This window comes from Pleurodeles waltl, chromosome 12, assembly GCF_031143425.1.
Source record: "Pleurodeles waltl isolate 20211129_DDA chromosome 12, aPleWal1.hap1.20221129, whole genome shotgun sequence".
NCBI classification, from domain to species: Eukaryota; Metazoa; Chordata; class Amphibia; order Caudata; family Salamandridae; genus Pleurodeles; species Pleurodeles waltl.
The window spans coordinates 400,700,400-400,772,488 of NC_090451.1; positions in this window are offsets into that span (position 1 = coordinate 400,700,400).

Below are 72,089 nucleotides of genomic sequence, written 5' to 3' on the forward strand. Positions count from 1 at the left end.
CCTCACAATACCTACATGCAGACCCTAGGGGACTGCACAGCTCAGCTGGCTGAACTCAAAGCCCTTATCTTAGCGCTAGAACACAGAGCCAGGACTACTCATTTTGATTGTCTTTGAATCATACTACTGCATCCAGTCCTACAATGATTATCTTGATCATTGGCAATTGAACGGGTTTAGAGACTCCAAAGGGAGCACCGTAAAACACAGAGCTCTGTGGGGGAGGGTACCTGATCTTAAGGGTAAGCAACCTTGTGTCCATGTAGTTCATACAGTGGGCCATCAACGTGTAGGAGTACACGTTATCAGCAACACTTTGGCTGATTAAGCAGCCAAATCTGCAGTAGCTAGGGCTTCTGTGGCTGCAGTGACTCGCTCTCAGACGAGATTGGATAATGAAATATTGGCTACCGTGAAAGATTTGACTGAAGGCAAGCCTCTTCCAAAAGCATACCCTACAAAATACTCTTACCATATTAGTGCACAAAATGTTGCTTATGCAACTCTTGCTGGGGTTGGAGATCGAGCGATTCCCAACCAAGACTTGAGATTATACCTAATAAAAGCACTACATTAGGATGTTGCATCTGCTCATGCTGGTATTTCAGCACAGTAACACTCTTACAGAAACGCTTCTGGTGGCCAGGTCAATGCAAAAAGATGAAGCAATACGTCCTTTGTTGTGACATTTGCCAGCAAATTAAGGGTTCAAACATCAAACGCCCTCCGCAGACATCCCTCTTAGTGTCCAACAGGCCACTACAATGTGTGTATCTGGACCATTGTGGTCCACTCCAGCCTGATGGTGTATACAAATACATCTTAGTCACTGGAGATTCTTGTTCTAGATTCCTCTGGGTATGGCCTCAGTGGTTGACTGATGTTTGAACTGTATAAAAGACTTGCTGATCTTTATTGACACATATGCGATTGCAGCATTCTATTTGGACCAGGGCCCTGCCTTTGCCTCTAAGGCATTCAGGGACACCATGGAGAAGAAGGGTGTTGAACTCATTACTCCTCACCATACCATCCCGAGGGAAATCTGGTTGTGAAGAGGAGGAATAGTGATCTAAAGCAGTCCTTAAAAGCTAAAGTATTAGGTTCGGGTCGCAGTTGACTTCATCATCTATATGGGGTCCAGAGAGCACTGAATAATCTGCCAACAAGGTCCTTGGGGGGACGCACTCCCTATGATGTAGCCATCAACAGTCAGACGAAAGACAAGATCCCGCCCCCCATATTATGATACTGCAAACCGCCACAATTTCCGGGGAGGTACCAACGCCATCAAAAGCCTGGCAGAAACACATCACAAAAGACGAAAGACTAACCAACAGAGACACAGAGAAGATCAACCCCACCATGGAACCGGAAACTGCAAGTGTTCCCGATGCTCTTCTACGCCATGCTCCTCCTAGAATACCAATGCTGATGAAGACAATGATGGTGAGTGCAGCCACCTAGCACACAAGAGTGGGAGGGAGGAAAGAGTGACACACACACACGCACTACACACACCAGACACACACACATCATACACACAACCAGCTGCAGACGTAAACCAATGGCACAGGACACACAGCATAATGTTACGAGGACTAAAGGTCGGCAGTACTGAAATTATAATGTCAAGGCAACAGTCACCATATGAACCAATTTTAAAACAAAGATACATGAACAATTGTCCAGAAAGTGCCAATGCCCAGTCCAAAGTGCATAAGGCCCACATGGCCACAGGGCACAGTCCAAGCCCAAACTTGATCCTGACTAACTCCACTCAAAACGGTGCCGGGGCAATATCTTGGAAGTGGACAGGCACCTCAGGGGGAAGGGGGGGGGGGGCACCTCAGCTGAAGTCGGAAACTTGCCCACTGCTTCTGGAGGGGGCACCCTACCCATTTCCCAATGCTGGGGAGAGCAAGGTCACAGTCTCTGAGGTGGGGAATGTGCCCACTGCTTTTGGAGGGGGCTCCATGCCCATTTCCCTTTGCTGGGGAGTACAAGGTCACAGACTCTGAAGTGAGGAACATGTCCACTGCTTCTGGAGGGGGCTCCATACCCATTTCCCAATGCTGGGGAGTGCAAGGTCACAGTCTCTGAGGTGGGGAACTTGCCCACTGCTTCTGGAGGGGGCTCCATGCCCATTTCCCCAATGCTGGGGAGTACAAGGTCACAGACTCTGAAGTGAGGAACATGTCCACTGCTTCTGGAGGAGGCTCCATGCCTATTTCCCAATGCTGGAGAGAGCAAGGTCGCAGTCTCTGAGTTGGGGAACTTGCCCACTGGAGCGGGGTCTTTGTACAACAGTACCTGTAGGGAGGCCTACATGCCCTCGGCTGGAGGTGAGGGTTGCATTGTCTCTGCTGGGGAAGGTGTCTCCTGGGCAACCCCTGCTGGAGGTGAGGGCTGCTGTGTCCCAGCTGGAGGGGAGGGCTTCTTGACTGTCATTGGTGGTTGAGTGGGACCCGCTGCTGTCACTGGTGGTTGAGTGGGAACCTTTTCCGGCATTGGTGGTTGAGTGGGAACCTCTTCTGTCATTGGTGGTTGATTGGGAACCTTTTCTGTCATTGGTGGTTGTGTGGGAACCTCTTCTGTTATTGGTGGTTGAGTGGGAACCTTACCCCTCCTGGCTGGTGGAGTGGGATCCTTCCCTTTCCTGGCTGGTGGAGTGGGATCCTTCTCTTTCCGGGCTGGTGGAGTGGGATACTTCCTTTTCCTGGCTGGTGGAGTGGGGTCATTCCCTTTCCTGGCTGGTGGAGTGGGATCCTTCCCTTTCCTGGCAGGTGGAATGGGATCCTTCACTGTCTTGCCTCCACGACTAGGAGGTGCCTTCACTGTCCCCATGGACTGTTTGGCTGAGGTGCTGGGCTGGGTCATTGGGACCCTGCTCTTACGGGCAGGACGGGGGGAGGGATAGGGAAGAGGTCAATTTTGTCAAGCAAAAGCTTCTTAGGGACAGTGGGGCGGGAAGAGGGAGGAGCGATGGGAGTGGAGGTTCAGGGAGTGGTTGTTGGAGGTTCACTTCTTCTGGACTTGGGTGCAGGTGCATGGGCAGTGTGCTGATGTGAGGTGGATGGCTGTTGAGTGTCTGATTGCCTGCGTTTGTGTCCTTTAGGAGGGGGACAGACAGGGTGGGAAAGGACACAGGAGTCGCATGGATTGATGTTGTGGAGGTGTCTGCTAGTGAGGTGTGTGTGCTGCTTGGTGTGGTGATGTTGGTGGTGGCTTTTGAAGCAGTCCATGCAGGTGTGAGTGTGGACGTGACTGTGAGGGTGGTGGAGGAAGAGGAGCAGGGGGAGACAGTGGAGACAGTGAATGCGGATGTCTGTGCAACTGTCTGTTGTTTGGGTGAGTGCTTGTGGTCTGAAGTGTGGTGCCTGTGTTTGACTGTGCCACTCTTGTGTGATGTCTTGTGTGCATGCTTATCTGTATGTGTGCATGGGATGGGTTGGGGTTCAGGAGACTGGAACTGGGAAGTGGTAGTTGGAGGGGGGCAGTAAGAAGATGGACAATGGCTGCCATCAGAGAGGAGGCCAGAGCCTGAATCGATCTCTTTTGGGCCACCAATCCACAGTGGAAGCCCTCCAGGAATGCATTGCATTGCTGCATCTAGGATGCCAGCTCCTGGATGGGCTTCACAATGGTTGACTGCCCTACAGAGATGGATCTCGGGAGGTCAATAGCCTCCTCACTCAGGGCAGCAAGGCTCACTGGGGCAGAGCCTGAGGTACCTGGGGCAAAGGAGATGCTCACCTTCCTGGGTGAGCGGGCATGGAGAACTCGCTGAGGGGTTACTGGGAGGGCGGTGCTGGTATGGGGGGTGGTGGCTGTACCTGCAGCTGGGGTGGTCCCAGAGGTGTCTGCCACCACCAGGGAGCTTCTATCAGAGGAGGAATCAGAGTCTGTGTTGCCACCTCCTGTCTCTGCTATGGTGCTCTCCTCGCCCTCCGTCCCACTGGTTTCCTCGGCGTTGGTGGACTCTGCCTCCTGGGACCTCTGGGATGCAGCTCCCTCTGTCGCCGGTGTCCCTGCTCCTCCACCAGATGATGCTAATGCACACATAGACAGGATGACAAAAGGAGAAAGGGGGGAAGAGGAGAAAATCGAGCACTGGGTCAATTACAGCACCAACACCAGAGCTGGCATACACAGCACAGTCACACACAGGGATAAGGAATGAGCACTATGCATTGCACTAGCATTGAATTGGCTAGATGCCACAGCAAGTTGAGGGCCAAACACCGCCAACTGCACACCTCCTGGGACACACAAAGCCCTGACTGACATGGAATGCAAACAAGCTAGGTTACCTGCATTTGCCATGCACCCATTACCCTTGAGCTGGATCATACTGCAATGTCTGTCCTGGCATTAAGGGGCACCCACTACCTCAAACCCACCACCCGGATCCCATGCCACCTACCAATTATTGTAGTACTGCCCACTGTACCCACCCCTTATGGCTACTGTGATGCCCTCAATTGCCCATCCAGCTCTGGGTAGGCTACCGCCATCATGCAGGCCATCAAGTGGGTCAGGTTCCGACGGGCACCCCTTCATCATTGGGAAGTCATCCCCAGCTGGGGCTCCGCAGTCTTCCATGCCCAGTGTCTCAGGTCCTCCCACCATTTCCTGCAGTGGGTGCTCCACCTACTGTAGACCCCAATGGTCCGCACGTCCTTGGCGATGGCACGCCACAAATCCTTCTTTTGATGGGCGCTCACCTGCAGAGGCAATACAGACAGTGGGACAGCATTACACATACAATCCAACCTGTCATACATATGGCCCACAAATCCCATTTCCAAATCCATTGGCATACACATCGCCCAGCGCACACCATGTACACTACCGCCAGACATACCACCCCACATATGACATGAGGCCTTCACACACATCTCCATGCAACCCTCCCACATGCATTGTGCCAAAGGTGTACTCACCTGTTGGTCTGGAGGCCCATTCAGCTGTCCATACTGGGGCAGGACCCCATCCACCAAGCGCTCTAACTCCTCCGAAGTGAAGGCAGGGGCACTTTCCCCAGTCACACGGGCCATGGTGGGTTCCATACACAGGTCACAGCAGCACACTCAGTATAGGTGTTGTTCTGTGGAAAGTCAGTAATCAAGTGATGTTATAGACAGAAAATGGCGGTCACATCAGCAGCGGTGTACACCGTCACTGCCGACGCTGATACCCATTGGCCACTGTACTACATAGAGCCTCATGTTAGCCAATGAAGAATTGCATGGTGGTGCAAGACCGCTTTCCACCACAACGCCCAACGTCGGTGGAGTTACCGCTCTTTCACCTGTCCCTAGATACAAGACAGGCGGTCGCCATTTCATTGTGGTGAACTACATACAAGTGCATTATTGCTGAAAATTGTACATACATTCCCACTGTCCCATTACATTAATGCTGTATGCACACTGATGTGGTGGTCCATTGCCAGAGTCACCTTTGCAGGTGAGGGACAAACATTAGCCTTACAGAATGATATGGGGTTAACTCCTGAAGGCATACACTGATATACAGTGGTGGGGACACAGGCTCACCTGTTAGCCACACCCTGTGCCTCTGTAGTTGTGCCATCACATTTGGGATGCTGCAATTCCTCGGGATGAAGGTGTCATGCACCGATCCAGGATATTTGGCAGTGACGTGGGAGATGTATTGGTCAACCAGGCACACCATTTGCACATTGAGTGAGTGAAAACTGTTCCAATTCCTGAACACCTCTTCATTGTGGCGGGGGGACAAACGCTATATGTGTTCCATCAATCGCCCCAATAATATTAGGTATATATCCGAGTGCATAGAATCCTGCCTTAACAGTGGCCAAATCTTCTCCCTGGGAGAAAGCCCTGTAGCTGCACATGTGTCTGAAGAAGGCAGACAAAACCCTTGCCAGCACGATTAAGAACATTGGCTGCAACATTCCTGCTGCGAAGCCCACTGTCACTTGGAAAGGACCAGTTGCCAGGAAATGGAGCACAGATAGTATTTGCACAAGAGGGAGGATCCCAATGAGATGACGGATAGTTGATATCAGATCAGGCTCCAATTGAGCACACAGATCTGTGATTGTGGCCCTGTCCAGTCTATAGGTCAGTATTATGTGCCTGTCCTCCAGTGTAGCCGAGTCCACAAGGGATCTGTACACGGAGTCTTGTCTCCTCCTCCTATTCATCCACAGTGGTAGGTATCTAAGGGACACAAGAGTGAGTAGGGTGTCACAATTACAACAATGGAACCACCACCTCAGTGTACATTGAGCATTAATGTGTTGGCACTATGGGAAGGGCAATGGATGTGCAAATCATAGCAATGACGCAGTTCTCGATTAACTTAATGTTGTTGACCACCATAAAATGGGGAACGCCTGTCCTATATGTAGGGACAGGTGGAATTGAGGTAACTCCCCCGACGTTGGGCATCATGGCAGAAGGCCATGCTATTCCTCATTGGCTAATATGGGGCTCTATGGAGTACAGTGGCCAATGAGGATCACTGGCAATGGTGACAGTGTACACCGCTGCGGACGTGACCTCTATTTTCTATCTATGACCTCACTTGGTTCCTGACTTCCCAAAGGACAACACCTACACTCTGTGTGCTGTTGTGCCCTGTGTCTGGATCCTGCCATGGCCCGTGTGACCGGGGAAAGGGCCCCTGCATTCACTTCGGAGGAGTTGGAGTGCTTGGTGGATGGGGTCCTGCCCCAGTATGGACAGCTGTATGGGCCTCCCCTCCAACAGGTGAGTACACCATGGGTACAATGCATTTTGACAAGGTTGCATGGAGATGTGTGTGCAAACATTGTGTCATTTGGGGGGTGGTATGTCTGATGGTAGTGTACATGGTGGGCAACGGGTGATGTGTGTTCCAATGGAGATGGAAATGGGATTTGGGCCATATGTGTGACGGGCTGGATTGCATGTGTAATGGTGTCCTCCTGTCTGTATTACCTCTGCAGGTCAGCGGCCATCAGAAGAAGGGATTGTGGCATGCCATCGCCAAGGACGTGCAGAGCCTGGGGTCTACAGCAGGCTGAGCACCCACTGTAGGAAAAGGTGGGAGGACCTGAGATGCTGGGCCTGGAAGATCGTGTAGGCCAAGCTGGGGATGGGCTCCCAACAAGGGTGGGGTGCCTGTCGGAACCTGACCCCCTTTGATGGCCTGCATACTGGTAGTGGCCTACCCAGAGCTGGATGGGCGCTTGAGGGCATCACAGCAGCCACAAGGGGGTAAGTACGGTGGGTGTTACAACTATAAATGGTAGGAGGCATTGGCCCTGGTGGTGGGCATCAGTTAGTGGGTGCCCCTTAATGCTGGGTCAGACATTGCAGCATGATCTAGCTCAAGGGTTATGGGTATATTGCAAAATCTTGTAAACTAGCTAGGTTTCATTCCATGTCAGACAGGGCTTAGGGGATCCAAGGAGGGGTGCAGTTGGTGGTGCTTGGCTCTCATCTTGCAGTGGTACCTAGCCAATGGAATACCAGTGCAATGGATGGTACTCAATCCTGATCCCTGTGTGCGACGGTAATGTGTATGCCATCTGTGGTATTAATGCTGTAATTGACCCAGTGCTCCCTTTCTCTCTCCCCCCCTTTTTTCTGTCATCCTGTCCAAGTGTGCATTAGCATCATCTGGTGGAGAAGCAGGGGCACTGGCGACAGAGGGAGCTGCATCCCACAGGAGCCAGGAGACAGAGTCCACCGACGCCGAGGGAATCAGTGGGATGGAGGGCAAGGGGAGCACCACGTCCCACTGCACCCAAGTCCAGCAGACATACACCTCCAACAACCACTCCCTCAACCTTCACTCCCATCCCTCCTCCTTCATCCCGCCCCACTGTCCCTAAGAAGCTTTTCCTTGCCCAACCTGACCTCTTCCTTCCCCCACCACCCCGTCCTGCCTGTAAGAGCAGGGTCCCAACGACCCAGCCCAGCATCTTAGCCAAACAGTCAACAGGGACAGTGGAGGCACTTCCTAGTCATGGAGGCAAGAAAGGGAAGGATTCCACTTCCCCACCCAAGAAAGGGAAAGATCCCACTCCACCACTCAAGAAAAGAAAGGATCCCACTTCACCACTCAGGAAAGGAAGGATCCTACTCCACCATCCAGGAAAGGGAAGGTTCACACTCCACCAACTATGAGAGGCAAGAGGCCCCCTCCAACATCAGTGGGCAAGGAGCCCTCACCTCCAGCAGAGGCTGGCAGGATAACACCTCCAACAGCAGTGGGCAAGGAGCCCTCACCTCCAGCAGTGGCTGACAGGGTAACACCTCGAGCAGCAGTGAGCAAGGAGCCCTCACCTCCAGCTGGGACACAGCAGCCCTCACCTTCAGCTCAGAAACAGCAGCCCTCACCTCCTGCTGGGACAAAGCAGCCCTCACCTCCAGCAGAGGGCATGTAGCCCACCCTCCAGGGACTGTTGTACAAGGAGCCCCCTCCCAAACCAGTGGGCAAGTTCCCCACCTCAGGGGCTGTGACCTTGCACTCCCCAGCAAAGGAAATGGGCATTGATCCCCCCCAGAACCAATGGGCATATTCCCCACCTCAGAGACTGTGATGTTGCACTCCCAAGCAAGGGAAATTGGGCATGGAGCCCCCTCCAGAACCAGTGGGCAAGTTTCCCACCTCAGAGACTGTGACTTTGCACTCCCCAGCAAAGGAAAATGGGCATGGAGGCCCCTCCAGAACCAGTGGACAAGTTCCCCACTTCAGCTGAGGTGCCCCCGCCACCTGAGATGCCTGCCCTTTTCCAACATGACACGCCTGCACAGTGTAGTGCGGATATTGTCAGGAAACAAGTTAGGGCTTGGACTGTGCCCTGTGGCCATGTGGACCTTTTGGACAGGCCATTAGCCCTTTCTGAACATAAACTCCAATTTCTTTTATCACATGGACAATATGGTGGCAGTTGGCATCAAATTACAATATTAGTTATACCTATATGTTGTCCTTGCATTATTATGACGTGGGTCCTGTGACATTGGTTTTCCTCTGCAGCTGGTTTTATGTATGGTGTGTGTGAATGGTGTGTGTTGTGCGTGTGTGTGTCACTCTCTTTTTCCTCTCTCCCTCTCTTGTGTGTTAGGTGGCTGTACTCACTGTCGTCTTCGTCGTTGTTGGTGTTCCAGGTGGAGCATGGCGTAGAAGAGCATCGGGAAGGCTTGAAGTTGTGGCATTGATCTTCTCTGTGTTTTTGATGGTGAGTCTTTTGTCTTGTGTGCAGTGTTTCTGCCAGGCTTTTGATAGGGTTGGTACTGCCCCAGAAATTGTGGCGGTTTGCTGTATCGTAATATGGTGGACGGTACCTTGGCTTCCGCCTGGCTCTTGATGGCTGCCGCTGTGATCAGTGGTGTTAACACCCTGGCCTTTAGTGTGGTACATTGGCTGTCTATGGGATTTATCACCGCCATGGTCATAATTTGGCGGTAATTACCACCAGCCTGTTGGCGGTATTACCGCCACTTTAACAGTCACCACCATTGTCGTAATGACCACCTATATCTCTTTATATATGTTTTTATCTATTTTTTTAAGCATATTTATACTGATTTTAGCTTTTAGTCCAGAGCATTTTAGCTTGGGTTCATTTGCCTTCGGTTGCGTCCTCCTATGGCATCATACTTGTTCCGGCAATGGGAGGGGTGTAGTGAATCCTATCTTGTTTTAATAGGAGGCAGGAATTAGCTTAGCCTTCTGACTTGCAGACCTGTGCCCCTGTCACCCAGTGACTTTTACCCTACTTAGCTTGCTCTGTTTTAGTGCAATTATTTAGTAATATCTCACCAAGATGGCTGCATTGTTTTTAGTTAGGACAATGTTTTAGTTTCCTTCTATCTGTGCCACTCTTCTAAGGCGTCACTATCAGCGCCAGAGATAGATAAGATGTAGGTATTCACATTAGGTACTTTCTCATTTTGTGCCTTCGAAGAATTGTTTATGTAATTGCCGCCCCAAGCATGTCTTGTTATCTATTGTTTAGGAGCAGACCGACATCAGGGGTCTTAGCAGATCTGTATAAATGCAACTCACATAGACAGATAGTCAGAGGGATTCCAACCAGATGCCATTACTGCTATAGATGCTGCACATTGCCTTGATGCTGACTCAGTCTTCGTGTCCACACGGAGTCTGAGCTAGAGACATCATTCCAAGGTAATGAGGGTTGGGCGGCTCTTCTCATGGACATGGTATTGGCAGATTAGGTTTATCACACCCACCTCTCTTTAGGTTAGGGGTTAGGTTCATCATGCCCGGGTATTAGGACATATTTCATATCTAATGTTATTTTGTGTTATTGCAAGATGGTGGGGGTCTTTGTATTAATGACTCTTGGGTTCACAATTCTGTTTCTTGCATTATTCATTATCCTTATCCTTGAAACTTATCGTAGGTTGCAGTTTTGTTAATAAAAACTATTGAAAACTGTACTGCATCTCCTTCATTGCCTGTGTTTGATTGAGACATGTTGTACATGTGAGAAAGGGGTAATCTCCGTTTAACCACAACACTCCTTGAGATGCCGCACTCTTCAATCCATGCGTAAAGGCTGCCACAAATCACCTTTTACTGTTTGGGTTTTTGGTGAGATACTGCTTGTGAGCCGGGAGGGTCGGGACGACAGTTGCGACTTGTTGTAAGACAGGCATAGTCACCTACAAACATATGTACTGTCATCCTTAAACCAGAAGTCATGCCCAGAGCAAGAGCAAAACTACGACAAACACAGCAAGCTGTTAGTGCATTGTTGAAAAAAATGTGAAATATTACTGATTGTTCCTAGAGTAGGCGACATACCCTAGAACTGCCTCATCTGGTGGAGACATTAACCTCAGTTTGGACTTGGTCACTTCAACATTGGTCATACTACGACTGTCTGAAATAGCTTACCTGGTAACAAAGGCCTCAATCAACACGTTAAGCCCATATGAGACTGCTTGTACACAATGTTACCCTCAGGACCTTCCAACACCCTGGGCAGCTGACAGGGATTGGTGGACAATTCCATCTAAATCCCGGTACCCTGATGAACAAAACTGTAGGCCATGTTATCCATGGTGTCCCAACTGGACCTAAGCACACTGCATCAGCCCCCTTTTTGGTAACGGGCACTGTCACTCAACAAGAGTCAAGACATAAAGCTGTTCTATAGGATGTGACCATTTGGGCTTTTGATATGTTTTAAGAAACTCCTACAAAACAGGGAAATGCTGTTAGATGATCATGCTCAGTAATGTAAAAACACAATTGGTTTTGTACCTTATTGTGTTTATAAAGTGAGTCAGTGGGGACCATGCATGGCTGAAAAATAAAAGCTGAGTATTCATTAAATAAATAGTGAACCATGCCATTTGGGCATGCCAGACAATTATAGCCAGCTGCCGCAGACAAGCTCTGGTTTCCTGGAAACTGTCAAGCCCCTAATCCCTGACCTATAGATAGGAAAATGTTACTTACTCAGGATAAACTACCACAGAAAGCAACCTCACCTAGCTTTGCATGGGATATAAAGTGAAATCCCGTGCCTTTTGTCATAAGGATCAAGAGAAAATTCTATTTGTTTTGGGAAAAATTTGCAAAGGTAATCCTACCAGCCCCAGAGGAAGTCAAAGTCCACTTTTTCATGCCCAGCACTTTGGAAGGGATAGGTGCAACATGGGGAAGAACTAGACCTAAATACTCTCTCTCACTGGGAAAATCCACTCACCTCACTAATTGTGGTCCTAAACCTGCCCTTTTTAAAGTGTTGACGAAAAGCAATGAAACAGGCAACTTCAAACAGGAGCTCCAGTGTGTGGCTGACAGAGAACAGCAGTGCAAACTTGCTCTCTCTAAAATTACCAAAGCCAGTGTAAGTAATCACAAAAACTTAAATAAGAACGGGCTTAACATTGTTACACTGCATCTATATCTTATGTGTAAATGTGTGAAGTCTGATTAACATTCACCATTCAGAAACTGGGACACTGCAGAAACACTCGATAGCAGTAGCTAGGGTGAGACACACTTCCAGCCAATTCACCTCTTACACCAATTCATCAGATAATTCCTTCCATCACGTTTCTACCCTTTCATTATATGCAAAATATACTTAGTCATCCAGCACCAACCATTGAGGGTTCAAATGCCCTAAGCAGACTCCCTGTGATTTACTGGATAATGCTCTCCTGACTTTAGTGGAACATTTACAAATTCCTTCCATAGGTCACATGCTGCTCCAGTTATTAAAATTAAAACTGTGATGACTGAACATCACCCGAGCTGACAGGGCATCATTTGGTTTCTATCCCATAATTGCGATGCTTTAGTGCCATTGAATATGGAGCCAGGATGGACTGTAAGATATGTGGGGGATTCTTGAGCAGCTGAGAAGCAGCACACCCTACCCCCCGAAACACATAGATGACCTAAGATGTCACCAAGCACTCCAATGGGCGCACCTAAATGGTGGGACACAGCAGCATAGTGAAAGGTGAAGGTCCTCAAAGTGAAAATACTGGCTTGATGGACATTAACTCAGTGGCAGGATTCGGAACAGGCACAGGCTGCAGTGTGTCTACTTAGAGCCTAGGAGGCAGAGGTCCATGAATGAGGGTAAGAAAGATGTAATGAGATAAGTTGCTCCCCCTCATCAAAGGAGACTCTCAGGGGAATGTTTCGGCACACTGACTGAAAGGAGCAACAGGGCTGAACCTCAGAACTCATTATGATCTTTATTTTGGTCTTCCCTAATTCCTGAACTTTGCGGACAATCTGCCTGCTATGAGAGGGGCCAAGAGGTGTGCCTGTTGGGAGGCCTGTGGACCCCTGAAGCAGACTGCCATGGTGTGGTGCCACACACTAAGTGACCACTGAATTGTGGTTCCATCCACAAGAGGCCACCAGATAAGGAACCTCCTTGTGCAGCTTTCCTTTAGTGCATGAAACCCATGGTGCTGTACCTGTGCAAGAAATGGTTGGAAATAGTGGGCTTTGGAATACCTCCAAAGAAGCACTCACAGTGGGACTTTCAGGGCTTCCTCTCGGGCACAAAGCCTTCAAGCAATTTTGCACATTCTAGCAATACTACTGTAAAAACTCCCCCATGTAGAATGGCAACACATGCAATCCCCGGAGAGAGAACCTAGTACTCCTTGTAATTGACTTTATGTAGTATCTGGCATATTTCAAAACAGAACTCGAAGACTCTCTAAGAGCATACCTGGCAAAGGGTGTTCAATTCATTGGTTGCATTCAGTCAGTATGGATTGTTGCCTTGCCTCAAATTATAAAAGTGTCACATGCTAATGACATGCGATGGTGCACATCTGAACAGTGCAGCACAACATCTGACACAAACATGATACACAGGCAAATAATCTTAAGCCATGGTTTAAAAAAATTAAACATGGGCAAGAACCCTCCAAAATGTGTTGACTTGGGTAAACCCAGGAGATTTAAGATTGGGGAGCCAAGAATGACAAGGTACTGATTGGGGGAAAAATAAACTGTGCTTCACACATGAGGACATAGACACCCTATTGCAAATGTGAAACAAACACAAAACTAAACTTTTTGTGAGCTTAAAAAAATGCACCTGAGAAGAAAGCTTCATTATGGAATGACACCCTAGAAAAAAATCAATGTAGCAGCCCTACCAAAAAGACTGTTGCATGAGTGAATCAATGATTGAATGAATGAAAAACCGACGGTATGAATGCTTTGCCCAGCAAATAAAGGTAAGGTTGAAGATGCTGGTATCTAAAATGGTGAACCCACATCCATATCCACATCTACTAGGACATGTTACACTGGGACAGAAAATGTACATGTACATCATTGTCAGGCACTAATAAGCATTGTGGCGGAACACCTTCACATCAGAGAGAAGTACTATGACTACATGAAGTATCAGTAAACACCATCAACATCAGACAAGCATACATTGTGTGCCACATTGCATCTAATTTTTGAGAATACCACTAGATCTCTCAGGCCATTGTCCAATGTAGTGCCTTATCCAAGAACGGTTCCCATCTGTGTGCCCCTTCTAAAGATTGAATGCAACACGTGACACAAAGCAATGTTCCTTCGCCACCTGTTGTGGGTATATAGTATGGCATTACAGCCTGCTGCCCAGAGCTATACTGGTTGTTAAATGCCCTGAACCCAAGTCATAGACTTGATCCATAGGTGAGGGCATACATCAAGGGCAAGGGCCTTTAACTTTAACAAAAATAAGAACATTGGAATGTTGGGTGCTCCATTGAAAATGATGGAGTGCTCCAGGCTTCTAAAAGCCGGTAGAAGCCTGGAGCTTCAACATTCCAATGTTTTTGTTCACAGCTGTTACTGTGAACAAAGGAGTCAGAGATGATGGGATTTCAATCTCCTTAGGCTCCATGAGGCCTTAGTTTTATTTATTAGAACATTCTGCCCTCTAGTGGCAGAAGGATCTAATTGCGTTATAGCCCTCCATACCTAGGCTATACCAGTGTTAATGTCATGCTCCCTTGTTAAAGGCCCTCACCTTCAGCTCGTGCCTTTAACGCTGGAACGGGCCTTTAATGGCCGGTTTAGCCCACTATGGTGGGCTATAAGGCCATAGTAAGTATAGGCAGAAGAACTATACGGCTATTAGAACATTCCACACACTAAGAGTAGAAAGTTCTAAATTAAAAAGGGAGAAACATAAAGACAAACATTGGAATGTTGGGGCAGGAGGTTTATATCAGCCATTATAAGCCCGGAGCTATCCCATTATCTTCAATAAAGTTCCCAACAGTCCAATGTTCTAATTTTTGTTACATGTGCCACAAATCTCTCTAATTTGTACCTGACATGCATAAGGAAACAGTAATTCACAATATATTCTCTTCTCTTCTCCCGAATGTAGGTGGAACTAACACGGTGGACCAAAGCACACAATCTATCAAGGACATGGCGTGGCCCAGCACCATATTGTTTCACAGCGCTGTAACATTAGTTTTTAAGATAGTCTGCCACAACATCTGGTAGTTGATTGGTGTTAATGTGCATTTATTTCTGCTGCTCCTACGGCGGTGGTATATGTTAGTAGATTAAAACGCATGTATCTAAACATTGTAATTTTCCCCACCAAGAGTTTTAATTTAATATGTTTATGCTGTCACATGATTTTAATTTTTAGTCAGGTTTTCTGCTGAGAGTCAACTGCACCAACCTGGCAAGATAGCTCATGGAGTTCAGCTGCTAATATTTGATGTTTTTAGACGGGCCTACTCAACCTTTTATCCCAACAGGCGTTGCTATATTACTGCACCTTTAGGTTTTAACACACAATTTTCGTCAGGTAAAACTTGGTAGAATTTGTGGGCATTAATATCCACCACATTCTGAGATTTCACACATTGGAAGGGGGAACAGAAGGATGAAACGTGGAACAGGCCTAATCATATCGAATGAAAGGGAGGCCAACAATGGTTGCTACAATATTTAATGCCTCCCCTTTGCATTGCATTACAGTAATACTGTAAATGGTGAATACTGCGCCCACTCCCCTCTGGTATTTACTGGTGCTATAAAGCAGTGAGACATAAAGGAACAATTGCAATGATGCATTTTGAATCAGCAAAAATGGTAGAGTAAGTAAAGCGTATTCTCATTTCGTCACTTTTAAAACCCTAAGGGCCATATTTATACTCCGTTTGCGCCGGAATTGCGTCGTTTTTTTTTACGCAAATTCGACGCAAAACGAACTCCATATTTATACTCTGGCGTTAGACGTGTCTAGCGCCAAAGTCCATGGAGTTTGCGTCATTTTTTAGCGTGGACACCTACTTTGCGTTAATGATATGCAAGGTAGGCGTTCCCGTCTAAAAAATTGACTCTGAGGCATGTGCGCCGTATTTACACTCCCGGGCAAAAATGGCGCCCGGGAGTGTGCGGGTCAAAAAAAATGACGTCCAGCCGCTTTTGCGTCGTTTTTTAGCGCCTGGTCAGGGCAGGCGTTAAGGGACCTGTGGGCTCGGAAGGAGCCCAGAGGTGCCCTCCCATGCCCCCAGGGACACCCCCTGTCACCCTTGCCCACCCCAGGAGGACGCCTAAGGATGGAGGGACCCATCCCATGGAACATAAGGTAAGTTCAGGTAAGTAGTTTTTTTGTTTTTTTTTGTGGCATAGGGGGGTCTGATTTGTGCCCCCCTACATGCCACTATGCCCAATGACCATGCCCAGGGGACAGAGGTCCCCTGGGCATGGCCATTGGGCAAGGGGGCATGACTCCTGTCTTTGCTAAGACAGGAGTCATTTCAATGGGGGTTGGGAGTCAAATAAAATGGCGCAAATCGGGTTGAGGCGAAAATTTTGCCTCAGCCTGACTTGCCCCATTTTTTGGCGTCCAAGCTCCATATTCCCCTACGCCGGCGCTGCCTGGTGTACGTCATTTTTTTTGACGCACACCAGGCAGCTCCGCCGGCTAACGCCGGCTAACGTCATTGAATAAATACGGCGCCCGCATGGCGCTTCAGAATGGCGTTAGCCGGCGTTAGATTTTTTGACGCACAACTGCGTTGGCACAGTTGTGCGTCGAAAAGTATAAATATGGCCCTAAATGTACAATATTTCCTTGTACTGGAGGAAGAAATACACGAGAATTACACTAAGAGGTGGCATATCAGTTTTTACGTTTCATGTAATAGTGTCAGAAGGTGGCAAGGAAAGTGTGTAATTTGCCCATGAATTTTTAACAAATGATCTGAAGTTTTCAGGTACACATCAGGTCTCACCTGGCCAACCAGGTGTCATTCTATTTCCCCCTCACATCTGTAACTTCTGAAAAAGTTAATTTTGGAACCTCAACATATCGCTGGGATTTAGTACAAAACTATATACTGAGGTGTACATGCACTCATTTGCCAACTTCTTTCCTTGCTGACCATTTAATTTGTTAGAACTAAATATCCATACACCCACTCAGTTAGTTGTGTGTCCACAGAATATACAATGTCATGAAATGTGCCATGTAACTCTTCAGTAATTTAGAACTATGCCCCCTCTATGCAATAAACCATTGCAGATAGCATGTTATTGGGTTTTACCCGTTCAACACTGTGGAGCCGGCAGCGGCTGTGTATCTGTAGTGACAGGCCACATTTGTCCCCATTATTAGGATCACATCAGTAGCACTAGAAGCTCATATTCAGCTCATGATGAATAGATGCTTCTGTCAGTTTCCACTGTTTGAAACTAAATATAGCTTTAGGTTCTGAAGGGAATAGTTGTAGTTCATTTCTATACAGGGTAGGAAGGTTGCTGCTTTTGTTTGGGTTGGGGGGTTGTATGTGGTGCCATATTAGACATTCTGAAAATAATCCAAGGCACGTGAAAATTGCTGCATTAACTGTGTGCACTCAAAAAAGCTTGCTTAAACCATAACTCGCTACACATATTCTTTTGTAGAAGCGACATATGCAGGAGAGAAGGTTCTGCTCTCCTGCGGTTTCACATTTGAGCGATAATCTCCGTGCAGACAAATCATTTGTTGTTGGAGCAACTCGCTGTGCAGCGGATGAGTGGTCCATGGTCCCAAGACAACGTAGTAGTCATATGAAGCATGATCAAAAGAACTAGGACATCACTGTAACAGTGTAAAAACTGAAATATGGCTCCCCTTATCTACATGAGGATGTCCCTTAGGAAGAAGTTTGCAACCAAAATAATATCTCCGAGGAAGGACCTAGTGACAAGCCAATGAGTTATACGACAATGGAAGGCCGCACTACTCTAACTGTTATTAAACATCCCTGCCGAGCATGGGTAATACAGGACCGTCCGAGGAATCTACTACTGCCACGTTATGTTCTGAATCCTCTATATATAGACGTGACTTGGTTAATTCCCCTTTGAGATTAATTCTGCAGTGATGTACAATGTAAAAAGAATGCCTTCGATATTGCAGAGTTGCAGCATTTTCACTGACCGCCGCCATTTTTGCCACTGGCAGAACTGTCACATCACAATAGGGGCCACACTGCCATTCTACAATGTGCAAGTAGTTATTTCAGTGTCTACATCTTGTTTAGTGGGCATTCCTGCTTTTTCATGGGGGTTATCTTTATACAAATTCGAAAAGTCCCATTTGTTCAAGTGGAGATTCTGATAATGCTAAAAAAATGAGTCGAGAAGCGGTGGCATGTCATTGAAGCAGAAGAACAGGTGTCCCATGAGTGGGCTTTGGCAGGGGATTAGAAGGGTCCCTGGGGTACAAGGTGCACTCCCCCGCAGCAAGGCCACTGGAATGGGTTTTGTGCGTGCCTTTGCCACACTGGCACTTTGAAGAGTTTCAATCAACCAATTTTCAGAGCACCTGGTTATTTGCCAGCACACACTCCAGTGCCTGTGTGTAAACCATCACTGCGAATGGCTACAAAAAAACTTTGTCTCGTAGAAGTTTTGGACTGTACTTAACCGTTCTGTTTAACAGGTCTAACCTCACCGATATATTGCAGGTGATGACTATATTGCCAGCCGTAAGCCAGACAAGAAGGACCAAAGGAAGTAAATTGAAGTCTAGTATTTATTTTCATCTTTTAATGAAATGTAGTGGCATATTATTAGAATATACACCGTGGTCAAAATAAATTTTTAGCCATTTCATTAATGCATGAAATCGACATTATAAAAGGTTTACCTACCAATCGCAATCCAAGCAGAACCAAATGTAGTATAATCCTAAATACACTTCTCTATCTCAGCAAAATTGAGTGAAACCTTTCAAATACCAATTGCAATTATCAGAAAAATCGAAAAAAAACAACAAATAACATAGAACTTTCATACTCAGGGATTGAGTAAGACAAATGAACACAATTCAAAATGTAACAATAAGTTTACAAGTAAAATGCATATGTTAATTTGGACAATTTATTTGAAACTGAAACATAAATCAATGCAGTATCCCAACCTGGATGCGGCCCCATCTAATTATTTAGAATATGGTGATAATTGAACAAAATGTTGTGAGGGTAATAGTTCAAACAGCAAGGTAGTACATTTTATTTTACTATTGTACTTGCTATCACGAGGACCTTAAGGAGACTGCTTCTTCGCGAGTGAGAATAATTCGGAAATCAATGACCGTTGTAGTCCAGACGATTATGATAAAAGCGAAATTACACATCTATTACTAAATTCTTTGATCATGGTACCTGAAGCAAGGCTTGTCATCCAAACTCAACATTTTGGTCCACAAAGCTGTGCCTAAATATGATCGAGATTAAGCCCTTAGCTGCTGGACCGTTTCCCCCCCCCCCCCCCCCCCCCGACCCCCTCCCCCTCAGTGCTGAGCCCTTTTTTGGCTATTTGGGGTAGTTCGCGCTTAGGCCTTCATAACTTTTTGTCCACATAAGCTATCCCCGACAAATTTGCGTCCTTTTTTTCCAACATCCTAGGGATTCTAATGGTACCCAGAGTTTGTGGTTTCCCCTGGAGGAGACCAAGAAAATAGCCAAAATACAGGGAAAATTTAGTTTTTTCCAAAAAATTGGGAAAAAAGGGCTGCCGAAGAAGGCTTGTGGTTTTTTCCCTGAAAATGCCATCAACAAAGGGTTTCTGGTGCTGAAATCACTATCTTCCCACCTTTCAGGAACGGGCAGAATTGAATCAGAAAACCAAATTTTTCAACCCAAATTTGGCATTTTACTTGGACATACCCCATTTTTACTATTTTTGGTGCTTTTAGCCTGCTTCCAGTTAGTGACAGGAATGGGTCTGAAACCAATGCTGGATCCCAGAAAGCTAAACATTTCTGAAAACTAGACAAAATTCTGAATTCAGCAAGGGGTCATTTGTGTAGATCCTATAAGGTTTTGCACAGCTTAAATTAAAAAATATTGAAATTGAGCTGAAAACAACAGCCATTTTTCTTTATGTTTTACTCTGTAACTTTTTCCTGCGATGTCAGCTTTCTGAAAGCAATATACCGTTTTGTCTGCTGGACTCTTCTGGTTGCAGGATATAAAGGGCTTATAGGTTCATCAAGAACCCTAGGTACCCAGAGAGAAATGAGCTGCACCCTTCAGTTGGTTTTCATTCTGTATTGGGTATACAGCAATTAATTTGCTGAAATATGAAGAGTGAAAAATAGGTATCAAGAAAACCTTTGCATTTCCAAAATTGGCTCAAGATAAGGTTTTGAGGAGCAGTGGTTATTTGCACATCTCTGAATTCCGGGATGCCCATACTAGCATGTGAATTGCAGGGCATTTCTCAAATAGACGTCTTTTTTACACACTCTCTTATATTTGGAAGGAAAAAGTGTAGAGAAAGATAAGGGGCAATAACACTTGTTTTGCTATTCTATGTTCCCCCAAGTCTCCCGATAAAAATGATACCTCACTTGTGTGGGTAGACCTAGCGCCCGCGACAGAAAATGCCCCAAAACACAACGTGGACACATCCCATTTTTTTGACAGAAAACAGAGCTGTTTTTTGCAAAGTGCCTAGCTGTGGATTTTGGCCTTTAGCTCAGCCGGCACCTAGGGAAACCTACCAACCCTGTGCATTTGTTAAAACTAGAGACCTAGGGGAATCCAAGATGGGGTGACTTGTGGGGCTCTGACCAGGTTCTGTTACCCAGAATCCTTTGCAAACCTCAAACCGTGGCTAAAAAAACACATTTTCCTCACATTTCAGTGACAGAAAGTTCTGAAATCTGAGAGGAGCCACAAATTTCCTTCCACCCAGCGTTCCCGCAAGTCTCCCGATAAAAATGATACCTCACTTGTGTGGGTAGGCCTAGCGCCCGCGACAGGAAATGCCCCAAAACACAACGTGGACACATCCCATTTTTTGACAGAAAACAGAGCTGTTTTTTTCAAAGTGCCTACCTGTAGATTTTGGCCTCCAGCTCAGCCGGCACATAAGGAAACCTACCAAACCTGTGCATTTTTGAAAACTAGAGACCTAGGGGAATCCAAGATGGGGTGACTTGTGGGGCTCTGACCAGGTTATGTTACCCAGAATCCTTTGCAAACCTCAAAACGTGGCTAAAAAACACGTGTTCCTCATATTTCAGTGACAGAAAGTTCTGGAATCTGAGAGGAGCCACGAATTTCCTTCCACACAGCGTTCCCCCAAGTCTCCCGATAAAAATGATACCTCACTTGTGTGGTTAGGCCTAGCGCCCGCGACAGGAAATGCCCCAAAACACAACGTGGACACATCACATTTTTTCATAGAAAACAGTGCCTACCTGTGGATTTTGGCCTCTAGCTCAGGCGGCACCTGGGGAAACTTAGAAAACCAACGCATTTTTAAAAACTAGAAACCCAGGGGAATCCAAGATGAGGTGACTTGTGGGGCTCTGATCAGGTTCTATTACCCAGAATCGTTTGCAAACCTCAAAATGTGGCTAAAATAACATGTTTTCCTCACATTTCGGTGACAGAAAGTTCTGGAATCTGAGAGGAGCCACTAATTTCCTTCCACCCAGCGTTCCCCCAATTCTCCAGATAAAAATGATACCTCACTTGTGTGGGTAGGCCTTGTGCCCGCGACAGGAATAGATCACACAACGGTCAATGTTGGTCCTTACATGAGGCAGCTGTTGACCCTGGGGTGATCCATTCCTGACACAGGCACTAGGTGTAGGCACTCAAGTGGGGTAGTGTTTTTATCAGGACAGGTGAGGAGTCACTGGGTGGTAGGAATTTTGTGGATCCCAGCATATTCCTGTAGTTTGTGTGACAGAAATGCGAGAAAAATAGAGTTTTTATTCAACATTTCAGCTTTGCAGGGTATTCTGGGTAAGAAAACTTTGGGGAATCCACACAAGTCACACCTCTGTGGACTCCCCCGAATGTCTAGTTTCCAGAAATGTTTGGGTTTAGTGTGTTTCTCTATATGGCCTCCGAACCCAGGACCAAAAACACAGGTGCCTGCCTTACAAACCAGTTGTTTTGCCATAGATAATTTTGATGTCTCCACAATACGATTTGGGTGGTGGAATTTGGGGCTGAACTAAATTGGGGAGCTCCCAAGAGAGCACTCTCTCTCTCTCTCTGCTTGCCGCCGCATTCACCTGCTCTCTGGGTTGGGCTAACCCACTATTACCCACTTGCACAAACAGCTTGCGAAGGGACAGCAGGACTGTCCTCATCACCTCCCTCATAATGTACTGGAAGAGGAGTTATCGAATGGGACTCCTCCGACTGAAAAATCACTCCCAGAGTCTGCGCCATTGTCCTATCCCTCAGATGCTGTCTCAGTATCTGATGTCTCAGTCTCTGATCCTATGTCAGAGATGTCCTCTATAATCCGAGTGCCGGCAGCAGTCATCCATCAAGATGCCATCTCTGCTATTGGCTAAACTGTTGCTCTAAAACACTAGCCTACGTAGACAGTTACAAAATCGATGGTGTGTGTGAGATAAGTGCAACAGTAGAGGCCACCTTACCTGCGCTTCTTCCCTCAATCAGCACGTTCTTTCAAGACACTCAAAAAAACACCTTGTCACATACCATTCGTCACAGTCTTTAGCACCTCCTGCGCCCAGTCCAACAATCATTATTGGTGCTCCAACTCCCTCCTCCTCGGATTCCCTCATTACCACCCAGCAAAAGTGCCCTTCATCTCTCCCTAGCCACCCTCCACCCCACACATACATTTCATTGGTATTATAGCGCAGGTAATGGCTGACTTTACTAATGTACTCAGCTATTACATAAAATACAGATTTGCTCTTTGCAGTAGGCATATAAACCTTCTGCGCTTCTTTATGGCACTAAAACTGCCACTAGACAAGTCTGACCCTTTTGTAGCAGAAACATAGTCACAATACTTACTTGACTTTTTTATTGCTGCCTAAAAGCTACAGTTGAAAAGCGTCAGTTGAAGTATGTGCATTGCTTTGAAGATGCAAGCTGCAAATGCAAGACAACTGGCGGCAAATCTATATATATATATATATATATATATATATATATATATATATATATATCACTTTTATATGTGGGTCTGGTTTTCCTGGGGCCGATCGCAGCCCCCAGGGAAACCACACACATATTGACAAAAGTGATACATATATGACAGCCAACCACCTGAAACTCAACTCAAGCAAAACCGAAATAATCCTCTTTGGCCCACACAAAAACACCTGGAACCCCTCATGGTGGCCCTCCACGCTAGGCCCTGCACCCACCTTGGCATCATCCTAGACTCCACCCTCTCGATGACCCAACAAATCAACGCTCTCACCTCCTCATGCTTCAACACACTCCGTATACTGAAAAAAACATTCAAATGGATCCCCACAGAGACCAGAAAAACTGTCACTCACGCACTCATCAGCAGCAAACTTGATTACGGAAACGCCCTCTACGCTGGCACCACTCTAAAACTCAAGCGCAAACTACAGCGCATCCAGAACTCAGCAGCACGACTCATCCTCGACCTCCCCCGACACGAACACATCTCTCCACACCTCAAATCCCTCCACTGGCTCCCCATTGACAAAAGGAAAATATTGCCCCCACAGGGGGTCGCCCTGCCCACGGGCGAGGGCGACCCCCTGTACATTTATTTTTATTTTTATTTTTTTTAAAAATGTTTCCCCTGGGGGGGGGCGTGATTGCGCCCCCCCCCCAAGGGGGCACCTACCTTTTTTTGTGAAAAATATGCCCCCGAGGGGGGGGGCGGCCCGTTTTCTGAGGGGGCGACCCCCCCAAGTGAAATCCCTGGCGTCTAGTGGTGTTTCCTGGCCCCCGATCGCAGCACATCTGCGATCGGGGGCCAGGAAACACTTTCAGAAGGCCTTGTAAGAAAGGGGAGACTTTCCCCTTTCTTACGAGGCCTTCCTGAACGTGGGGAAGGCCGTTTTCCCCATCGGAGCAGGAAGCGACTGCAAGGCTGCTTCCTGCTCCGATGGGGAAATCAACTTTGTTACATCAGCGTGCCTCGCAGCGCGCTGACGTCACAAAGGGGCGGGTGGGGGGTGGGGGGGGGACACGGAAGCTTCCGTGTCTCCCTGGGTTATAAAAAAAATATAAGGGAGTGACTAATGGTTGAAGCCAGTCACAGGCTTGCACTGGGCATAAATGCGGTATCCCCATTACCCTGCTCAGAATACTACTGGACCTGAGGAAGATTCAAAAGAGGACTGCTCTGTTATCTGACAACAAGAGAAGACTGGACCTGATTTGCTTGTGTCCAGGAACAGAGAAGTAAACAGGAGGCTGACCTCCTGCTAGAGCTACAGGTCCACAACAGGCATCAAGAGGCCTTTTTCTTGCATTGCCAGCTGACCAGTTCCAACTAGACCAGCTCTGGACCCTGCTACTTGACCCCAAGTTTTGTCCCAAAAGTCTTGGATCCTTGGCTGCGATCAAAATGTGCTGCTTCTATCTAACCCTCAAACATGGGACTTAGAAACTTTTTACAAACTTTTTGCCTAGCAAACTGTCTAGAGACTGAGACTAAACTCCCATGATGTTCTTCTCCGAAGCAGCAAAACCTTTTCTTCAGGACCTCTTCATGCCAGAATCTAGCGATATTAGGCCCTCTTCTGCTACAGCTTGCAGCTTGGCCCGCTGAGGAAATCTAACTCCCATAAAAGTATTAAGTCCAAATGTAGAATGCTCTACAGGTGCTACTGTCAAAGGGGATCCAATCAACGTCAAAGATTTCTTGGGTGTGAAACCTATATTTTTTCAGCTTGGAGCTTTGCCTGCCTTCATCCACACCTTCACTGAAACTTGTCCTACAGTGATCCTTCATTGACGAGCTCCTGTTCAGCTACAAACTGCTGCCTTCCACCTCTGAATGCTTTCGACCTCCAAAAAAGACTATAAGTTCGAAGGTTACGTTTTTGACTAGGACGAACTGGGTCCTTGTAGCTGACCCGCATTCCAATACAGTAGGCCTTAACTTTCCTTTCACATTAGTACCAGTAAAGTGCAAGCAAATGACAGAGGTTGATGTGTAACACTTTTTAACACTATTCTTAATTCAAACATTAAAAAATCATATATCCAGTTACCTTTATTTGATTGCTGCTGTTTTGGTGTTGATGTATTTAGTATACTAGTCTCTGTTTTTCTAAATTGGCTTAGTATTTTCCTAGTGTTGTGTTTTGAGTACTGTGTAAATACTTTATACATAGCATTTAAAGTTAGACTTGTCTGTTCTGTGCCTTAGTTACCAGAGGACTGAGCTCAGGTTTACATAGTGACTTTTGTAGGTCACCATAGAAGGACTGAGTATTACTTGAGTTGGGTTCTCACCCCTCTCAAACAATACCACCATTTCTTACATGTACAGTATAAACTACTTGTCTCTGAAAAACAGACAATAATCACAGGCAAAGAGATCAGTTTCTAATGCAAACGTTGTAACGATCTATTCAAAAGTTTGCAAACTTTTTAAAGGTTGAAAAGTTTAATATGTAATAACATTCTCCGAAAATGCAGTTATAAAGAAGAAATTATGGTGCATAAACAATTGTTCAGGACAATTTTCGGGCAAAAAATATTTGTAAGAATTTTCACTCCATGTAAAGTTTTGAAAGTTGCAAATATGTGTAATCTTCACAACGTTTAACGTTTGTAAAATGAAAATGTATGCTCCCCTAATGATCATGTGAAGCTATAAGAGAAACTCCATCTCGAATACTGTATTCTGAACCAAAAATGATAGGAGAAGGGTCATCTTGCCACAGGGAAAATCTCACGCACATTTTTTTCTAAAAACATATGAAAGAATTGGCAACATACCATACAAGAACGGAGAATATGCAGATTTGCAGTTTTCAATCAATCTAAAGTTTAACCTTTTGGCTGCGGCCGACGCCCACACTCCCTCCCTGGTGCGGGTCATGACCAGTGGCCAATACCAGGGAGGGGGTTAATAAATCCTCGGGTGCGTCGGGAGAACCGCCAGGAACTGGATGGCGGGAGGGGGAGTCGGAATCCCCAAGCCGGCGCAGCAAGCTGCGCCGGCTTGGAGGATTCCTTGGGGGCAGCGGGAAACCGGCGGGAGACCGCCGGTTTCCCTTCTCTGACCGCGGCTCAGCCGCCGCGGTCAGAATGCCCCGCGGGGCACCGCCGGCCTGTCGGCGGTGCTCCCGCGTGCCGCGGCCCTGGCGGTTCTTTACCGCCAGGGTCGTAATGAGGGCCAATGTGTGCTGCAGTGCACACCTTACATTTAGGGCCATATTTATGACCAGGTGTACATGCACAACACAAACTTTAAGTCAGTGTTATGAAGACATGCATCACCACTTTGTATGGCCCTGAGTGGCTCCAAAGATCTGGAGTAAAGCAACGTAGTGAAAATCACTGCGTTGCCTTACTCTGCACTAGAGAGGCATTCCAGGGCCGCTGAGTGGATGGTCCCACACAACTCCCATGGTTTTTAATGTATTGCCAGATTTACCAGAACTGGTAAACCTCGACATGTGCAAAAAAGAAATGCCTCCTCGGAACAGACATAACAAGGAGAAATAATTTTGTTGCTCCTCATTTTCTCCTCTTTCTAGAAAGTGGAAGAGTGCCTGTATTGGTGCTAGGCAGCCCATTGTCCGCTAGCGCAGGGAAAAAGACAAGAATATGCCACATTGCCATAAATATGATGCATTCCTGCCCTTTCCTAGTAATGCAGCGAAGCAAGGTAGCTTGCTGCGCTGTGCTACAATTGTATAAAAACACCCCTAAATCTATAGGTCCTGAGTACACAGTACTATATACAAAGGACATGCAGGCAAATTAAATAACCCAATCAGGTGTATACCAATTTTACCATGTTGAATAGAGAAGCACAGGTACTTTATCACTGATTAGCAGGGGTAAAAGGCACAGAGTTCTACTGCCATCAAAAATTGGGTTCAGCAAAAAGGCAAAAATATCCATGGTGACCCTGCTGATAAGACAAATGTCCAACACTGGAAAGCCTACAGTAACAGAAACAGTGGTAGTTATATTTCTGTGACTGCAATATATTTTTGAGGTTGTTAAATAACCACACAATACAGGGACATTTTCTGATTCTTAACATAATCAAAGATTATATCAGTGAATTTTGTTACTCACCCATTTCACATAAGTTATTTCACCACATGGGGAACAATACACTTTCTTCACTCTCCTTCTGCACAAGGCACAACACATTCATCTCAATACAGGATACAAAATGGTTCGTACTTAATGGTCATAAGAGGGCACAACACAAATCAAATTCTTCACTTCCTACCCACATAGGACATATAAAAACAGTTGACAAATGTGGGCTACCATATGACACAACACATTCTAAATAACACGGAAAAATATCTGCTCAGCACTCTATGGATTAATAGGTTGCAATGACTTTTACTCTGAACAGTACTGAATATCATTACAGAGCATGCATCTTTTATGTCTTTTATTTGTACAGTGACTCTCGAATGCTTGGAAATCAGTGCACTAGTTAAATTGAGATTCTTTAGAAAATTTGGTCAACCTGTGTAGTTCTTGTATGTCTACCAGTTGGTTGTGAGATTAATTTACGTGATATTAGCTTTGTTAATTCAGGGAAATAAACAATCTAACTTTTACATAAAGGTGAGGTTATTCATGGACAAATGGGTCATGGTGTGTAAAGACTTTCTAACTCCAAAGGTATTTGATGTTGTTTATTTATTTTGATAATGAAATTGCATGGTACTTGGGATTTATGGTAGGAAACACTCTAAACGCAGTCAAAAGGTTGATCGAACCTCTAACGCGTCCCTTTATAAATTAATAATATAAGACCGAATAAGGACAGACGCGCTGACAGAAATGGTAAAAGAGTAGGATGGTTAGTCTCCTTAAGAGCCCATCATAGGGCCCAGTGCATGGTTAGTCTCCTTAAGAGCCCATCACAAGGCCCGGTGCATGGTTAGTCTAATTAAGAGCCCATCGTGTGGCCCTTTTTGTTCTCTAGAAATGATAACAGAGCAGGATGGTTACGTCTCCTTAAGAGGCCGCCATATGGTTTCCCCTTACAAAACAGGTAGAAGGGTAGGATGGTTTGTCTCCTTAGGGGGCCATTATAGAATCCTTTACACGGTTTGTCTCCTTAAGAGGCAATCATAAGGATTGTTTCCTCAGAAGTGGTAAAAGAGTTGGATGGGAAGTCTCCTTATTAGATCAAAATAATTAGTAGATTTGGTAAGAGAAATTGGCAAAGGTTAAGATTTCAATACAGTGAAAAGAGAAGATGTCACTCTAAGAACCTACAATGACTTTCCCAGAACCTCGGAGCTTTCAATGCTTGTTTGAGGATGTTCTCGGCGTTCTAGTGACAGTGTGAATGAAATAGGTTTTGCGTTTGCACAGCTTATGTAAACAGCAGGTGAATTGCGATGTTTGTAAGGGTTTAGGGAGTTTGCGTACTCCAAATGAAGTTGTTGAAGGAGTTTGATTGCTCCAAAGTGTGAGAGTACAGAGGTAGTTGAACGTCACATGTGTGTGGCACTTTATGCTAAAAAAGTGTCCATGTGGTTGTTGGTATATCGACCCTGCGTGGTCTAAGACTCTGGAATATTGAATAAGTGTATGAGACACTTGGGGGCATATTTATACTCTGTTTGCACCGAATTAGTGTCATTTTTTTTAACTCTAATTCGGTGCAAAACTAACTCCATATTTATACTTTTGTGCTAGACCCCTCTAGCACCAAATTTATGGAGTTAAAGTCATTTTTTGAAAGTGGAGACCTACTTTGCCTTAATGAGATGCAAGGTAGGCGTTCCCATGCAAAAAATTACTCTATGGCCTTAACGCCATATTTAGGGGCATATTTATACTCAGCAGCATATTTATACTCTGTTTGCACCGAATTAGTGTTATTTTTTTTTACTCTAATTCGGTGCAAAACTAACTCCATATTTATACTTTGGTGCTAGACCCATCTAACACCAAGGCCCTGATTTAAACTTTTTTTGCACCGCATTAATGTCATTTTATGACGCAAAAGTGGCGCAAACTTACAAAATATTGGCCCTTATTTATACTTTTTGCTGCAAAACTGCACTAACTTAGTTTTGCACCAAAAAGTTTAGCAACGGCTTGCACCATTTCTGTGCCCCAGCCGGGCACCATATTTATGGAATGGTGCAAGCCGGTGCAAAGGGTAGGCTAGAGTTTTAAAAAATTACTTTAGTCGGGTGGGGCTGGCAGTATAGAAGAAGAGGGTTTAGCACCAAAAAATGGCTTTAGGCAGGTTAGAGTAAAAAAAAATGACTCTAACTAGATTAGCATAATTTTATGGTGCTAAAACTACCATGCCACATGACTCCTGCCTTAGAAAAGGCAGGAGTCATGCCCACCACCCCAGTGGCCAGCACAGAGGGCAGGGGTCCCCTGGGCATGGCCATTGCACCCTGTGCCATGTATGGGGGCCCATTTCAGGGGCCCCAATGGCACTTTCAAAAATAAAATGCACTTACCTGGGATGGGGTCCTCCATCCTCGCAGTCCCTCTAGTGTGGGTGGGGGTGCCCCTAGGGCCTAGGGAGGGCACCTCTGGGCTTATTCCATGGTGTTCCACCATGGAAATAGGGCCACAGGTCCCCTAACGCCTGCCCTGACCCAGGTCTTAAAAAATGGGGCAAAGCAAGCTTTGCCCCATTTTTTGACCCCTCCTCCCTCCCTTGCACCATTTTTACATGGGAGTTTAAATATGGTGTTAAGGCCATAGAGTCATTTTTTTGCACGGGAATGCCTACCTTGCATCTCATTAAGGCAAGGTAGATTTCCACTTCCAAAAAAAGACTTTAACTCCATAAATTTGGCGCTAGACGGGTCTAGCACCAAAGTATAAATATGGAGTTAGTTTTGCACTGAATTAGAGTTTAAAAAAATGACGCTAATTCAGTGCAAACAGAGTATAAATATGCACCTTAGCGTCAAAAAATGATGCTAATCTGGTCAGAATCATTTATTTTGACTCAAAACTGCCTAACGTCATTTTTTTTTTAAGCTAGCCTACCCTTTGCACCGGCTTGCACCATTCCATAAATATGGTGCCCAGCTGGTGCTAAAAATTGGTGCAAGCCGGTGCAAAACTTTTTGGGGCAAAACTGCCTTAGTGCAGTTTGGCACCAAAAAGTATAAATAAGGCCCTTGGTTTGTGTTGTAATTTCTCTGTTTAATAGGTCAATCAGGTGTGGATGACAAACTGAAGAGTGCGTGGTGTAAGGTTTTTGACTGAGATTTGGCAAGTCCTGTGTGCAACAGGACAGACCCAATGACCAGTTGAGAGTGAAATTTGCTGGTTGAATTTTGCTTGTGAGTCAGGGCAACTGAGATAGAAAGAGTATCTGTTAGAGAGAAATGCCACAGTGAAAAATAGGTAAGGTTTCTAAGCGATTGTGTTACCCTACTTGTTGTAAAGAGACCAATTGGGTTTTGATTTTATTTAGTGCACACAGTATTTGCATCTAGCTTTGTGTGAATTTGAGTTGAGGAGGACAAGATGAAAGAATTTGTCAGCTACTGTACGTGTGAGTGTAACGTCATTGGACCTGTGCTGGGATAGGTCGGTTAGTGAGAAGGGTCGCAAACAAATTGGTGGACAACCGTGAAGCGTAATTGGTTGAGAAGGTCAGCGAAAAGGATTTTGGGATTGAAAGTCACTTCCAGATTTGATTGAAAGTAGTCTGAATTACCAAAGATTACATTTGTCAAAGCTTTAAAGAGTGCCCTAAGGGGAGCTATGTTTATTTCAACTAGAATAGGAGAAGTTACACTGACAGAAGGTACATCCACTCATATTGTATTTGAAGAACAGGGTGCTGCATCATGTCTTTGGTTGACACAATGGTGCAAAGAGACAGAGAAAGATGAGAGCTTAGCATCTCCTGCCCGTGGAATATTTAATTTGAGAATTTCAGAGAATTTGAGGAGAGTACTGTATTATTTGAAAGCTCCTCTGAGACATGCACAATTTTAAGTATTAGCAATTTGAGAACTAGTAGCCAGACTTCAACAGCAACTGAAATTCAAGCGATGAATGAGAAAAGCTGAGAAGACACTAGCAGAGGCTGGATGGAATAGTGAGCAGAAATTTTAAAGGACTGAGGCTTTGCAGGGAATTATGTTGTTTCCTGCAATTACCCAAGAGAGCAGGAACAAGGCTAGAAAGAGTACTATAAAAAAAGGGATTCTTACCCTTCAGACGAGAGAGAGCAGAAATCCACAGAGTCTAGGAAGTCTTTGACTCACGATGAAGAGTCAGATGATGATGAGTTTATTTTACAGTTATTGAGAAATCGTCCCCCACCATATGTAGCACATAAGAGAAGTTCCTGTTTAGACACTACAGCTCCGATTCCAATTGAATCCAAACAGAGCCATATTCAGGTCAGCCATAGTATTCCAGCTACTTTCATGATTCAAAGACCTACGCCACAGATGGATAGTCCCAGAATTTACCCAGACGTACCTATTATATGTACCGCAACAAACCTAGTAGTACTGACAGGACAAATTTACAAGAACCTGACATTGATTCAGATAGAGTTTCCACAAATTTGATGTCACCGATACGACACAGACAATCCCGAGGTTCACCTCCATAACAGGATGACAGACAGAAATGTCTGCATTGATAAGTCAGAATACAGGAGTAATGTACCCGAGAGAGTCAAATGCCAGATCCAATCCAGATGCAGTATCAGTGCCAGTTACCATAGTTCCGGTCATACCGTTGTTCGCCCAGGGAAACAATAAGAACAGCGAGCAGAAAATCCTGAACCCAAGCATTGCGAGGGAAAGATTTGAACAGCCTGCAAGAATGATAACTCCCATGAGACCGACTTTTCATGCAACAGGTCTATTAAGTGATTCAAGTCCTTTCAAGACTCCTCCAAATAATGAGGTGAGATCATACATAGGTCCTTATCCAAGCATGGTGACACCAGAGACCCCAAACCTAACACTACAGCAAATGCCAGGTGTGAGCCATAACAACATTTAGTTACAAGGTTTGATGGATCAGCGGTTAACTGAATGGTTAGAGAAACTGAGTAGCACTCAGGGAGATTCCTGCGGAGGAAGTGCTCTGAATTTGACCAGACTTATATAAAAGGCAGAAGACCTAATTGAGGGAACAATGGAGTTAGGCAGAATTGACACATTCAGAGAAGATGAGTTGCGTTCCTTGTGCAAACTGATTACTAACAAAGCAGGAAAAGTACATCAGAAATTAGAAGACCTAGCAGAAAAATATGACATAGAGATTAAGAAAACAAAACACTTGAAGAAGAGTTACAGGTTAGATTTTAACACAAAGGAGTTTGAAAACATGAGAGTCCCGGGAATGAAAATCCACAATAGGGAATTAATTCAGAGCATTCAAACATGGGGAACATTAGATAAATGAGAAGGCAAACAGGTGGAGAAAAGAAACAAGATGAAAAAGGGATTCGGCGAATCTTACTGCAAATGTTCAGCAGGTTGAAGACCCAGTTAAAATTCTACCAATGACAGAGATTCCCTTAGGGAATTTTGTTCATGTCCCTTGGAGCAAAAGTGACATTCTGTCATTTACAAATGATTATCCCCGATTGAGAGAGAAACCAGTAGATTAGTATCAGCAAACAGATAGGTTAGTGAAACTGGCAAAATGCATGTGGGAGGATTTGTACACTCTGTTAGAGAAAGTGGTTCCAGCAGATTTATGGGTCGAGTGCAAGAGGAGTGTAGATTTGCCGACAAGAGAACCTCAGAGAGATCCAGCAACAGGTGCACCATCCGCTGATGTGATGAAATATTATTAGAAGGTGATTGAATTTTTGAAAATGAGAATTTCGCCCAAGAACTTTGACTGTCAGAGCATAGACAGGACAGCCCAGGAAGTGAAAGAGTCAATATATGCATACTATGAGAGAGTGTTGCAGGCACTCAAACAATACAGTTGTACAGAGACTATTGAGCCGAAAGACATGATTCATTTTGTGACCAGATTTGTTGAAGGATTGAGACCCAAGATTAGCCAGATGATTAAGAGTCATTTGATCTGTTGGCAAGCTAAGCTGATTGATGAAGTATTGCAGTATGCAAAGTACTGTAGTGACAAGATTGAATTGAAGCAGAGAAAGTTGAAAGAGAAGGCAATGGTGATGCAGAATAATGCGGCACAAACCGGAATGCAGGGAAGTTTTCCACAACAGCAGCAGCAGGCAAACATGTTGTTTCAGAATCAAGCAAGAGGTAGAGGTCATGGTGGAATTGGCAATGTGAATCGTAGTCCTGATTTGAATACTGTGTTTGTCCAGAATGATGTGCAAGGAATGAAGAGATTGATGCCATGTCACGCTTGTGGAGGCCTCGGACACTGGAAACGGGAGTGTCGGATGTTAGTACCAGAAGGTGTTGTTCAGCAAATCAGCAAAATCAATTCTTTCCCAAATATGAGAGGACCGAGAATGGGAGGTCACAATCCAAATTTTCAAAGCAATATGAATCAGGCGCAAGGTTTTCAGCCCATGCAACAGATGCAAATACCATGTTTGCAGATGCCCCAGTCGCAGCAAATGCAACCGCAAGTTCAAATGGTACCTAGACAGTAAATTCACATACCTCAAGCTCAATGTAGCAGCAGCAGATGATGCTTCCTCAACAGGTCACAGGTAAAAGGTTTAATCAGAGTAATAACGGAGTGCATCAATCCCTGTTACACAGTGAGGATGGAATAAACGATGATTGGATGAGTGAGAGTTCAGATGAAGAAGAATGCATGTTTGCAGATTCACTAGATGTAGATCAGAAAGGTCCATACGTGAAAGGAAAGGTAATGGGTCACAAAGTCTCATTTGTAGTTGACATAGGTGCTACATGCTTTATAATGAAAACTGAAGAAATTCCAAACCTACCCCTTTCAGGGAAAACAGTCCAGAATGTAGTATTTGCAATATTTGACCAATCCAATTACATAACTGGTTCAGGTTAAAATTGGCAACTTTAAAGGATTGCACTAATTCGTAGTCTGTGACTCGAGTCCAGTATTCTTACTAGGAAGGAACTTATTATGCAAGGCAAGATGTTCAATTACTTGCTTAAATGATTGAATTGCCATTCAGACCAATAGCTATGATGAAACTGTCATCCTGGGGTCCCCTAATGTATCGTTAAAAAGGTGTACAGTGCTTAACCTGGCAACCTTACTTCCAAAAGAGAATATCAAAGTTGAAGTTGATAAATTGAAAGAAGTTGAACATGACTGTCTGGAAGTAACTCTTTTGTGCACAAATCTGAGACCCGACATTCGAGATACTTGATTGGAAGAAAATGACCAAATTATTTTTGTTGATGGTTCCTGTTTAAGAGACAACATGGGAACACTGAGAGCAGGATATGCCTTGTGCACAATTTCTGGTATACTGAAAGCGTCCTGGCTTTGAGGAGTGTATTCTGCGCAAGTGGCAGAATTGGTATCCCTCACTAGAGCATGCCATGTTTCTGCACAGCTTAAAGCTACCATTTATATGGACAGCCAATATAGATTTGGAATAGTCCATTATTTTGGCCAGCTGTGGTTACAGAGAGGTTTCCTGACCTCTTCTGGTTCACCAGTTAGAAATAATGAGAGAATTCATGAGTTGTTACAAGCTATTCAAATGCCTGAAAAGACTGCTGTGGTGAAATGCAGTGCAAACCTGAAATCGCAAGGTTTTGCTCATTGAACTGCATATCGTTCAAATAGAAGTGGGAATTGTTACCTGAGAAAGAAATGTACCCAAGTTTTGCATTACATATTATATATACCTTGGAAGAATTGAAAGCATTACAGGACAATGTTGACAAAGATGAGAAAAAGAGTTGGATAAAGTTCAAATGTGTTCAACATAAGGACGATGTCTGGGCATCAGGGGACGGACAAGCAGTTCTGCCTAATAGTTTGTAGACTCAAATGGCTAGATATTATCATGGTCAAGCACATGTTGGGAGGGATGTCATGGTTCGTACCTTTAAACAATCTTGGTTCAATCCAAAGTTCAGACAGGTTACCGAAGCAGTTTGCCATCAATGCATCGTCTGTCAGCAAATGAACGTGGGTAAAGGGACTGTGGTCAATTTGAGCTACATTGGAAGAGGGGGAGGTCCATTTAGCAGAATGCAGATGGATTTTATTGAGATGCCTGTGTGTGGAGGATTGAGATATGTGTTGGTAATTGGTTGTATCTTTAGCTACTGGATTGAAGCTTACCCTACATGAAGAAATGACAGTCTTACAGTAGCAAAGTTACTGCTTAGGGAACTGATACCACGTTTTGAGTTTCTAGTCCTTTTAGAATCAGATAGAGGAAGTCACTTCAACAATGAAGTAATTAAGTTACTATGTTCAGCTTTAAACATTGAGCAGAAGTTGCATTGTACTTACTGCCCTAAAGCCTCAGGACTTGTGGAACAGATGAATGGTACCTTGAAATCGAGAATGGAGAAAATATGTGCATCCACGAATTTGAAATGGCCTGATGCACTGCTGTTAATTCTGATGACTATGAAAAACACACCTGACAGGAAAATGGGACTGTCGCCACATGAAATCCTCATGGGCAGAGCAATGAGGTTGCCAGCGGTTCCTGACAATGCTCTTGTGAACATAACAGATGATATGGTGTTGGACTACTACAAAGGTCTGGCTGACATGGTTCGCTCTTTCTCTCATCAGGTGGAAGCCATCACACTGCAACCATCTCAGGATCAAAGCCACAACCTGAGAGCGGGCGATTTGGTTGTGATAGGGAAGCACGTGAGGAAGACGTGTTTAGAGCCTCGGTGGAAGGCCCTTACCAAGTAGTACTGATTACTACTACAGCTGTGAAGTGCGTTGGAGTTGCAAACTAGATCCATGCCAGCCATACTCGGAAAGTACTGTGTCCTTTGGACGATGAAGAGGGGTTGTTTAGAGTACTAACAATGTCCAGACCAACTCCAGAATTGGAGAAGGGAGAAGGAGAATCAGAGACTGAATCTGAGCAGACTGAAGCCAGTCAAAACACTCCTGTGAGAGAATAAGGGGAAGACCTACTGGAGAGTGACAGTGAACCAAGCTCAACTGAGGTAGCAGGACAGTCTAGTCAGAGGAGGGACCTCCCAGAAGCAGATGGTCTTGAAAGGCAAACAGAACAAATGTCAGATCTTGAGGGGGAAGGAACTGAGGTGGATCAAAGCCAAAGCGATGTAACTCCTAATGAAACAGATGCATGTACAACAGGAGAAAATCCTGCATTAGTTGCAAATCCAGCACTGAAAAGAGCATTGACAAAAGGTTCACTGAAAGGAAATAAGGAGCCGAAGTCACAAGCAAAGAGAAAAGAAGCAATCACATTGACAACAATTGAGGGACAAGTAGACACAACAAGGAGAGAAGATTTGAGTAATGGAGAATTAAATAGAGATCAAAGATTGAAAAGATACGCAGGTCCTGAATGGGCATATGCAACGACAAGTGAATGGCAGAATTCATTTTTGCCTTTTTGTTTTGATCGAGACCATCCAGGTCAATATTTTGTACTGTAAAGAAGGTCAATGAACTGAACTTTGAAAACTGTAAACTTAAGAAAAGTGCAAAAGAGAGAGACTGTTGAAAGTAACTGGAAAATATTTTTAATAACCTGATTTGACAAGCTGCTAGACCAATTTTGACAAGCTCCCTTTTTTTTGACAAAGGTCCTGGAAGAAAGACTGTAAAGTGTAAATAATTGCTAAAGAAGAATGAAGATTTTTGTTTTTGATTTTTGCTGCAGAGTTATAAGTATTCTCTTCTACTTTCTGATTCTTTACAGATCAAAAATAACCTTAGCCAACAGGGTAGGAAGAACAGGTGCTGTAAATACATGGGTATTGGTTTGGCGATTGTATTTATGATATTGTGTCTGGTGTTGATTGTGATCATGACTCTACTTGACAATATTATGGCCAACCATACCTCACCTTTAGAGACAACTACTGCACTCACAGAAGTAGATAGATTTAGTATAGATGAGAAATATTTGCACGTAGACAGTACCCAAGGAGAACTTTCTGCTAAAGTTTTCTATCGCTTATTGCATGACTATGCTGAGACAAAGGATGCAAGAGATTGTTATGTCTGCATGCAGATTCCTTCATCAGTGGAAGAAAGAGTTACTTCCCATAGTTTGCTCCTTACTTATGTAATAAGTTATAATGTGTTGCTAACAAGATTCTATAATCAGGAGTGCATTTAATACTTCTACTCAAACTATGATATAGTATTTTCGTTTGTCCCTATAATTGAGTACCTGAGTAGAGTAGCTAAGGAAAACACCATAGAATTTGTGAGAGGATTCTTTGAACCTACATTGACTTTTGGCACTGCTTATACAAACAGAAATAATTTAATATGCTTGCTCACACCTATAGAAAAGAGCTTCTAGGATCAAACAGATGACAGAAGAAAGGCATTAAAGGAGAAATTAGAAAAGGACATTTAGAAATGATCATGCATTTAGTGACATAAAGACGCACAGGAGGTTAGCTTTAGATGCACAACATGTAGGAAAGCTTTGTGTTTATAGGTCTTAATCTAGCACTGATATGTTGTATGTGGAAATGAGTGAACGTAGACATGTGTTTTTATTTCAAAGTAAATGGACGTTAATGTTAGATGGACAAGACCCAGCAATTCCAGGAGTTTATTACATCTGTGGACCGAATGTGTATTACCAACTTCATAGAGGATGGTATGGCACGTGTTACTTGGGGATAGTTTTCCCAAAGATTTCTCAACTTGAGAGCTTGAGCAAGATACCTAAAATAACTGAAATACAGCATGTTAGACAAGAGCCAGAATCATAACCTGGCATAGTTGGAGGCATATTTGGAGCACTAATTCCTTCAGTGGGAGTTATTCTGAATTCTTTGAACATTCAAAAGTTGTCTACTATTGTGGATAACATGCTGACAGTTTTTTCAGGAGCCATGATCTTAATGGATACAGAAATGGCTGTGGCAAGATCTATGACTCTTCAGAACCGCCTTGCGTTAGACATTCTTTTAGCTCAGGAGGGCAGAGTTTGTAAAATGCTGAATCCGCAACATTGTTGCTCATATATACCTAACAATAGTAAAGAAATTAGACTAATGATAGAGCTGATTTGAAAGATAAAAGAACCAAGAGTTTCGGAAAATGTTGGCAGAGGTTTTGCTTCTGTGGGGAATTGGCTTGGCAACCTAGGAAAAGGGATAATATTGAAAATTATTAGAAATAGGGTCTTTGGTTGGCAGTCAGGTTACCCCATGTCCAAGAACGGACCCTCACTCTAGGCAGGGTAAGGAGAATCACCCTCAGTTAACCCCCGCTCACCCCTTCGTAGCTTGGCACGAGCAGGCAGGCTTAACTTCAGAAGCAGGGTGTAAACTATTTGGACCAACACACACAGTAACTCAGTGAAAACACTACAAAATGACACAATACAGGTTTAGATAAATAGGAAATATTTATCTAAACAAAACAAGACCAAAACAACAAAAATCCAACATATACAAGTCAAGTTATGAATTTTTAAAGAATAAAAGTCTTAAATCCTTTAGAAAACAGTGAGAACACTGTTAGTGTGAAAAAGTACCTGGGTTGCATCAAAACAACACCGCATGGGCAAGTGTGCATTGGAAAAGGCCAGCGATGCGTCGATTTCTCAATCGAAAGTGAGACCGTGCGTCGTTCTTCCTCCGGTCGGGTTGCCATGCGTCATTTTTCCTCTCCGCAAGAGAGCAATGTGTTGATCCGGACAGGCACCTCGGATCCGGGCAGGCTTTGAGTTGATTTTCCGCGCCCAGCGATATTGTGTTGAAATCCGGTCGCACAGTGTCAAGAAACCGCATTGTGTGGGGCTTGCGTCATTAACAGCAGCCCCTGCGGGTGTTGTGTGTCGTTTCCCCATCACGTTGCGTCAATCTCCCAGCAGCGAAGCAGGTGGAGTGTCAATTTTTGCTGCAAGGCCGGCAACGCGTCGTTTTTCAGCCGCGAAGCGGTGGTGCATCGAAAGTTCCCCCACACAGCCGCCTTTGCGTGGATTAATGTCCTTTTCCACCAGCTGCACCTTTCAAGGGCCCAGAGACAGGTTAGGGCACCACTTGGCAGGCAGAACTCTCAGCAGAAAGCCCAAGTGCTGGCAGAGAGAAGACTTTGCTGTCCCTGAGACTTCAACAACAGGAGGCACGCTCAGTTTCAAGCCCTTGGAGATTCTTCACCAGTGGGAAGTCAAACAAACATCAGTCTTTGTCCTCTCTCAGGTAGAAGCAGTTACTGCAGGCCAACCCAGCAAAGCACAATCATAGGCAAAGGGTCAGTACTCCTCCTCCAGCTTCTCCAGCTCTTATTCTTGGCAGAGGTTCCTCTTGGTTTCAGAAGTAATCTGTTTTTCAGGGATTTTGGGTGCTCTTCCTACACCCCTGTCTGCCTTTGAAGTAGACCTACTTCAAAGAGAAGTGTCTGTTCTTTTCAATAACCTGCCTTGCCCAGGCCAGGCCCCAGACACACACTAGGGGGTTGGAGACTGCATTGTATGAGGGCAGGCACAGCCCTTTCAGGTGTAAGTGACCACTCCTCCCTTCCCCTCCCCTCAGCCCAGATGACCCATCAGGATATGCAGGCTACACCCCAGCTCCCTTTGTGTCACTGTCTAGAGGAGAGGTGCAAACAGCCCAACGGTGAAACTGACCCAGACAGGGAATCCACAAACAAGCAGAGTCACAGCATGGTTTAGCAAGAAAATGCCTACTTTCTAAAAGTGGCATTTTCATACACACAATCTAGAAACCAACTTCACTAAAAGATGTATTTTTAAATTTTGAGTTCAGAGATCCCAAACGCCACATGTTTATCTGCTCACAAAGGAAAACTACATTTAAAAAATATTTAAAGGCAGCCCCCATGTTAACCTATGAGAGAGATAGGCCTTGCAACAGTGAAAACTGAATTTGGCAGTATTTCACTGTCAGGACATATAAAACAAATTAGTATATGTTCTCCTTTAAACATTCATAATACCCTGTACATGGGGCTACCCAGGGCCTACCTTAGGGGTGTCTTACCTGTAAGAAAAGGGAAGGTTTAGGCCTGGCAAGTGGGTACACTTGCCAAGTCGAAGTGGCAATTTAAAACTGTACTCACAGACACTGCAGTGGCAGTTCTGAGCCATGTTTACAGAGCAACTAAGGTGGGTGGCACAACCAGTGCTACAGGCCCACTAGTAGCATTTGATTTACAGGCCCTGGGCCCCTCTAGTGCATTGATATGGGGACTCACTAGTAAATCAGATATGACAATCATGGAAAGCCAATAAACAATACAATTTACACAGAGAGCATATCCCCTTTAGCACTGGTTAGCAGTGATAAAGTGCTCAGAGTTCAAGAGACAACAAAAACAGGTCAGAGAAAATAAGAGTCAGGAGGCAAAAAGATTGAGAGATGAACCTACAAAAGGAAAAAAAGTCCAACACGACCCCCTACCAGCCTAAAGCCAGGGGATATCAATCAATACCTTGATGGACTTACCTGACTGGTGCGATAGAACAGGGACCCAAGCCCACAGCAGCAGGGGAATGTTCCAGTTCTACGCCTTCCTGACTCCAGTTTGATCCCTCTTCCATACTCTCAGGGCCTGCCAAGCTAATCCATGGCGAACTCTTCTCCTCATATGCGGATACTATCTGTGGAGCACCTAGCCTTACTCGACTCAGAGATGTATCCTAGGGGGCAGATAGTACCACAGGGACAACACAGGAGTGTGGCCCACTCCACCCCCGGGGTGTAACTCCTGTCCCCCCACCCCAGGGGCAACTCCGTCCACTGGGACAGCAAGCTACAATGGCCACTGGCAGCTGTCAGGGAAGAGAGCCTGGCCCCAGGCCTCTCAAGGCTCTCCAACCACTGTGACTGCGGAGAGTGAGGGACGGTAGCCCCAGGTGCTTTGCACCCTCTGACCACTCTCCCTTCCACCAGGTCAGGGATGACAGCCTGACCCTGGTCATCCCCTTTGGGGCTCTGTACCCTCCCTCTAGGAGCAGTACCCCCAGAGTCTAGACTTGTCAGGCTGCTTGTGAAAGCAGTCCTGCATAATCTTCCCACCAGTGCAGGGATGTTAACCTGCAACTGGTCTTCCAACCTGGGGTCTGTACCTTCAGGTTGGACCATGGCCAGTGGTGAGGCTTCCCTCCCCCTGCCCTTCCTTCTGGGGTCCTGCACCTCCCAACTAGCAGTGGCCCCCAGAATACAACACAGTAGGGGCACTGTTAGCAGTAGCCCCTCCCTAGAGGTCAGGGGGGACACCCTGAATTTGGCCTTTCAATCCAGGGTCTGTACTCTTCGATTGAACTAGGGTCTGGGGTGATTCCCTCCCTCACCTGCCCCTACTCCCAGAGCTCTGCACCCCCCACCATGGAGAGTACCCCTAGAAGTCACATCAGGGGGGTGATTGGGCAGACTGCCCCCCCTTCAGGTCAGAGTTTACCCCCTGCACCTGATCCTCCAGACTAGGGTCTATACACTCAGACTGGACCCCTGCCTGGCATATCAGGAGTTCCTGGGAGCCACACCTACCCCCCATCAGGTCAGAGTTTACCCCCTGAACCTGATCATCCAACCCAGAGTCACAACCCTGAGGTTGAACCATTGCCTGGCACGGCAGGACTTCCTGGTGGGCACATCTACCCCCCACAAGGGAAACACCTTCCCCAAGGGCCACACAAGAGTCTGGCTGGCACAGGTCTTCTGACCTTTGCTCATCTGGCAGAGTCTATAATCCCCCCAACCCAGAAATGGTCTCACCAAGGTCATTCTTGGGGGGCTCGGACCTCGGAGCTAACCCCTGACCCTCCAGGTTCTCCATTGGGGCCCGAAACTCCCTCTCAACCCTCTGTCTGGACTTCTCCACCACTTAACTAGGAGTGGTACTGCCAGACACCAGAACTGGTTGGACACTGGCTACAGCCGCCACCCAAATTGTCCTGACACTGTGGGGTCTCCCTCAGCAGATGGCCCTATGGTACAGGCTAGGCTTCCCTCCTGGTGTTCCCTCATGGAACCCTCCAGGACCTGGGACTGGATCTCGGGCACCTGGGGCCTCAGCCCAACCCTATTCCCTCTCCTCTGAGACTGGACATGGGCTCCCTCACCCATCCCACTACACTGGGACATACCTGGAACACTGCAATCCTTTCCCTTCTCACCTGGTTGGGAAATACCTAGACCACTCCCCTCAGGAGCATCCTGAAATGCCTCTTCAGACTCTCTGGTACTCACCCAGAGGTCTGCCTCCAGTGTAAGTTCCCTGGGGTCAGAGAACTCACACTCCACCTGGTGTTGGCGTAGCTCTGGAAAATAAGGACTGGACATATGCTCTACATCACTCAGCCCCTCACATGAATTAACCAAACTACCCTTCACCCAACCATCCAGTGACTCAGCCTTGAAAAGGTACCCCACATCTCCCTCCTGAGACTGGTGAGACAGCACCTGACTGTCCCCGACACTCAACCCTCACTCTTCTCGGATGTCTCCACACTCCATAACCAGGACTTCTGCCTGGGGGAAATCCCTCTCCCTGTCACTCTCACCTAGAGCCAATAGAGTGTACCTCCCATCCCTAGGAATATGATTCCCCATGCCAGTTTCCCAATCAATCTCAGGGACCCTGTGCATCACTGGAGCTACCTTATACCTCTGTTAACCCCCGCCTTCAAGTTGGGCACCAAGGGCCATATTTATACTTTTTGACGCACAACTGCGCCAACGCAGTTGTGCGTAAAAATTTTAACGCCGGCTAACGCCATTCCAAAGCACCATGCGGGCGCCTTATTTATGGAATGACGTTAGCCGGCGCAGCTGACTGGTGTGCGTAAAAACAAATGACCCACACCAGGCAGCGCCGGCGTAGGGGAAAATGGAGCTTGGGCGTCAAAAAATGGGGCAAGTCAGGTCTGAGGCAAAATATTGGCCTCAACCCGATTTGCGCCGTTTTTTTTTTTACTCCCAACCCCCATTGAAATGACTCCTGTCTTAGCACAGACAGGAGTCATGCCCCCTTGCCCAATGGCCATGCCCAGGGGACTTATGTCCCCTGGGCATGGTCATTGGGCATAGTGGCATGTAGGGGGGCACAAATCAGGCCCCCCTATGCCACAAAAAAAAAAAAAAAAACATTCCTGAACTTACCTTAAGTTCCCTGGGATGGGTCCCTCCATCCTTGGGCGTCCTCCTGGGGTGGGCAAGGGTGGCAGGGGGTGTCCCTGGGGGCATGGGAGGGCACCTCTGGGCTCCCTCCGAACCCACAGGTCCCTTAACGCCTGCCCTGACCAGGCGTTAAAAAATGACGCAAAAGCGGCTGGACGTCATTTTTTTTTACCCGCCCACTCCCGGCTGTCATTTTTGCATGGGAGTTTCAATAAGGCGCACATGCCTTGGAGTCATTTTTTAGACGGGAACGCCTACCTTGCATATCATTAACGCAAGGTAGGTGTCCACGCTAAAAAATGACGCAAACTCCAAGATCTTTGGCGCTAGACGGGTCTAACGCCAAAGTATAAATATGGAGTTAGCTTTGCGTCGGATTTGCGTAAAAAAAAACAACGCAATTCCAGCGCAAACAGAGTATAAATATGCCCCCAAGTCTCTGAGCATGTGCACTTTTTCATCAGTACTGAACATAAAATTTTTGCTACTCAGCTCTTATGACTTCCAGCTTCCTCAATCTTAGCTGATAGGCCAAGATTATCCTTTCCTCTTCTAAAGCCAATCCTCAGCTTCTCTCCAACTGGTGAGCCCTCTCCTCCTGTCTGTCCTGCAACTCTTCAGGAGTCAGATCTCTTAATGACACACTGCTACCTATCCTGGAGACCCTCCCCCCATGTGTAACAGGTACATCCACTACACCATTAGGAACCCTCTGCACCTCCTCACCCTCATCTTCCACCTCTGTGTGCCCCCCAGCCTCCTTGGCTGGCAGCCAGGCCCTCAATGCCTTTTGCAGCTCCTCCTTCCTGGTGGAGCTCCTGATGGGGTAGACAAGATCCTTACAAAACTATTTCAGTTGAGTAACTGTGTAACTCTTCAGCTTCTCCAACTCAAAAACAGCCTTTGTAGACACAGATGGTGCACCCCCAGATTGAGGAATGTTGGTAAGGTTCACTCACAGATGCAAAGTTCCAAAAAGAACAGAAAGTTCCCAAAGAGAAGTTCAAACATCAACAAAGAAGATCACCAAAATTATGGAAGCAGGAAAAAGTCAAAAAAGAGAAAAAGCAAAATCACAGAGACAAGTAGTATGTGGTAGCGTAATGGTCCGCACTGAAAACAGTACTGTACACTTAATCACTGTATGTCAAGCACAAATACAAGTCCAATTCCAACCGCTGATCACCAATGTTAGAAATGGGGTCTTTGGTTGACAGTCAGGTTACCCCCTGTCCAAGCACGGACCCTCACTCCAGTCAGGGTAAGGAGAATCACCCTCAGTTAACCCCTGCTCGCCCCCTTGGTAGCTTGGCACAAGCAGGCAGGCTTAACTTCAGAAGCAAGGTGTAAAGTATTTGAACCAACAAACACATCAACTCAGTGACAACACTACAAAATGACACAACACAGGTTTAGAAAAATAGGTAATATTTATCTAAATAAAAAAAGACCAAAACAACAAAAATCCAACATACACAAGTCAAGTTATGAATTTTTAAAGAATAAGAGTCTTAAGTCCTTCTAGAAAACAGTGAGAACACTGTTAGCGTGAAAAAGTACCTGGTTGCATCAAAATAACACTGCACGTGTAAGTGTGCGTTGGAAAAGGCCAGCGATGCGTCGATTTCTCACTCGCAAGCGAGACTGTGCATCATTCCTCCTCCAGTAGGGTCAGTGTGCGTTGTTTTTCCTCTCTGCAAGAGAGCGATGCATCGATCCGGACAGGCACCTCGGGTCCGGGTAGGCTTTGCGTTGTTTTTCCACACCCAGCAATGTTGTTTCTAAATCAGGTTGCACGGTGTTAAGAAACCGCGTTGCGTGGGGCTTGCGTCATTAACAGCAGGCGCTGCCGGTGTTGTGCGTCATTTCCCCAGCCACGTTGCGTCAATCTCCCAGCCGCAATGCAGGTGGAGTGTCAATTTTTGCCGCCAGGGTGGCGGTGCACCGTTTTTCAGCCGCTAAGCGGGTGGTGCGTCAATAGTTTCCCCATGCGGCGGTCTTTGAGTGGATTTCTGTCCTTTTCCACCAACTGCACCTTTCAAGGGACCAGAGACAGGTTAGGGCACCACTTGGCAGGCAGGACTCTCAGCAGAAACCGAAATGCTGGCAGAGAGAAATCTCTGCTGTCCCTGGGACTTCAACAACGGGAGCCAAGCTCAGTTTCAAACCCTTGGAGATTCTTCACCAGAGGAAAGTCACACAAAAGTCAGTCTTTGTCCTCTCTCAGGTAGAAGCAGCTACTGCAGGCCAACCGAGCAAAGCACAATCAAAGCAACGCTTTGATCCTCAGAATCTGCACGCTGCTGAACAAAAGGCCCACCTCCCGGCGTCACCAACTCTGAAAGCTATTAGAGCACGGAGTTATGATGAAGCCAGGCGGGGGAACGGGAATTAGGGTAGGGAACTGCAGGGAGAGAGATCTGAAAAGAAACGGTTAGAATAAATATGCATATACTCATTCATAACAGTATAACTCACCAATAGACTCTTGAATAAAGGCATCTCCATGATATCAGATTGAGACCCTTTGTGAATTGGGTGTAGCCCCTTCTTTGAATCATGGAACAAGAACAAACTGCAACCTCTGAACCTAGAGATGGCAAGAGCTTTGGACTATGGTCATACTCTGAATATCAATCATGTAACAACTATGCATTCATAAAATAAATGTTTGATCTCAGCCTAGAAATTCTCAAAGACTTAAATATGTATCTCACGTATTATGCTTCCCAAAAAACAATGAAACTATAATGTGCTTATCTCCAAAACGTTTTTACATTTACTACCTAGGCCTGAAAGTTTTACTCATTGAACTTGAAGCATTTTTTTCATTGGGCAGAAGCGCCTTGCTTGTTGTTCATGAAGCGCTTTGATCATCATGCATGAAGTGCTTTGTTCATTATGCCAGAGAGCGCTTTTATTTGCTTTGTCTGAAGCGCTACGCTCGTTATGCTAAGGGGCGCTTTACTCATGTAGCCTGAAGCGTTTTGATCTGAGTGCCAAGACTGCTTTACTCATGTGGCCTGAAACGCTTTGATTGTCGTGCCAAGGGCGCTTCACTCTTGTGCCTTGAAGCGCTTTGCTCGTTGTGCTAAGGGGGCGCTTTACTCATGTGGATTAAAGTGTTTTGATCCTCGTGCCAAGACTACTTTACTCATGTGGCCTGAAACGCTTTTGATTATCGTGCCAAGGGCGCTTTACACGTGTGGCCTGAAGCGCTTTGCTCGTTGTGCTAAGGGGCGCTTTACCTTTGGAAGTAACAACTCCCTTCAAGATTGGGCTCGTCAAGACCTTACCGCTACGAGTACGACCTACTCATATCTGAATTCACCATGGAAACAAGGATACTCCGATTTGCTGTCAATCTGCCATGCAGGAAATCTGCTCTTCTTCAGAGGAACCCCCACAAGGTCTGACTGCATTGAAGTCTTCAAAATAGTGAGCAATGTGCTTGGGTGTGGCTGGGCGTTATAGGCCTGCCACACCCCAAGATGGCCGCTGCCTCTAGAAACCTGGGAATTGTAGTCCATTCATAGAATAACACTGATAAGTGCATCTTGTCTACCAATGTCCTGACCCTGCAGCTACATGAGCTTTACCACAGGGCAGGCAATGCTGATGACCACTTCTAGAGCAAGGGGGGATGACAAGTGGTGCGCATGAAGCGCCGCAAATATGCGCAGCGGAGTTTTGGGCGGGACCTGGACCGCGCACAGCCTTATTCCTGACACGCCTTTTTGCCTTTGAAGTAGGCCTTCCTAAAAGAGAAGTGTCTGTTGTTTTCAAGATCCTGCCTTGCCCAGGCCAGGCCCCAGACACACATCAGGGGGTTGGAAACTGCATTGTGTAAGGGCAGGCACAGCTCTTTCAGGTGTAAGTGACCACTCCTCCCCTCCCCACAGCCCAGATGGTCCATCAGGATATGCAGGCTACACCCCAGCTCCCTTTTTGTCACTGTCTAGAGGAGAGGTGCAAACAGCCCAACTGTGATACTGACCCAGACAGAGTGTCCACAACAAGCAGAGTGACAGAATGGTTTAAGCAAGAAAATGCCTACTTTCTAAAAGTGGCATTTTCAAACAAACAATCTAGAAACCAACTTCACTAAAAGATGTATTTTTAAATTGTGAGTTCAGAGACACCAAACTCCACATGTCTATCTGCTCCCAAAGTGAATCTGCGTTTTAAGAATATTTAAAGGCAGCCCCTATTGATAACCTATGAGAGTGACAGGCCTTGCAACAGTGAACACCGAATTTGGAAGTATTTCACTGTCAGGACATATAAAAAACATTAGTATATGTCCTACCTTAAACATACACTGCACCCTGCCCATGGGGCTACCCATGACCTACCTTAGGGGTTTCTTACCTGTAAGAAAAGGGAAGGTTGAGGCCTGGCAAGTGGGTACACTTGCCAAGCTGAATTGGCAGTTAAAAACTGCACTCACAGACACTACAGTGGCAGGTCTGAGCCATGTTTACAGGGCTACTAAGGTGGGTGGCAGAACCAGTGCTACAGACCCACTAGTAGCATTTGATTTACAGGCCATGGGCATCTCTAGTGCACTATATTAGGGACTTACTAGTAAATCAAATATGCCAATCATGGAAAGCCAATCAACAGTACAATTTACGCAGAGTGCATATTCACTTTAGCACTGGTTAGCAGTGGTAAAGTGCTTAGAGTTCAAAAGCCAACAAAAACAGGCCAGAAAAAATAGGAGGCAGGAGGCAAAAAGATTGGAGATGACCCTGCAAAAGGATAAAAAGTCTTACAAAAATGATACAGATAATATTGATTTTTGTGATTTGTATAATTGGAGCATGGGGAATTTGTAAATTGTATCATGTAATTAAAATGAAGAAATTGAAAAATAACCAGAGGAGGGAAGAAATTAAAATGGAAAAATTATTCAGGGAAAAAAGGAGGACAAATTTTAGGTGTACGAAAAGTTGTGTGGGAAGATGTCAAGTGTGATGACATATTTAGTCGTCAGAGGAGGGATTGTGAATGCTGAATTTTTTACTAATGATTTTTATGAACTTTGGATTATGAATCTGCATAGAATTTGGTTAACTTACAAAATAATGTGCAACTTGGAAATTGTACCCGCTTGAGTGGCCACTATTAAACGCAAAGAGTCAATATTAAATGCTTATTACTATGAATTGAAGTGCCTATGTTGATGTCATTGTAGTAATGTGTTATATTAATGATTTTGCATTATGTATTTGCTTTATTAATTATAGGTTTTAAGTTAGCAAAGTTTGGGCCCAGTTTGCACAGCCTCATGTTAAGCTGCACTGTTTGATAAAATCGTAGGAGTGTATGTCTGGAGAAATTAATTAATGTATTATTTTTACTGCGTTGGCCAAATGTTAGCAGATGTCTTTAACTTTCTTTTGAGAACTGCCTTCTAGAATATCTTGTATTAGTAGTTGCTACACTGTATAGTTTGATGCATGAGACAACAATGTTCCCAGGAGCTAACAATGGATGCACTGATTGGAGTACATGGTGGGAACAGGAGAAGAGGAGCCAATGAAGGTCATGTGAAAGACAGTTTAGTTATATCTTAGATTGGGGAATGAATCCTTATTGGACTAATTGTAAACTTACCATTCCCTGACCAATGACAACGTGGGAAGTTCTTTAGACGATTTTAACCTAGCCCAACTGCACAGAGAGAAGTGTGCTCATTCCTACTTTGATTTTCTCCCTAAAGGAATATTCTATTCTGTTTGGGAGCTCAACAGTTCTTAATGATTTAATTCTGTCTTTAACTTTATTGCTTAGACTTCTGATGCTGAATGCAGATCCCTTAGATATTTCTTTCTATTGGTTCAGATAGCTTAGAGTCCCTGTATCTGACCCATTCCTTTCCAATGCCCGTTGCTGATGCTAATTGAACGAACATATGTCCAACTGACGTAGATAGTCGCAGCTTGCTGAGCCATATGAGAAGAGGTATGCCAAAATGCTATTGATCTTGTTGTGAGTTTGTCTTTTGTTTCTAGGTATCAACCACAATTTTAATAGAGCCATAGCTAGATGTTTTTCCAAATTTGCTTTGACTAAATTGTTTTGCATAAAGCCCAAATGTGCTATTCTAGTCAGAAGGTTAGAAGGGGAAATCCTGATATGTAAACAGCTTGCTATTAATTATAATTGATGTTGCTCAGTTGCTGAACCTAAATGTGTACTATTTCTACTGTGCAATTGTTCTTGCTTTTAATTTGTACAGTGACTCTCTTGGTAATCAATGCACTAGTTAAATTGAGATCCTTTAGAAGATTTGGTCAACCAGTGTTGTTCTTGTATGTCTACCAGTTGGTTTTAAGATTAATTAGCATTGTTAATTGAGGGAAATAAACATTCTAACTTTTACATAAAGGTGTGGTTATTCATGGCCAGATGGGCCATGGTGTGTGAAGATTTTCTGACTCCAAAGGTATTTAGGCCCTCATTACAACCCTAGCGATAAATGCCACCTACCGCTGTTCTGACGGCCGCCAACATACCGTGACCGCGGCAGTATTCTGCCACGGGTATTTTGACCCACACTGAGAATTCCGCCACTATACAGACACCCACACAAGTCCGGCAGCCCGAAGGTCAGTGATAAACTGGCGATAGCAAAACCCACACCGTTACGCCAACAGGAATACGCCCACAGTATCACGACCCACAAATCACTGCAGCGGTCTTTCAATCGCGGTAAACCATTGGCGGTACAGACCGCCGCGCTCAAAATACACACTAACAAAGCTACACCACATTGGACAATTCAAACTACACACACCAGACACTTACACACACCACACCCACAAACTCACACCACTATAAAACACACACCCACATTACCAACAACCCCTTACAGTGAAAAAAAAAGATTGCAAGCAGAGAGAGACAAGCCAGGAGCACCCACTCAATCTGAGCCACAGAACACCATCACCCATATACCATTCACGTACATCACAGCATACTCCCGAACACATCACCCCACACATCCTCACACATATCACACACACCACATTCATGGCACCCCAAAGACACCGCAGGTTTTCTGAGGAGGAGCTAAGGGTCATGGTGGAGGAAATCATCCGGGAGAGCCACAGCTATTCAGATCACAGGTGCAGCAGACGTCTATTGCAAGGAAGATGGAGCTATGGCGGAGGATCGTGTACAGGGTCAATGCCATGGGACAGCACCCAAGAACCAGGGATGACATCAGGAAGAGGTGGAACGACCTACGGGGGAAGGTGCATTCCGTGGCTGCAAGACACTAGGTAGCAGTACAGAGGACTGGCGGTGCACCCCCACCTTCTCCCCCACAACTAACAACATGGGAGGAGCAAGTCTTGACGATCATGCATCCTGAGGGCCTCGCAGGAGTAGCAGGAGGACTGGACTCTGGTAAGTCAAATCTTTACTACTATTTCCCCCGCCCTACCTGCATCCCATCACAAACTCCTACCCCTACCCTCACCCCCATCACTCCACCACCTCACATATACCCCACTATCACAACCCACCCATCCCAATACCAAGCCCTGCATGCAACAGTAATGCTTGGACACCCATCACAAACCTGCATGGACACACATCACTCCAGTATCCCCAGTAGAGAGACTCACCCAGCCGACAAAATCACCACTCATACAAGGCAAAGCTGACAGGGCTATCTCAACCATACTGGGAAACACACTCAAGCACAAGATGGCACATGCAGACACATTAACAATGCATTTGCATTCCCACAGGACCCATACTCCACATCACCGGAGAGGAGGTGCCAGCCACATCCAGTTCCCCACCTGAAGAGGCCCACAGTGATGACAGCAGCTCTGCACGCCTGGATCAGGATGACCAACCTGGCCCATCCGGAACTGCCGGACAGTCGGTCCCCCTGCCACAGTCCCAACCCACCACAGAGCCTCCCCCCTCAGGAAACAACAGCACAGCACCCACCCAGTGGGCCCGTGCCAATGTCCCCAGGACACATCAATCAGCAGTGTGTCCACCACTACAGGGACCCCAGGCAACCCCACAAACCCAGGACGATCAGGGACATGGGGTCAGTAGAAGTGGGCACACAGTTCAGGGGACAGAGGCACAGGACAACAGGGAAGCTGGGAGGACAGGACCAGGAAGCCCACTCTCCACGAGGCACTCTCCAACATCCTGGGATCATACCACCATTCCCAGGAGATGATGGGCCAGATACTGGCCAAGTTGCAGGAGACCCAGTGGCTGCAGGAGGGACAGTACCTGGGGATCAGAGATGACCTAACAAAAATATACACCACCCTGGTCACCATTGCAGGGGTGCTGGCTGCCATGGGCAAGACCATGAGGGAGGCAGTGGCACAACAACTGGAGCCTGACACTAGCCAAACCGAGGAACAGCCTTTCACCTCCGCCGGGGCTAGTGGACAGGAGTACCTGCCACTGGAACAACAGGCCACCTGCACCCCACCCCCTGCAGAAGGAGAACCACCCCGCAAACGGTCACAGCGATCCAGGCAGAAGTCAGAGAACATTGCCAAGACCCCCGCCAGGAAATAGGACTCTCCTGATTGTCAACCTTGTGTCCCACTCTGTTACCCTGACCACCTTGAACTGCCATTGCTCCCATTCCTATGCCCCCTTGGACAATGCACCTGTGATACCAAGAGGCTGGACTCTACCCTGGACTTTCCTCCACCATCACCCCAGCCCCATGGACATACCCCTATGCTTATGAGCACCTAAATAAACACCCTTGAAACAAATACCAATCTGGAGTCAGTCTAATTGTTCACAAATGTATTAGTACAACATTATCAAAGCATTGCAATGCAAATGTACAGTGAAATATACTTTAGGATGACCTTTGGTGGGTAGCGGTACACATAGCAGGAGCCAGATTGGGGCACAGAGATCTGAAACTAGAGATTCCAAAGGGAGCTGTCATTGGCGATAGACATAGGGAAAGAGGCTGCCTTGTCCAATGCCAATAGTTAACTGAAATGTAAAGTGGAGTTACAGTGTCTTACCTGTGTATCACTGGAAGTACTGCTGTATTATATTTGTTCTGTTCTCCACATCTTCTTCCTCTGCCTCCTCTTCCTCACTGTCCACAGGCTCCACCGCTTCCACAAGACCATCTCCAGACACATCCTCCTCACCGCCGCCACAAGACCATCTCCAGACACATCCTCCTGCAGAAAAGGCACCTGGAGTCTCAAGGCCAGTTTGTGGAACATGCAACATGCAACGATGATCTGGCACACCTTCTTGGGTGACTAGTACAGAGATCCACCTGTCAGATGGAGGCACTGGAACCTGGCCCTTAGGAGGCCGAAGGTCCTTTCAATGATCCTCCTTGTACGCCCATGTGCCTCATTGTAACGTTCCTCTGCCCTTGTCCTGGCATTCCTCACCGGGGTCAGTAGCCATGAGAGGTTGGGGTAACCAGAGTCGCCTGCAAATATCGAGGGACAACTGTTAGACACACACTAACCCTTAGGGACAATCCCACACCCAGACACCAACATATACTGGGAGGGGACCTTTGGCTCACCTATTAGCCACTCCTGGTGCCTCTGGAGTTGTCCCATTACATATGGGATGCTGCTATTCCTCAAGATAAAGGCGTCATGCACGGAGCCAGGATATTTGGCATTCACATGATAGATGTACTGGTCCGCCAAACACACCATCTGCACATTCATCGAGTGATAGCTTTTTCTATTTCTGTAAACCAGTTCATTTCTGCAGGGGGGGGCAAATGCCACATGTGTACCATCTATGGCACCAATGATGTTGGGAATTTGTCCCAGGGCATAAAAGTCAGCCTGCACTGTGGCCAAATCCTCCACATGGGGAAACACGAAGAAGCTGCACATGTGTTTCAGCAGGGCAGACAACACTCTGGTCAACACGTTAGAGAACATTGGCTGAGACATCCCTGATGCCATGGCCACTGTTGTTTGGAAGGAACCACTTGCCAGGAAATGTAGCACTGACAGGACCTGCACTAGAGGGGGGGATACCTGTGGGCTGGCGGATAGTTGACATCAGGTTTGGCTCCAATTGGGCACACAGTTCTTGGATTGTGGCACAATCAAGTCTGTAGGTAATGATAATGTGTCTGTCCTCCATAGTTGCAAGGTCCACCAGGGGTCTGTACACCAGAGGATGCCGCCATCTCATACTCTGCCTCAGCGGTTGAAGCCTATGGAAGAGAACGGTGAGCAGAGGGTCATATTTCCACATCTATTGCACTAATGTTGATTTATTTACTTTACAGAAACAGTATGTGAACTCGAGAGTCAGTTGATGTGCCAATGTCTGCTGTGACGCAGTTAGGTTCCATGACCTGTGCCCCCCCGAGGTAATTGCGCTGGCGTTGTGGGCCATCGTGGTAGGCGGTCGATGACCGTGGCACAACTTCGCAGTGGTTATCATTGGGCCTATGGGTTCCAGGACCCAATGGCGATGTATGCCGGTGGCTACGGTACGCACCGCCGCAGACGTCACCCCCATTTTCTATCAGTTCGCTCACCTGCTACCTGACCTTCAACAGGAGAGGACCTACACTGCAAGTGCTGCTGTGACCTGTGTCTGGAACCAACAATGGCTCATGTGTCTGGGGAAAGGGCCCCTACCTTCACTGCGGAGGAGTTGGAGAAATTGGTGGATGGGGTCCTACCCCAGTATACATTACTCTACAGTCCTCCAGACAAACAGGTGAGTACACTGTGAGCATGATACGTAGGGCATGAATGTATGGAATGCTGTGGATGTAAGCCACATGTTGGGGGGTGCTGAGGCGTCCTGGCCAGAGTGCAGCATGTAAGGTGGTCACTGTATGTTCGTCAGGGGATGGGTGGTAACTGGTGGGCAAGGAGTCTGACGGTCCGGACGGGTGAATAATTTCCTTTTCTGCTGTCTTTTCCCTCCAGGTCAATGCCCACCAGAAAAAGGGTATTTGGCGTGCCATCGCCAAGGAGGTACGCACCCTGGGGATCTTTGACAGGCGGAGCACCCACTGCCACAAGAGATGGGAGGACCTGCGCCGGTGGTCAAAGAAGACGGTGGAGGCCCAGCTGGGGCAGGCCTCCCAACGAGGAAGGGGTGCCCGTTGCACCATGACCCCCTGATGTTCCGCATCTTGGCGGTGGCCTATCCGGAGTTGGATTGACGCTTGAGGACATCACAGCAGCCACAAGGGGGTGAGTACAGATTCTAAAAGCTGACTTTGCGCGCGTTAGGAGGTATCTGGGTGGGGGATGTGGGCTGTGGGTGCCTCTAGGCCATGGCGAACATGGCAGGGTAGGTCCCTTGTTGGACAGGCTCTGGAGCACTCCTACCCCAATAGTGGCCATCTACTACTGGGCAGGGTCCTGTGGATTTCTGGTGTGCAGATGCTGGCGTTAGGCATTGTACCCCATGGGTTGGTGACTGTCTTAATAAATGGTTGGGCATGGCCTAGTGCATAGGGCTGCTCCCTGTGTGTTGTGTACGCCAACGGTAGTGGTGTTGCTGGCATTGACCAAGTGTATCCTCTGTCTCTTCCCGCCCTTTTTGTTCTGTCACCCTGTCTTTGTGTGCATTAGCAACATCTGGCAGAGGCGCAGAGGCACCGGCGATGGAGGGAGCTGCATCCCACATGGACCTGGAGGCCGAATCCACTGAGGGTGAGGGCACCAGTGGGACGGAGGGCGAGGGGAGCACGACGGGGACAGGAGGGGAGACCACAGACAGCGACTCCTCCTCTGATGGAAGCTCCCTGGCAGTGGCGGACACCTCTGTGCCCACCCCAACAACAGGTACAGACGCCACCCCCCTACCAGCACCGCCCTCCCAGCAGCCCCTCAGCATGTTTCCCGTGCCCGCTCACCCAGGAGGGTTGGCATCTCCTTCGCCCCAGGCACCTCAGGCCCTGCCGCAGTCAGCCCTGCTGCCCTCAGTGATGAGGCTATTGACCTCCTGAGATCCCTCTCTGTTGGGCAGTCAACCATACTGAATGCCATCCAGGTTGTAGCAAGGCATTTGCAACAAATAAATGCATACCTGAAGGGCATTCACTCTGGCGTGGCAGCAAAACAGAGATAATTTCAGGCTCTTGCCTCAGCACTGATGGCAGCCCTTGTCCCTGTGTCTAGCCTCCCCCCTCCAACTTCCTCTATCCAGACCCAATCCCCTCAACCCCAGCCAATCCCAAGCACACCTTCAGACCAGCATTCACCCAAAACACCACACAAAAGTGGCTCAGGCAAACATAAGTACCACACTTCATCTCACAGGCACTCACACAAGCACCACGCCCATGCAAACACACCAACATCAACTGCCTCCACTGTGTCCCCCTCCTCCTCCTCGTCCACCTCCCTCCCAGTAGCGTCTACACTCACACCTGCATGCACTACATCTTCATCTGCTACCTCCATCACCAGCACGCCCATCACAACATGCCCCACACGAGCAGTCACCACCCCCACAACCATGCACACGTCCCCTGTGTCCTCTCCCAGTGTGTCTGTGACCCCTCCTCCCAAACTACACAAACGCAAGCACCCACCCACCCAACAGCCATCCACCTCACAACAGCATACAGCCCATGCACCTTCACCCAAACTCAGCAGACAGACACCTCCTACAACCACTCCCTCTTCCTCCACTCCCAAACCCTCTCCATCTTCCTGTCCCAGTGTGTGTAAAAAACTTTTCCTGGCAAACATTGACCTGATCCCTACCCCTCCCCCGTCCTTCCCCTCAGGCCAGGGTGTCCATATCCCAGGCCAGCACCTCAGACACCAAGTCGGCGTCCGCGGTGGTACCTGCAACTCCCAGAGGATCAAAGGGGGCACCCGTCAGGCCAGGCAGTGTGCCACCGACCCCTGCAAGGGACCAAACCATTCTTCCACCTGCCAAGGTTAAGAAGGGGACAGCATGCAGAAAGGGCAAGGAGCACGACCCACCCAGCAAGGCCTCCTCCAAAACTCCAGCTGCCAGAGCCAAGGTCCCAGCAGCATCTGCCAAGGTGAGGAAGGGGCAGAAAAGCCAAGGCAAGGCACTTCAGGCCTCGGAGGCTCCAGGTGAGGGCCTGGTGCCCTCCATCAGAACCGACAGCACTGCCACCTGTAACGCGGCCAGCACCACCGCAAGCATCACCGCAAGCACCACCACCTGCCCCACCGCTGCCACCACTACTGTCAGCAGCAGCATCTCCAGTAGGCAGCCGCCCGAGGCTGCAGGAGATGGGCTGGTGCCTCCCTCCACCACTGGCAGCACCAGCACCTGCACCACAGCCAGCACCGCCAGCATCCCCGCCGCAAGCACCGCCGCAAACACCGCCGCAAGCACCGCCGCAAGCACCGCCGCAAGCACCACCACCTGCACCGCTGACAGTAGGACCACTACCAGCAGCAGCAGCCCCAGTGTGCATCTGTCCGAGGCTGCAGGAGATGGGCTGGTACCTCCCTCCACCACTGGCAGCACCAGCACCTGCACCACGGCCAGCACCGCCAGCATCCCCGCCACAAGCACCACCGCAAGCAGCACCACCTGCACCGCTGACAGTAGGACCACTACCAGCAGCAGCAGCCCCAGTGTGCGTCTGTTCGAGGCTGCAGGAGACTGCCTGGAGCCTCCCACCACCACTGGAAGCACCAGCACCGGCACTACCACCAGTTTGCAGCCTTAGTCGCCGCAGGACGGAGTCTGGCCCTCCCTCCATGGAGTATCATGCTACCTCATCCATGCAAATCTCGTGCCTCAGACACCCAGGTGAGGGATTGTGAGTTGCCACACCCCAAGTGCTGCATCACTGGGCACAAAGCCCCCTCCAGAACCAGTGGAGAAATGCATCCAGTCACCCTATCGTTGGCAGGATGAAGCACACTGGGCACAGGCCCCCTCCCGAACCAGTGGACAAATACATCCACTCACCCTATTGTTGGCAGGCTGAAGCACACTGGGCACAAGGCCCCCTCCAGAACCAGTGGAGAAATTCATCCACTCACCCTATCCTTGGCAGGATGAAGCACACTGGGCACAGAGCCCCCTCCAGAACCAGTGGAGAAGCCATCCTTTGAGGGACTGTAGCCGTGCACTCCCCAGAACCAAGCAGTGGGCTTAAGAGACTTGAGAGACTGTGCCCTTGCACTCCCCAGGACCAAGCTGTGGGCAACCCACCCACTTGAGAGACTTGAGAGACTGTGGCTTTGCACTCCTCAGAACCAAACAGTGGGCAAACCACCCACTAGAGAGTTGATTTTTGGCCCAGTGGGCCACGGACATTTGCAAAGGACAATGTACGTCCTTCTGTACATCTTGTAAATATTTGTATATACTCTTTTTCTATTTGTTACGTATGTCTGCCTATTTCTAAAATATCACTTATTTCACTCATTTCCTTTTGCCCTTGCGTTCTTCCAGGGGTTAACGGGGTGTAAATGTACTGTTGTTGCATATTTTGTGTGTAAGGTGTTGTGGGTGAGGGTGGGGTCGGAGTGTTGCGTGTTGCGCGTGTGTGTCACTCTCTTTTTCCTCCCCCCCTCTCCTGTGTGCTAGGTGCAGTACTCACCGTGGTCGTCGCCACCGCCTTTGATATTCCTCATGTATGAGGAGGTAGACCATCATGGGAAGGACCTGTAACTCGGGCTCCGTGGCATCATGGTTCTTCGTTGAGTGTCGAGAGGTGAGTGGTTTCCCTTCTGTGTACTGTTTCTGCTGTGCTTTTGATGGCGTTGGTACCGCCCCAGAAAAGCTGGCGGATTGGCGGGTTGTAATGGGGTGAGCAGTACATTGTCTTTCCCCTGTCTGTTGGCGGTTACCGCCGCAGTGGTTGTTGCTACCACAGTGGCGGTCGGTGTGTGAAAGTGGCTGTCTGTGTTGGCGGTTTCCGCCGTGGTCGTGATTCCATTTTTTTTACCGCCGGCCTGTTGGCGGTATTACCGCTGCTTTAACACCGACTGCCAGGGTTGTAATGAGGGCCTTAATGTTGTTTATTGATTTTGATAATGAAATTGTATGATATTTGGTATTTATGGTGTGAATCACTCTAGGCGGAGTCAAAAGGTCCATTGAACCTCTAACGCATTCCCTTATAAATTAATAATATAAGACCGAATAAGGACAGATGTGCTAATAGTGGTTATGGCCCCTCTTTCCCTAAGGATGTGTCACTGCTGCCACAGTGATCTTTGTCGGTATGCTGTTGCTTACAGAGCTTAAGAACAAAGGCGAGCAAATCACTTTTTCCTCTTTTCTGAGGAAGATTTATAATTAGTCAAACTGAGGAACATATTGTCATGCAGCGCAGCATGACACCAATATATAGCGATTTCTGCTCTCTTTGTGTTGACGCTCTTTTGGCTGTCTAGTGCCAAACCAGGCACTCCTACAACATGATGCAAGGGTCCTTCATTGCAGGCAGGATTGTTTTTGTGCAGGAAGGGACACCTTACTGCACAAAAACAATTATTTTAGGCGTTTTCCTCTCTCTGGGTGTGCTGCAAATCCAGCACACGAAGTAAGAGGAAAAAACAAGGAGAAAAAAAAAATATTTCTTCTTGCTGTGCCTCCTCTGGGAATGTATAACATTTTGATGCATTCCCAGGTAGACCATTCATGGTAAATCTGAGCAAGTGCCAAAATGCATGGGTGGATGTGTGGGAACACTCACGCTCCACCCATGGAATGCCTCCCTGGGGCAGAGTAACGGAAGAAAGCACCTTGTGCTGCCTTGCATTACCCAGATTTACCAAGCACCACAGGGCCACGCAAAGTAGCCTTGCATGGCATGGTAAATCTCATTCTTGGTTCTGCGTCACTCTGCTTTTCCTAGCCTGGAGCAAGGGTGATGCCAAACCTTTTATAAATTTCGCCCTAAGCACCTACTTGCCTACCTGTATAAAAAGGTACAACTATGTAAGAAACTTTGGGAAAAACACAGTTGAGTAATATTATTGTACTGTAGAGGTGGAGCTAATTTAGTGTTCATTTGTAACCAATAGCAATGAGAACGGATATCTTAATAGTTCCAGGGCTCCTCCTATGTATACTTTTATTTAGAGTCATGTTTACAAATTGCAACACCACCTCATAGAATTTTAAGAACGCTCAAAGCGAAATATAGGCATCGCACCAGTGTTGTGTGAGGCGTGCATTTATTGGCATCCGCAGTACCCATCAGTGTGTTTACCATTAAAATCAGGCGAGAGGGAAGTACATTCCTATTAGCTCAAATGATAATTCATCAAGGAGGAGGCCATAGTTTTCAATGCTTGATTACCATAAGTGTATCAAGCACTCAGACTATAAAGGGAACCCATGAGGCGGCACGTCAGGTCTGTCTGATAATGTACAGCCTGTGATTAATGGCAACTCTGGAAACAGGTTGTGTTCTCTATACTCACTGATGGATTGAAAAGGGAGACAATGGATTTCAGCAAGAGTGAAGCGAGAGTGCATGTCTTGGAACGCAGGGGTGGGCTCCATGTTGTCAGTAAAAATAGAAGGATGGTACAAAATAAATATCACTTACTCATTTGACACCTTCCCTTAAAATACTAGTTTTGGGAGCATGCTTCATCAATAGTGAGATACATTAAAGCAAAAAGAAAGTTAATCCACTATTACAGAGCGCAATCTGGAGACTGTTATGTCTTAACTTTCTTAAACCCAGTTAAATCAACCACATATATTTATTGGAAGTTCATGAAATGACGATTAAATAAAAAAAGTATAAGGAGCATATTTTTCATTGCTCTCCAGAGGTAATAACGTATTTATCCTGCCCTCTTGTTATGAATTTCAGAAAAAGCTATTTCTGATCCACTGATTGAAATTTTTGAAATACAATTTGCGTGGTATGATATCAAGGACAGCTGGTATTATTTACTATTAATTCAAATTAACCCTGTTATCATTTTAATTTAGCAATAAATTGTTACTCCCTTCTCTCGTGTTGAGGCCGCCCTGTGGCTTAGAAAACCTGGAGAAACGTAATGCAGCCTAAGTCACTGCCTTGTGTTACTCTGTGTTGGGAAGGTGTTCCATGGGTGGAGTGTGGGCATTCACGTGCATGCACCCATGCTTTTTGGTGCATTCCCAATCTACTGAGACTAGTAAACCTGGGAGAGTGTCAAAATGCTTCCCATGTGAAGTCTAATGACGAAAACTATGTTTATTTCTCCTTGTATCTGCCTCATTCTACACAGGCTGCATTCTGCAGCACACATTGAAAGAGGGAAATGGCTCTGAGGACTGTTTTTGTGCAGGAAGACATCCCTTATTGCACAAAAATAATCCTGGCTGCAATAAAGGCACATTTGCACCATGGTGTAAGGGTGCCTGCATTGGCGCCGGACAACCACAAGTGTGCCAATGAAGAGGGAGAGCAGAAATGCCCCATATGTTACATTCCTGCCTTCTCCATTTGACGCAACACAGTGCAGCAATTTGTCATGCCATGTTGAGTTGTGACAAATATTAGTAAATCTACCCCCTTAACTTTCAACTGAAAGTCCTGTTTGTTCTATGCTAGCACTGCCATGGCGGTCATAAAAATAGACCATTCAGGAGGGGACAACAAAGTGAATTGATAATCATCGTGGGAGAAAAGTAGCATCCAGTTTAATGTAAATATTTTAGGGTGAGTAATCTGAGCATTACTATGTTTCATTTGGTCACAGTCCTAAGAGTTAGAAAATATTTTAAGCAGCATCAGCTCTTTGGTATTCATCTCATAGAAGACTCCTAGGTGTCATTCACTAAACATGGCCCAATGGCAGAAACATTTTTAACGCAATAGCAAACAACCATTGGCGAAGCTAGGAGGTTTTGGCTCAAAACCTTTAGCTCAACCATCAGCTTTATCAATGTTTTTTTTAAATTTCTAATGGCATAAAAAAGTGTGCATCAACAAGGCAATGCATGTAGGGCTGGCAATTTTGCAATCAGTTTTCTAATTAAGGAAACCCAGTCCATGACGACTGGTAATATGTAGCATGTGTCATCACACATGCGCACTAAGGTGTCATGATACATCTTTAATTTACAGTACTAACATGGAAGATGGCCATGTTACAAAAAACTGCAAAAAAGAAATATAAAGTACCACTGTATGCCAATAATGCAGAGAGTGGCCAGCACTTTTCAGCTGATGAGCCCATTGTGTAAAAAATGTAAACCGGGACAGAGAGTGGCATGTGAGGACAAAACAATAGAGCATGTGGGTAGGCACGTTAAAAAGGGAAATAGTGAATGAATGTACAAATAAAGGAAGCAGGTGACCCAGAAGCATTTTCTAAGTGTTGGGTCAATGTAAAAAAAACTAAAATATGTGAAACCGGAAAGGGACAAGAATAGGAAGGAAAGTCATTAAATCAAAAGCAAACACCTGAGATTGACAACAAATCCATCCAATGACAAAGAGGGGGCTGACCCAAAGTCTTCCCCATGTGTGTGTATGGGCATATCTATGAGCTCCTTGTGCCGCCAGTGTGTCACTTATTTTGACGCTCCAGCAACTCAGAGTGCAGACGCATATCTACAAGGTAACAGAAAGCTACTTTGTGTGGCTTTTCATGGCCTCATAGTTACAGTATAAGGCAACACAGAGTGAGTCATTGCATTGCCTTACACTGCATCAGAGGGGTGTTCCATGGGCATTGCAGTGGGGTTTCCCTTGCAATACCCGTGGGTTTGATGCATTCACAGATTTACAAGGAATGCATTGAAAATCTTACGCCTCCCCAGGGAAGAGGCAACGAGGAGAAATAGCTTTATTTCTCCTTGTCTTTCCACTTTCTCTTTGTGTCAGCACACACAGAAAGAGGAAAACAACTGCATGCATTGTTTTTGTGCAGTGATATGTCCCATCCTGCATAACAACAATCATGCATGCAACACAAGCACCCTTGCACCATGGTGCAAGGGTGCCATCGTTGAAGCTAGGCAGCAAATTGTGTGCTCAGGGGGAAAGGACAGAAATACACTGTAGTTCATAAATACAGTGCATTCATGCCCTTTCCCTGTGGTGCAGCACAGCACAGCAAGGTCACTTGCTGCGCTACTTCATTGTAAATACGCCCCCTAATGTTTTAGGCACAACTGGGCTTGCCAACAGCCAAGTGTGACTGTTAAAACAACTATCAATGTAGTGGCCAGAGAAAACCCTGCACCACCAAAATGGATTTGATATTGTACTAATAGCAGACTGTGGGTTTCATGCCAGAGCACTTTCTACCTGCAGTAGAATGATTTTGTCAAATAGGTGGCATGACATAAACAAGCATTTGTAATGCAATGGGTCTTGCAATTGCTTGAGTTAGACCTATTAGTGTTGTGAACTCCTAACTGGACTTTTCCTGCCACATAAACTGCTAATGAAAAGTAAAACAGTGTCACAGAGGTGAGCCAACGGTCGCCATGAGCATGAAGGAGACACAGAAAAGGAAACAGAAGTTTGCTCGCACTGAAACGTATCAGCGAAAGTGCAATTATCCATGTAACCTGCAAAAGTAGAATTATCCATGTAACCAGCAAAAGTAGAATTATCCATGTAACTGGGTCGATGTCATGCAAGGTGCTTGACTACTGCCCATCAAGACCGTGCTGCACATTAAATAAAAAGAAATAGTGCAGAAGCCATGCTGAAAACACAGAGCCTTGTATATTTTCAGTAGTTTACCTGTGCTGTAGAGGAGGGCGAAACACCGGAAACGGCATGAAATAAGCATGCCTTTCACAAATGAAATCAAGTGAATTTTAGAAAGGCAAGCCCACGAACCAACCAAACTGATGGTCATGGTTAAAAGCCCACAGAGAGATTACAACATGGGCCAGAGTGCTTGCACGTGCTCGTCCCTAAAAACAGCAAGATCAAACTCACATAAACAGGAAGGCAAACTGCACAGACAGAAATCTTCCTGACCTAGACAGGCAGGCTTATCTTCAGGGGGCATGTGGGTCAAATCCCCCCCAATCAATACATTGTCAGGCTTATAGTCAGGCACATACCTCGAAGTGTGGTTGTGGCACTGTGTTGGTTTCACTGACACATGACGGCTCTGTAATAGCTAATACTCAGCAACATTTCACATTTAAAACTCTACCTAGTAACGTTGCTTTCACTTGTTTATTTTTTAACTCAGTGACTTGACTTTCAGCTAGGCCGATAGAGACACAGGGACACATTTATAAGCAGCCTGAGCTGGCGGTGCGTCACTTTTAGTGACACACCGGGGGCTCATGCTGCTGACCCATATCTACAGGCCATGCAAAATCAGTTTGTGTGGTGTTTCATGGCCTTGTAGATATAGAGTAAGGCAACACAGCGCAAGTCGCTGCATTGCCTTACTTTGCATCAGGGAGGCGTTTCGGTGGCTGTTGCTTGGGTATCCCCATGCAACATCCATGATTTTGCATTCATAGATTTACAGGGATTTGTAAACCTGGGAATGTGTCAAAAGCCTTCGCCACCCCAGGGGTGCCGTAAGAGTGATGAAATGGGAAGAAATATCTTTATTTCGCCCCTTTTTTGACTCTTTCTATGTGTGCTGCATTCTGTAGCACACATAGAAGGAGGAAAACTTCTCCATTGATTGTTTTTGTGCAATTAGGTGTTTCTTCCTGTAGAAAAACAATCATCCCCACAATACAGGCACCCTTGTACCATGGTGCAATGGTGCCTGCTCTGGTGCTCAGCAGCAATTTCTGTGCCAGCGTAGGGGGAGAGGACAACAATTTGCAGTATCTTGTAGATATGGTGCATTTACGGTGCATTTCTGAACTTTCCCTGTGGCACAAGGCGGTGCAGCAAAGCACTTGCTGCGCTACCCTGCGCCACAGAGCCTTGTAAATATGGCCCACAATGTCTGCATATTTTATGTGATGACAATTTTTTAGAGAATGGGAAATACCAATTATCCCATGTTAAGTAAACAAAATATGTGTAATCTACAAACAGTACACTTTGCATTATAGTAATTTTATAATATGCTATCCCAAGCTTCACCACTGCATTCTTACTTTTGCAATGTGATTTAAATCAGAACATAACTGTTTTAATGATGCTCTATGGAATAGACCCATATTTGAAGTACTTCTGCTGACAAAAATATTTTCTATGTAAAGTGTTTTGCTGCACTTGGGGAATCTGGGAGCCCAAAGATATAATGTAAAATAGAAATACTCCTGAACTGAGAGAGACAAACATACACCTAATCCTACAATTTGGTGCAACTCATCAAGTTACCTTATTGGCACTGAAATTGGGACCTGTAGGTTTCGCACTGGTCACTGTAACTCTCAAGTAACTTGCCAAGATATCTCCTTCAGACTAACGTTTGTCATTCCGTAATTGTAGCCCAATATTAAAAGTTGAAAAGGAAACAGGAGCAAAAAGTGACTTGAATGACTGACAAGTCATTACTAAATTTTAAACCATACTTACTGTGGTACAGATTAAGAGGTGGAATGGCTTTATGAACTACATGGCTTTTTTGTTTGTACCTTTTCAAATAAGTAAGGGACAGTATCAGTCGGCATGCCTTTTTATTGCAGTTTTGAATTTTAGTACAGTTCACACTTTCTTCAATTACAGTAGATAATCACTCCCTTTCTGATGAGTAACAGGTGTTATATGTGACAGGTATTGACACACTATATGGGTGTAATATTTAGAGTGCCTGCAATGCACCCCGTTTCTAGTCAGGATTGAAAGTGCCAGACACTCAGGGGCTCATTTACAAGCCCCTTGCACCATCATAGTGTCATTTTCCTGGTGCTACGGTGGCGCAGAACAGTCCCAACCCCACGACGTATTTACAGACTGGCACATTGGGACTATTGCACCATTTTATAAACCCTTGCACCACATTATACCTGTGCCAGGTATAATGTATGCAAGGGAAGCATCCCCCTGCAAGGAGACCATGAGGAATGGCGCAGTCTACAAGATTTCACTGCGTCATTCTAGCGTAATGTTTTAATGCCTGCTCAGGGCAGGCCTTAAAGAAATGCTACGCTTTGTTCTATGGGCATCCCCATACTTTGGTGGACTAGCATCAAATGTGTCAGAAATTCTGATGCATCTGTGCTAACGAGTGCAATGAAGTGCTGTATTGGAAATACAGTACTAACACAGTGTTGATAGGGGGACGTGAGCAAACTGGTGCATCGTGTGGCAGTTTATTTTAAATGAGGCCCTTAAGGACTATAGAGAGTGAGAAGAAACACTGTGAATAGATCCCCGTGCCAGTCCCCTGTGACGGTTTCCTGGCCAGCTTGCCCACTTCCACACTCTATTGCCTAGCTTCTGCTCACTTGTCTGCTTCCTTTTGCCTCTTTCTGCTTGTTTCCTGCACCTTTTCCCCTCTTTTCGGCTTGTTTTCTGCTAGTTTTCTCCATCTTTTCTGCTCATTTTCTGATCCTTTTTCCCCCTCTTTTCTACTCATTTTCTGATCCTTATTCCGCTCTTTTCTGCACTGTTTTGGCCTGGTTGCCTTTTCTGCTCATTCTCCTCTTTTCCCCATTGCCCTCCTCCTGCTGTTTCCCATCTTCGGCCACTCTCGCACCCCATCCTCCCCCAGGACCTACTTAATGGAGGCAGCAGCTCAACCCTATTGAGCAGGTCCTCATGCAAGCTCCCCTATGACAGCCTTCTGTCCAGCTTGCCCACTGCCACCCTCTGCTGCCTGGTTTCTGCTTGTTTGCCAGCTTCCTTTATTCCTTTGTTCTGCTCGTTTTTTGCTGTTTTCACTCTTTTCTGCTCATTTTCTGTGCCATTTTACCCTCTTTTCTGCTTATCTTCTGGACGTTTCCCCTCTTTTCTACTCGTTCTGTACACTTTTTTCCTTTCTTTTCTGCTAATTTTCTGCTCTGTTTTCACTCCTTCCTGCTCATTCTTGCCCTGCCTTCCTTTTCTACTCCTTATCTTCTCTTCTCCATTTCCCTCCTCCGACCATTTCCCTCCTTCCGCCTTCCGCCTCCCACCACCCAGCTCCCCCTCCCCCCCAGTACCTACTGAATGGCTGTTGCAACACAAACCCATTGATCATGTCCTCATGCCAGATCCCCTGTGGCAGTCTCCTGTCTAGCTTGCCCATTGCCACCCCCTGCTGCCTGGTTTCTGCTCATTTTCCACTGTTCTGCTTGTTTTTTGCTCCATTTTCACTCTTTTCAGCTCGTTTTCTGCATATTTTCCCCTCTTTTCTGTTTTCACTCTTCTGCACTCCTTTTTGCCTTGCTTGACTTTTCTGCTCCTTCTCCTCTCTTCCTCATTTCCCCTCTCCTGCCATTTCCCACCTCCCACCACCCAGTGCCCCGCCCTCTCCCAGGACCTACTTAATAGAGGCCGCAGAGTGGGTGCATGCAGCAGGTGCACCACCGGCACCTCAACTGTGCCCAGCGTCAGGAACCCTGGCCCTCTAGCCACCCACCACTACTCCACTGAGGAGCTTAGAGCCATGAATACCGGGCACTACAACAACAACTGCTGCACCACATCCCTTTGTGCTATCAGAGAACCCTTCATCTGCCAAAACTGCTGATTCTCCTGCAACACCTAACCGCCAGCCCACAAGGACCCTGGGCCACACCGACCCGGAAGGCCACGTTCAACCCAACAGCCAGAGAACACCATACACCCATCTCAAGAACTTTGCTCACCCTCTCAAACTACTTCCACAGCAAGATCTCTGCCATCTACAACAACTTCAACCCCCAGCCACAATATCCAACCTCTGCTCTCTTGACCCACCAGTGCACACTAACAGCACAATCACCACATGGGCACCGCTCACCACTTAATCCACCTCCGCCATCATGTCATCTATTCACTCTCAGGCACCCAACGACTCATGCACCCACCACATGTTCAACCTCGGAACCAACCTCATCAGCACAGAATGCACCAGCATCCTCAACACCTCCATCATCTCTGCACTTTTTACAGACAATTGGAAACATGCGGAAATCAAACCCCTCTTGTAAAAACCCTCTGCCAACCCTAACAAACTCAATAGCTACCGACCCATCTCTTTATTCCCCTACCCAGCCAAAGTACTCAAGAAGGCCATAAATCAGCAGCTCCCCAGCTACCCGGAAGAAAACAACCTACTGGGCACCTTCCAATCAGGTTTTTGTTCCAACCACAGCACAGAAACTGCACTCATTGTCACCACTGATGACATCAGAGCATTCCTCGACTGCAGAGAAAAAGCCACCCTCATTTTCCTCAACCTATCAGCCACATTCAACACCGTCTCTCACCACACCCTCATCAACAGACTCCACAGCAATGGAATACAAAACAACACCCTCGAATCGATGGCCTCCCTCCTGACAGGATGCACCCACAGTGTCTAAATACCCCTTCACCTCCGCACCCAAGAGCATCATTTGCAGCGCACCCCAAGGTTCATCCCTGAGCCCCACCATGTTCAGTACCTACATGGCTCCCCTGGCCGACATCGTTAGATTCCATGGACTTAACATCATTGTCTAGGCAGAAGGTACTCAGCTGATCCTCTTGCTTACTGAAGGCCCCTCCACCACTAGATCTAACGTCTGCAATGCCATGACCACAGTAGCGCTCTGGATGAAAACTAACTGCTTGAAGCTCAACTCTGACAAGACAGATGTCCTGATAACATTTAGGAAAGACACCTTCAAGTGGGACCATAGCTGATGGCCAGCTTAACTCAGGCCCACTCCCATGTCTACAGACCATGCTCGCAACCTTGGCATCATCCTCAACAGTGAGCTGACCATGAAGCGGCAGATCAATGCAGTTTCCCCCTCCTGCTTCTACACCCTCTGCATACTCTGCAGAATCTTCATCTGGATTCCGGCCATCACCAGGAAAACCATCACCCAGGCCATCATCACCAGCCGCCTCAACTACGGTAATGCTCCCTACACTGGCATGTCCTCCCAGCTCTTAAAGAGACACCAGACAATACAGAACACATCTTCCAGACTCATCCTGGATCTTCCCAGGTGCACCCACATCACCCCTAACCTCATTAATTTACTGCATTTAATGCAACTAAAAAATACAGCAATTGAATGAGTCAAATTGGTTTTAGGGCCTACGGACTGTGCAGCTGGTTGCCTTACAAAATGAGCCCCACATGACCATTGTATGATAATATTTGTTACAACCCCTGTCCCGTGGGCATATTGGGTGGTCCTTGTTCTAGATACATAACTCCTGGTAAAGGCAGTAGCCTTTCACTACTACGAGGGTAGCACTTTGGGTGTCCCTTCCATGAGACCAGCCTAAGTCAGTGCACACGCATGATCAATGTTTGCCTATGACAACAAAAATCAGCATTATGGATACAGACATGAAGTACAGTTGGGGCAAACAAGACTGGGGTGCACTTTCATTAACATGTGAAGGACTTTTCTGTCCCAAAAAACAGATATAGGTTGTATAAAGGATCTTTATAGGGGGCTCTTGTCCTAGTCATCTGCTGTTTGGTAAATTGTGTTTGGAAGAGATGACAAGAGTAAAATTCCTCTTATTCCCCCAACCCCCTTGAGTTCCATGTAAATTTAAGGCATTCTCCTGTAGTTAACAGAGTCTTAAATAGAAGAACATTGAATGATATAGTCAAAGACATCAGGGAAGGAAAGCAATCAAATGATTGCTTCTTCAGTCTGGCCTACTCAGAGCATTAGCTGTCCAATCAGCCATCTAATCAGCCTCATGTTATCAGAAAAAAAAATCATAAATACAAAATACAGACTTATAGAAATACATAGAAGGGGTTTAGGTGAGGTCTTTTTGTCCATTGGTCAGTTCAGCTGTGACTCACATTTTGTTTACATGTACCGCGGCGTACTGCATGGGGCCATGGTTACCCCATTTCAAACATTGACTCTCCTGCAGTGTGAGTGAATGCATGTTGCACTTCTGCCTACACAGAAGTACACTTCAGTGCAAAAGATGGTGGACCAATACTTTATATTTTCAATGGTTCTTTCATTCCATTATTTTTATTTTTACATAGTGTAGGCATTTTTGTGTGCATACACTATATCATTAGGCTACAGTAATTCAACACCAATAATAACTTTTATATGCTACAGTTAAAAGTAAACTTTCCTGTGATATGTATTAACATTTAACACTTAACATTGTTTTAACTACACCTGCCTGCTACAAAGTACTGGTACTATTTAGGTAATATTAAGGGCCATATTTATACTCCGTTTGCGCCGAATGTGCGTCAAAAATTTTGACGCACTTTCAGCGCAAACGTTGCCCCATATTTAAACCCTGACGCCCGATCCGGCGCACCAGGAAAATGGCGCTATGTGCGCCAGTTTTTCGAAGCGGCACCCCGCCCTGCGTTAATGACATGCAGGGTAGGCGTTCCCGTCCAAAAACAGACGCACATAGCGGTGCGTGGTATTTATGCTCCAGGGCAAAAATCACTCCCGCGCGGCAGGCGGCGCAAAAAAATCGCGCAAAGCACGAATAGCGTGAAATTTTAACGCCTGGGTCAGGGCAAGCGTTAAAATGGGGCAAACACACCTGTACTTAATCAGAACACACAGAACAAACAACAGAGCAGCAGAGCAGCAGAGCAGCAACAGGGAGACATGGAGGTGCTTTTTCTTCAACGTGCACGTAGACGCAGAGCCCTGCAGCAACAACAGCAGCCACAACAACAACAGCAGGGACCCCAAAGACAGCGCAGAAGGCAGGAGAGGATATTCCGCCCACAAACAACCCTGCATGGCCTCAGGGAATGAGACATCATCCAGAGGTACCGGTTGAACTGGCAGGCCATTCAGCAGCTGCTGACAAATATTGAACAGCAATTGGCCCCCACTTTAGTGACTCCACGCACTATCCCAACCGAAACAAAGCTGCTTGCCGTACTTCACCTGCTGGCAAGTGGCTCGTTTCAGACAACTGGTGCCCTGGTTGGTGGAATCTCACAACCATCTTTCTCCGCATTCCTGCCTAAAGTACTGGATGCCATCATCGGACTGACACCCCGCCACATCTGCTTCCCTAACACAGTGCAGAAGCAGCAGGAAACTAAACAGGGGTTCTACGCCATCAGTGGCTTTCCGCACGTCCTTGGTGCAATCGACTGCACACACGTACGCCTTGTGCCACCTGCTGCGAGTGAACACCTCTACCGCAACAGGAAGCACACACATTCCATCAACGTGCAGGCCATAGTCGATCACCAAGGACTGATCAGCAACATTGTGGCTAAATATCCTGGGAGTGTACATGACGCATTCATCTTCCGTCACTCCACCATCAACCAACACTTCCAGGATGGACGGTATGGCAATGGACTACTTGTTGGTAAGGACAAAAATCTACTTATATACTCACTGCACAGAAACCCTCTAGTATAATCAACACATACACCACAATAGCAACACCTAGCCAGGAACACACTGAGGTACTCACATCACTAGCCATGTGTCACAAGTCACCATTGAACCTCTCACACATTTGAATTTACTCCACAGCTTAGTGTGAAGACATTCATGACTGTGGTTGCCTAAATGTCACCTTGCAAATTGGAAGTCTCACAATAACCTGTACACTAATACAATGCATAACTTTTAAGGGATGGGATGGCCTGGCTATGTTCATATGAACGTTTCTAATACCCTTTCATGTTTCAACTCTGCATGGAACTATCATCACACCCCCAGTGAGGACACACGGACACCTGTGTCACAAGTCACAATGCAAGGGAGGGCACACTGTACTTGAGAAACCAATACATCCTGCTGACAAACAGTTAGACAACAAACACTTGCTCAGCCAAGGAAAAAAAACAATGCCAAAGTTTCCACCAACAACCATAGGTTGTCACATTAGTACACAAAATAGTCACAGACAACACAACACAACTACTGCCATCAAAGATACGTACAACAGTGCCTCCTACATCTAATTGATACCATTCTGTGTTTCTCTTTCAGCTGATCAGGGGTATGGCATCCAGCCTTGGCTAATGACACCATATGGGAACCCAAATACTGCTGCTGAGTGGGCATACAATGACGCCCACAAGAGGACCCGCAGCATTGTGGAGAGGACCTTTGGGATCCTAAAGTCAAGGTTCCGCTGCCTTGACATCACTGGCGGAAGCCTACTATACTCCCCAGAGATGGTCTGCAAAATCATACTCAGAATGACCCCCTTAGTCATATGAAAATGGTATGCAACTTAGCTCCAAATCATCATTACTGCAAACGTCAAATGGGCTAATGAGATGAATGAATGGTCAACAGTCATTCATACCATATGGCCTTACATTCGCCCGCTGCTGCAGGTTTGCCAGGATATGATAAAAATACTCCATGGAGACAGTAGCTATTCTGGATGGTCAAATCCTAGGGTGCTGGGGGCCTAACTCCACCTCTACCACCCCCAAAGCATACAAGACTCATGTACTTGTGAACTAAACACATGCATAAGGCACATGTGTGGCCTCCATGTCACAAGTCCTACACAAATATGAAACACAAAATCATAATGGGACATGGTCAGCCTCATAAAAACTGAAAGTGACTCTCCCACTCCCTGTTAGGACTACAGATAAAAGCATCCCCATCATAAAGGTGGGGACATTTTGGAGACGGAATACATAATGGTATCAAAAACATCATTTCAAAATAGCCATCAGCAATTACACCAAATATGTTGTCAAATATGGTCAATACATTAGTTAACGTATCCCAAACATCACAGTGTGAAGGCCGTCTATACATAAAAGTACGGACATTTGTCATATACAAACACAAATGTGTCTCACATCGCACCGTTTGACCATGACAAATCACCTTTCCAAAGCTAAACACATGAAGACATTTGGATAAATTTGCTCCATATTCT